Below are 57,698 nucleotides of genomic sequence, written 5' to 3'. Positions count from 1 at the left end.
AAGAAGTAAAGTCGGCTCTGACCCTTCTTGTAAATGGCCTCGATGTTCTTAGTCCAATCCAGTCTATCGTCGATGTACACTCCCAGGTACTTGAAGGAGTCCACCATCTCCACACCACTCCCATGGATGTAGACAGGAGTAGGTTTGACCCTTTTCCTCCTGAAATCTGCCACAAGTTCCTTCATCTTTGTTACATTCAATTGCAGGTGGTTCTCCCAACACCACTCCACAAAGCTGCTTACCAGTCCCCTGTACTCCTCCTTCCGCCCACCCTTGATACATCCCACAATTGCAGAGTCATCTGAGAGCTTCTGCAGGTGGCACGACTTTGAGTTGTATATAAAGTCCGAAGTATAGAGGGTGAAGAGGAACGGAGAAAGAACTGTCCCCTGAGGAGCCCCTGTCCCCTGAGGAGAACAGGCGTTACTTACTACCTGTTCAGACACACAGTTGTGAAGTCTCACAGACTGTGGTCTGCTTGTCAGATAGTCCGTGATCCATGAGAACCACTGACTTGCATCTCCTCCAGCTTCCTCCTTAGAAGTAAGGGCTGGATAGTATTGAAGGCACTGGAGAAGTCGCAAAACATAGTCCTTACAGTGTTGCCAGCCTTGTCCAGTGTGAGTAGGCTATTTGCAGCATGTAGATGATTGCATCCTCCACACCAGCACTGGGCTGGTAGGCGAACTGTAGGGTGTCCAGTGATGAACTAACCAGAGGTCTCAGGTGGGATAAGACCAGCCTCTCCAGTGTCTTCATGACGTGAGAAGTCAGCGCAACTGGTCTGTAGTCATTGAGGACAGAGGGGCGCCCTTTCTTTGGTACCAGGACCAGGCATGATGTCTTCCAGAGCACAGGAACTTTCTCCAGGCGAATCTGACATATGTTAATAAACTCTTTCTATCAGAGGTCACATTTGCTTCTTAGTCAATAAAGAGAGAATTAACTGAAATAGGGGAGGCATCGCGGTACTCATGAGAACTAAAATGTTGTAAAGGCAGGGTGCAAAGGCATTAACAACTTAGTGGATTTCTTCAAATGAACAAGAGGACATGAGTAAAAATGCTGTGGAAGTGAATTTTTAACTAAGATCAGGTGGCCCTTCTTTAGACAGAGAGCTGAGGGAGTACGTAATGAGCTGTCCAGCTAAGTTGAAAATGGTACTCTGGCTTCGTTCATGAAAGGGATCCTCGGGATCAATTAGTTGCTACTTACCAAATGGACCGAACAGGAGGAATGGTGCCATCTCGTTTGTAAGCATTCTTATGTTTAAATTTAAGTGAGTTGTACTCACTTGGCTCCAAGTTAAGATAAAAACTACTGTAGTATATGTTCATGTTTACCCTTTGGAAGGATGGCTATTCTGGGTGTCGCATCCTGGATTGCTCTGTTAATAATAAACAGATACAGAAAACAACTAGGGGCTTTTAAAGCAAAAGGCAGAAAATGAAAACAAATAAAAGAGAAGACACAGATCCAGGGCTCAAAATATCTTAAGCAGTACTTAGCGCTTTGGTGATTTCTATATTGCAGAAAATCCCATAGTATCAAATAGTGACAAAGTCACAGTTTGAAAACTTCTCCTAAGGAAACTGACTAAAATGCCGAAAACAGGCACTGAACCCCAGACATTGATCAAAGAAGAATTAGAAAATAGTACTAGAGACACATGAGGCACAAGAGTACTAAAGACATGAGTCAAGTGTTGAGCTTTTGAAAGTGAAATCAATGAGAGACATTTCTAATTGTCCCCACAAAAGCACTTTTCGGAGAAATGTGGGGGGTAAAATTAATTTTCTTCATTTAATTTTTAATTTGTAGATACTTTACTTTTTATAAGATTACTCTCTTTCATGTGGGTTCTAAAGAGATGACTGGATTTTATTACTACAGAATAAAGAAAAGTTTTAATACTACACAATGTTCTGATAATAGTACTTGGCATTTGGTTGCCTAAGGAATGGAATATTCACCTTTTCCTCTGTAAATCAGTAAGGTTGATTACAGAGTATCCTCCCAGGAATCATATTTTATGTGACAGTTCTTGTCTTCTACTGTTTCTTCCTGTGACACAGCTGAGTATATAAATCCATATCAATGCCACTCAAGTCCATAAATCAAAACCTGACATATTGTCCCCTGATGTATTAGGGATAATTTATGTGTTTTTCCAAATAACTAAGCATATACTGCAAGAATCTAGAAACCCAGAGAGCTTCAGTAGATGGATAAGAAACACTCAGAGATCTAAATAGAAGAGAAAAGATACAGTATGAAGGAAAAATATTTGGAGCCATAGAGGAAATATAATAGGAGTAAATTTAGAATGGTAGAACATACTGTAAGAGATGGCATGTACAAATGGAAACATAAAAATATATTTTTAAAAAATGTTCTCCCATTCTGTTGTAGTGTAGAACTGGAGCTGCTTTGCTGGTACACAAGCAAGAGACATAGTAAAGACAGGGAGAAGTATCAGATTGTTTCCTTTCTCTATTGTGATGCAATAACCCAAGTAATGTGAAGTGTGGAAGTGTTGCTTGTCTTTCACCATGAAACTGGTCTTACAAACACTGCCAGATTAAACCCAATAACAAACGGAACATAAAAGAAGGTATAGACTGCAAAATTAATGGGTGAGCTGAGATCTTGTAGACAGAACTGTAAAGGAGAAAGAAAAGGAAGACTTCAGCCAATGTTCTTTCTTCCTGGGTGATTTAGTTTCAGATTGAAGGCGACCTATGCCATTGCATTGTCCTTCCACATGCGCATGTCTGTCAGTGTCTACATGGTGCATGAGATCATTCTGTCCTCCTGTTCCTCCTGTGGTTAATATTTTCTTTCATGTCACAAAATCATAATTTCTTTGATGAAGGAAGGGGGTTCCTTTAAATGTGACAGAAGGGGCAAAACAAGACAATTGTGCAATTGAAAAGACTTGCAAGAGTAGAAAACTAATCTGATTGAATAATTTCTAACAGATGAATCTTTAAACTTCAGAAATCTTAATTGCAGATCATAATGAGATCATATAGTTTCACCAAGAGCGTTAAAAATAAAACACCCTCCATAAAGAAAATTCAACAAAAGTTTGGGAGGGAAAACAACAGCCAAGTTAAATCTGCCTCAGCTGTACTAAACCGTTATCATTCTTGAAGTAAATTTCACATTAGAAAATTATTTGTCTCTCTCACATCCCTCTCTGCACAGAGGTCCGAGTCTCCTAGTCCAGGAGCTGCCCTTCAGCAGATTAAGCCAAATTCACTAAAACTAAAACACTCAATAAACATTACCAATCATTGGGTGTTGTTATTCTCAGTGAATAAATCTTTGTGGTTGAATTGGGGAAATTCATATTGAGTAAGAACTCTGCTATATACTATTAACTATATTTTAAATATAATAATACATGTTACAAATACAATGCTGTCTTGAGGATCCTTGTAAAACATAAAAACAAACTGTTCCTGTGCTGATTTTGTAGCCCGATATTTAGATGCTGAATGGCACAGAGAGCATGCCAAATGTGTGGAGTCCAGCTGTCTGCATTTTCATGACAATAACCAGAGAGAGGATGGACACACTGATCCCCCACACTGTGTTTCTTTGTGTTTGACTTCAGTCTAATATTAAAAGTACAGATTAATCTGAAATCACTTAATGATGAAGGTGGAGATTAAACTGTTTCCAAGGGATCAGAGCAGATCAGTAATGTGTTATCCTAAAGTCCCTGATAATCCCCCGCTCACCCTGTGTTATAGCTTATTGTGCTTGGCCTCAACAATGCCCTGTCACTGCATTGCCACATACTGTAACTCTGTAATTATGTATGACTATGATGTGAGTGTAATAACACATCTGTCTTCCGTAGTGTTTTTGTGGACAGAATGAAAACCTGCTATTACTTTCAGTGAGTCATCAAATTATTGTTGCTCTGACTTCACACACTATTGCATGAATTCCCTTTTTGATTATGTTCTACACAGTTATCTGAATTTACAAGCAGGTTTAAATGAGGGTTTTTCAATGGATAATTTATCAGGAGTTAATATACAGTAGTAATGTTTTCATTTGCTACAGTATGTACAAGCATAAAGAATTATTTTTACACATAGTCTCCAGGTCCCTATAGGATAATGCCTCACTGAGATGCCAATACACCAGGTCCAGCATAAGAGAACTCCCTGCCAAGCTCCTGTTTGTGTCCAGGGAAAACAAAAAGTTTGAATACATCATGACAGTTGTTTGCTTTTTTTTGTGTAGGTTTTTCATCATGCACTTCTAACCCTACGACAAGGGAAAAATGAACTTATTTTCTGTAGATATGTTATAGAAGCAATTCATGTAAAATTTCCAACTGTCACTCAAGGTTGTGGTCACTCCCATTGACTGTAAACTGCCAATGCAATGTTGCACCTGGCCTAAAAGGTGACAAAACTGAGCCATGTAACTACATTCCAACAAGTCTGACTTCTATTGCATTACATTATAGAAATTATAGTCAAAATGGATTTAGAAAGGGTAGGTCTTTACAATTTTGTTAGTGTTCCTTGAACAAGCAACCACCTTAATAGACACACACAAAATATATAATGAAAATATATTTTAATTTTTTAAGGGTTTTGAAAACTGTCACGTTCGTGATCCCTCCTCTTAAGGGCACTCCATCTCTTTCACATTTTTGATTATTTCATTCACCTGCCTCCAATCCTGCCCCTCCTTATTTAAGCCGGGCACTCTCGCTACTCATGGCTCTGCATTGGAAGACAGATGCCAGGAGGCCTGCCTACCACCAAGTTGCCCTACGTCCGCAGCTTGAGGGCATAGGCCTCCTATCGGCGTCCTGACCCTGCTGAGTCCAGGGTTCAGAGCACCTGGCCTTGTGATCCTGTACCGGATCCCATTTTGGTTTTTAACTGTGTCTTGTTTGCGTCTTGTTTGGATTACCCGGGTTTGGACTTTTGGACTTCTCCCCGGATTTCCCCCCTGGACTCCTTGGACTTGTTCACCCTGGCTACATCCCCCCGAGCACCAGTTCACCATCATCATGCCCCCCTGTCTGTCAACCCTTCCTGATCTTCGTCGTCTCCTCCCCTTTGTCTTACTCCACTCACTTCCAGATAATACTGTCTGCATAGGGTCCAGAACTATGCTTCGTGACAAATAACATTTCTTCTAAAAGACTGAAGCTTAAAATGTACCATAGGTAGTAGGAATGCACTTGGATTAAGAAGTGATTAATGGGTAGTAAATAGAAAGAACAGATAAGTGCAGATAACATGGGATGACCTACATATTGTATACCAGCTGCCCCAATACCATACAACCAGAAATCACAGATGTCAAATGCAATTGTTTTACTTGTCATCTGACAAAAAAACTGTATATTACAACTGTCATATACCGAAGAAAATGTATATAGGCGAGGAAACATGAAGCAAAAACAATTCTTCTGCAACCTGCACTGAGTGTTATGCAGTTTTAGTTACTCTGTAATTGGACACACGCCGTAAACTTCAAGGATTTTGAGATAGCTGAACAGTGGTCAATGTTCCAATGCTGATAAAACTGTAATTAGACATCAGCATTCAAGAAAACCAGAAGTGTAGGTTGGAAGGAGAAGGAGTGATGGAGAGGTCATAGAGTGAAACTGGCTTAGCAGCTCTATTATTAAAATTACTTAAAGCATCGGCTTGATTTATTTCACTAGTAGGGGTGTGTGGTGGTCTGAATGAGGTCAGGGTACAATGGTGGGGAACGAAGAGGGACAGAAAGGGGTACAGTGGGATGCATATAGGGGTGTAATGAAACGTGATTTTAGACAGAGATACTGAAGAATGTGCAGTGTAACTGGAATACAAATATGAATGAATGCATGGGATTTAATTTAGCCAGATCACAGAAAGTAGAACAGGTTATACTTTCTGTACATTTGTACATTTACAATTGATTGTACATTTACAGTATTTAATTGATGTCATAAATCATAGGACATAAATATGCATATAATATACCTCTCTTGTTCTCAATTACAGTTTTGGCCATCTCAATCCATCACAGTCAAAACCATGTTAAATTGACTAAAAAGTGCATGTGAAGTGTTTGAGATTTTACTGTAAAACTAAACATATCCCAGTGATGTTTGCGTGCTCTTAATTTCCATCATGTAGCTTGTGCCTTAGTACCTGGTGAGAAGGGATATACTTGCATTCATTGGATAGCTAATGTTTCATGACAGATGACGTGTAATTGAATGCAGTCATTTGTAACCATAGTAAAAGCAGAGTCACAAAAAAAGATATTCCTGGTCTGGAATCTGTCCAGAGGCCACGCACACACAGCAGGGTCACTAACATGGTGGAAAAAACAGAAACAAACAGAGACATTCGGACACAGCAAGTCCCATCCATGGACTGCATAATTGTAGTCTTGCCTATTCTCAGTTGTCCTATCATTATGAGGTTCAGAGAAGTGTCACATAAAGTTTCAACTTTGATCTTTCACCAACAAGGACACACCCATGATTCAGTTTGACATGCAGTACTTACCTCTGAAGCAGTGATAGCATCCCAACTAATTGAGTGCCTAAAGTACCAAGCAAATTATTTTTCTACTTAAAATCAAAATATTGACCTGGAACCCAAACAAACAGAGGTCATTGAAAGAAAGCATGATGGATGGATGATAACCTTTAAGATATAGTACTGGGGTATAATCCCTGTAAATCGTAGATTGAAAATGTGCTTTGAAATCAATCAATTCTTTTCATGTCTTTGGAAAAGCAAACAGGCCACCTATAAAAAGCAAACACAGCCCAATATGTTATGTGGTAACCTGCTTGAATATTAGCGCATGGCAATTTTATTGCAATTAATTTAAAAAATAACTTGTATTAATGCTGGAGCTGATATCGTAGGGATTTATGTTGTAGGAACATTTTGGAAGAATATTGTAACCCACTGCTGCAGGGAAAACCAACTAAGGTCATGCTATTAAGGAGAAAAACCTGGAAGCATTTGTGTTTAAGCAGCTTGTCTGATCCTGAGTTGTGGGATTAAATGTGGATGTGTGGGTCTGTTGGTCACTATAGATCAACTGTTGGAGAGCCTATGAGCTGAGCCTTTCTGTCCTGCTGCTTCTCCTACAGCAGCTTGTCTGCTGTGGCCCTCTGCCCAGAGCGCCTAGGATGAGCAGAAGAGATCTACACAGCTGCTATATAACACTCACAGACTCAGGAAACACTAATTCAGTCATTGGTCATTAGCTTAGCACAGGGCTGAGGCCTTGGAGTACCACAGTTCTTATTATATTTTGAACATTATTTTGAGCAATTTGCTTATCTACCCATCAAAGAACAATTTTACGTGCAATTTGATGGTAACCATGGTGTTCTTCTCTAGCTTCAGCACATCAGATTTAATACTGGGAATGTGCAGAAAGAGATGCTGCATAAGTCCCATCTTTTACAAACAATTGAAGATAAAGCACAACTTGAAGAATGCCCAGTTGTTCCAATCGGATAGCTAAAGGAGGTAAAATCAAAACATGCAAACTGAGCTACAAGGAAGTCGGAAGTATACTTGCTCTGGACAGGTTTCTGATGTTAATTAGTCTAATTAGGGCTGACATGTGCCAAGAAACCCAGCGTGCAGCACTCCTTTAGGGAAGACAGTTCATTTGCAGACAAAGCCATATTCATTATTAAGGAGAACTAAGAGTTCTAGGTCAAACTGAAACAAAATAAGATTTTCACAAATGATGAGTAGTGTGTTGAAAAATACTCAATATAAAAGAAAAGATTTGTTAAAACAAATTAACAAATTAAGGCAATTTGGTAAACATTTAGATGGGGATACAATGAAATACAAAATGCTCATAAGAATGTTGAAGTATTCGGTGTTATTTAGAAATATCAGGAAAGAGATCTATGATTTGTATGTTTTTGTGTCTTTTTTTTTTGCTTACAATGCTTCTTCCTTCTCTTTTAATCGTCTGCACAAGGCCTTTATTGAAATGTACATTTAAAAACACAACACCTCCCCTTGTCACCTGTGACTGGATTATACACTGCTCCTCTGCACATTGGTAATCCTTGCTGTTTTGGTGTCAGTACAGGGTTCTCCTCTGCCAGTTGCCCCTGGCTGCTTGTTGTTAATATCAAACAGGAAATAAGATTAATCCCTGATTGGAGGAAAGTCTTCTGATTTCTAAATTCCAAAGAATACAGGACAGACTATGAATCAGAGGAGACCATTAGTCTTCTGACCGTTGTAGAGTTTTTAGTAATTGATTCCCCTGAGAACCTCATCAGGCTTCATCACATCAATATATTTTTAAGTTTTGGTTTATGGAAGAGGGAGTCTACTTTATAAATACATTTGATTAATTAAATTGTATTATAAGAATTATTTCACATGACAGTTATTTTAAATCAGTTATAACAGAAGGGAAGGGACTAAAAACATAATCCAGTAATCTCAAATTAATACAATGTCTCAAACTCAAAAAGATGTGGAAGTATGGAATAAGATACACAGTCATAGCTTTGAAGCTGATACCTTGGTTTCTTTCAGGAAAAACTGGATGAATTCCTGTGATGAATTAGCTACTGAAAATTTAAAAACAGCTACAAACAAGAGAAAGCCATTCAGACTGTTCATCTTATTTATTAGTTAGTTGGTAAGCACTTTAAGGATCTCTGGACATTTTTTGAAAGAAGAAAATGTACCACCTTCAACACCACGACTGGATATCCAGACTTGCACCTAAAGAAGGCTCCACAGCCAAAACGCTGTGCCTCTTTTCTTTTCAGCATGGAATTAATTATTTATCTGTTTTGTTCACAGTCCTTTGTGTGTAGACGTACCTCCTGTTCTCAGTTATTAATGTACTTTCGCAAAACAGAACCACTACATGTGCTAGATGGGCTGTTCTGTAGGTCTCTTGCCTACAGAGCATGTGATCTGATGAATTTGAAAATCTGCAACCAGCCTCAGAGATGGGAATGAAACAATCTCAAGTCAATGAGGGCATGCGAAAATAAATCCAAATCTCAGCCAGTGGAAAATAGAGGAAAATCATTATCCACTGAATCAGGGTTCTACATATTGATTTGTTCTCATTTTACATTTTGCTACAAGAGCATTTAAATGAACTCATTTTATGGGGAAAGAGCCAAATCTAACTTAGTGTCCTGGTGAAAAATATATTGTGACACTTTACAGTGAACATTTTGCTGGTATAGAACAAAATAATCAAATTCCTCAACTAACAGCATTCTTAAACAACATTATAAAACTCATTTGAAGCACTGCAGACAAACTACTGCTTGAGTTAAACGAGAACTTCAAAAGCTATCAATCTTTTGAATTTCTTGAATTTTGTAGGGTGATTTAACAGACACAACAACATGTCATTGTCACAGTCACCATCCTCTCCTCCAGAGGGTGCTCCAACCTCCTTACAATAGTTCTTTTAATTACCTGCATTATTTCCTGGTGTGCCTTGTTTTAGTTTCCCTATTCAAGTTTACTCATTCCTGCCTTTGGGGCTCAGCTTCGGTACACGGTAGGTTGATGGCCCTTCTAGTACCAGGTTGCCTCACGTCTGTGGCGTGAGAGCACAGGCCTGTTAATGCTCCCTGATCCACTGAGCCCAGGGCTTTGAAAAGAACCCCGTATTTCCTGGATTCTTGTCGTCTCATCTGTGTTGCTGTTTGTCTGCATCTCCTGATGGATCTCCTGGCAATGGACTTATGGACTGCTTCCTGACTTCCCTTTGGACTTCCTTGGATATCTTTGCTTACGGATTTTCCCTGCATGTCTGCACGAACCTCCCTTCTTCACTGTGAGCACCAATAAACCCTGTTCTTTCCTGAACCTGGTTTATGGTCCTTTTTCGAGAATCGCCACCTTGCATAGGGTCTAAAACATCACCCTCCATGGAAGACCAACCCGGCTTCTGTGACAGTCATACTTGGATTAAATTCCTATACATCATGTATACTAATTTAGAACATTTTAAGAGTAATTTTACAACAAGGTACAGTCAGAATATAGCAAAAGTATGATATACTGTATAAAAATAATAAAAAGTAATAATTTAAGAACATTTAGGATGTCAATCCAGAAGAACAGGGCTCAATAAACGTAATTGGAATTTATGTAAAATATCTAAGCAGCTGGGTAGTGGTGGTGCCTTGCAGTACTGGGGCTCTGAATTCAATTTCTGGGATGCTATCTATGTGGAGTTTATATGTTCTCTGTGGGCTTTTGCCAGGTTCTCAGGTTTCCTCCCACAGCCCAAAGACATATTGGTACAGTAGGTTGATTGGTTACTGGGAAAACGGATCCTGGTATGAATGTGTGTGCTTGTCTTAGAAAATGGACAAATGGATGTGTGGATCTAAAATGTTCAGAAAGTATGTTGTTTTGCAGTTTAGGCAATATCTGTGACAAACCTTAAGTCTCCTTTCTAAAGATGTACCTCCAAAGGAACCTTAAGAGAATTAAAACAGAAACAATTCATAATTTTTGTAGAGTTCGGTTTGAGAGAGTGAAGACACTGTACTTGTCTCGTCCTTTAATCAGTGGTGTGTCAGTCTTGAGCTGGAGAGCTGCAGTTCTGAAGAAACTAGAAGAAGCTTGCTCGCAATCTGGAAACAATGTTCGATTTACACATTTAAGTGAGTAATTGGCTGGGATCACAAGTATAATAAAAAACTGGAGGCCAAAACTGGCCAACACTGACCTCGACTGTGAGAGTTCATATTCTTTAAAATGCAATGTAGTTCTGGTTCTAGCAGTAGTGGAAACCAAGCACAAGTGCTTCATGCTCATATTTGCTTATAGTGAGATTGTAAACTGGCAGAAAAATGAGTAGATGGGGAAATGTGTAATAGAAGGAGTTCTCTCTAGATAAAGCAGGGGTTTCAAATAACCCCTGCAGTGCCTAGTGTCTTCTTGATTTTGTTTTTTTCTAAGCAGTAAAGTGCACCTGTTGTTTGAGCTGAGCTGGAAATCTGTGACTTTTTCCCCAGAGAAGTGAAGACGGCTACTATAGTAGGTACTCTTTGTGCTCTGTAATAGAGATCATGACATTATATGCATTTGTATCAATTTACTGGTATGCATTTGCGCAGGACTTTTTAATGTACTTTGTGTGAGACACACAAATCAGTCTCGACCAGACTGATTCTTCTTTTGATCAGTTATAGCAGTAACTATTCTTATTCTTAGAATTGTACTGTAACTTGCTCCCGCTTCACAGTCTGCACCTTGAATCCTATAACCTCCCATGTCTCCTACTTTAAATCTTCCATCTATAGAATGTTGAACCTTTTTATAGAGGAATCATTCTGAAGCCAGCTGGAGTCAATCCTTTTTATAATCTTAGGCAAATGTAGAATCTTATTTCGCTCTCTGTGGAGTGTCCCTCTAGTGGCCTAAACTATTATTGACACTCCAGCTCAAACTGCTCCACTATAGCCAGGGAACCTACTGTACTGTAATCTTGTCATTATTAAGTTTTCTCTGGGGTTGCAGATTCATCTCCATTTTATAATAATTCGTGGCTTCAAACATGTTTAAAGTGAAGATCATTCAACATCCCCTTTAAAGCAGACTGTGAGTAAATTTTGAAGATGCCATGATTACACCTTACAGTATTCACATTTTGGGGTGTGTTCCTCACAAATTTCTTCTGTTTTGAATTCCCTAGTAAATCTTTCAATTGCTAGCAGGGGGATATCCATTTGTGTGAACTGGGTGAGCCTTAAGAGTTCAGTCTGTGAGAATGAGATGACGTTAGAATGCACTTTAATGTGTGAGACTAGACATTTGTGCTAGTGACCACATACTGTATATAATCATTGATCTGTATTTGGTTTAAGATGTACCTAAATTTACCTAAATGTTGTAGTACAATTTAATTAAGTATACATATATCATATGTTTTTCCTTGAACCTTATCATACATAAGATTAATCTTTTGTTTTGTCCTTTGTACATGCACTAGAGAATTAGAAGTTAAATTTAGTAAGAAAAAAGCCAACAAAATATTTTCATTAGCAATAACATTTTATTGAAGCTTAAGTCCACTGCTCGGTATCATTTACAAAATCTAAAAGAAACTAATGTTGAAATAAATTCATAATATTACCATCAACAAAAAAAAAGTAATATATAATAGTAAGTAATTTTCTAATCATTAACACTGAGTTTAATTAAAATCACCAAGCATGATATACATCAGAATAATATATAGAGTAGTATAGGAATAAAGTAAAAATAAAATGTTTTTAGCAGGTAAAATGAAATAATTCAGTGAAGAGTATCTAACATTTCCAGGAAACCAAGATGCAAAGAATGCAGGAGTTTCCAACCCTTGTCCTGCAAAGCCACAATTCAGATATCCATCACCCTGAATGACCTGTTAGTTAAAGATTAGAAACGCTTTTTTAAACAAATTAATGATTAAGCATGCTTCAATAAAAGGAACACTGGTCTTTGAGGGCTGATGGATATTCTAATTTTTGTTCCAAATGTCTAAACTGAACCCAACACCTACCCAGCAAATAGCAACTATTGATTAATCATAATTAAATTGTTTCGGGCTTTTAGATATTGCTACTTAGGAAATGCTGGAATAGAGCTGTCTAGGACTAGGGTTGGAGATACATATTTTAAAGTCCCTATATAACTTTGATCTAACTTTAAAAAAGACTCTTCAAATATCTACAGTATATTATATAATCATTAATACAACTCAGTACAGTATCTATTCTAATTAAACACAAATGTACATTTTATGTATGATTAAAAAAGAATTGCACAGGCTTCTTTAATGATGACTTTAGCAAGGAACCGAAGTGGGAATGTTCCATCCCCTGCTGTCTTCTAAACTAAAGTGAATAACAAGGCATCTTGATTGGTTAAGCTCTTTGATCGCGAGTGCAAGTCTGGGTAATATTAATAAGTGATTATGACCTGGATTCTTCCAGCATTTGTGCACATAGGGAAAAGTGGGATTAGTCAATCAGGATTATTTTGCCAGGGCTCTTGGCTCACAAGGACACAGCAACACAGTGTTGTTGGTGAGGGTTGCGTCTCTCCTCCAATCAGCACTGAACCTCCAGTTCAGGGCTATGCTGCCCATGACGTGTTAAAAGATGTTAAAATTGTATTGAAGGTGGACAGGATGGAGAAGTCTACACTACACTCATTCTCCCTGAGAACTCTGAACACTGGGGTCCCCTAGGTGTGTGTGCTTAGTCCATTGCTCTACTCCCTCTACACTCATGACTGTAAGGCCAAACATAACACCAACTCAACCATCAAGTTTGCCGATGACACCACAGTTGTAGGTCTTATCACAGAGAATGATGAGAGGGCCTACAGGGAGGACGTCAGTCTCCTTACAACGTGGTATGAAGACAACAACGTCACTCTCAATGTCAGCAAAACCAAGGAGCTGATCGTTGATTTCAGAAAACTGCAAAATGGCCATGCCCCCATCAACATCAATGGGACAGAAGTGGAAAGTGTCAGTAACTTCAAATTCCTTGGTGTCCATATCACCGAGGACCTCACATGGCCCCCTCAACACCACTTGTCTGATTAAGAAAGTGCAACAGCGCCTGTACTTCCTCAGACAGTTGAAGAAGGCTAAGATATCTGCCCAGATCCTCACTAACTTTTACAGATGCACTACAGAAAGCACACTGACAGGTTCCATCACAGTGTGGTATGCCAACTGCAGTATTGCGAACCGCAAAGCCCTACAACGGGTGGTGAAAACTGCCCAGTCCATCACTGGTTTGCTCTCCTATCCATTCAGGACATTTATGACAGACGGTGCTTGAGGAAAGCTCTAAGCATCATCAAAGACCCCACACATCCCAGCTACAGACTATTTGACCCTCTACCATCTGAAAAACGGTACCGGAGTATTCATGTCTGGACTACCAGACTCAGAGGCAGTTTTTACCCCAGCACTATCTAACTATTAAACTCCCAGCCTCTCTCACCTACAATCCGAACCCTCAGAGTGCCTTCTCTCTTTATCAAAACTCAAACACACATTGGAATGTACCTCTACCTCACATGCCAAGAAGTTTTCTCCCCATAATTTTCTATCCTTTTTTTCATTCTGGTGATGTATGATTTTGCACAACTGATGCTGTTTTGCACATTACCTGTTACCTGTTGTTGTTTTGCACATTGCCTGTTGTCTTTTTTTTCTTATACAATTGTATTGTTGTTGTTTTTTGTACAACTTACTATCTGAGAGGTAGCTAAATTGCATTTCATTATGCCATATACCTGTGTATGAGTATAATGACAATAAACTTGAACTTGATGTGAAAAGCACAAAATTGGTTTTGAAAAATCAATTGAGTATAACAGAATAAGTTTTTTCTCAAAATAAAGAATATTTTCAGCACTAATGAGTAATGTACTGTGTTGATTTAGTATGAACTTACAATCTTCTGCTCAGTTTGTTGCTATGAGTTTCACAGAGCTGATTTAGGTCATCTGCTTAGCTGGAAATTACAATAAGAAGCTCATCACACATTGGACACATACTGTCACTCTTGTAACGTACTGCTCATCTGTAAGCTGGTGATGTTGTCAGTGAGGACAGTGCTGCGCTCACTGTTGTATGAAAGTTACTGTAAACCACACAGCAGGAGCTGTGAGCAGGAGTGACTTATTAAGGGCACAGCTAATACATTAATTAAATTAAATGGCAATATCGTACTAGTACAGACTCACTGAATAGTATAAAGACTTACTGTATATAAAGTCACACTTTTCCAATGGAAAAATGAATAATTTTCAAATGCTAAAAATGGAGCTGAAAAGCAAAATGGTTTAAAAAAAAACAGGACAAAATGTTCATAACTTTTGTTCCAGTGTTACTGACGGAATATACAATCCTTACATGCAAGTAACTAAATTCCACGCCTGCAGAATTCACTACATCTTGCGGAAAGAAGTGCCACACAATCCAACTTGGAGATTAAGAGTTGTACAGTGCTTAGGTCACTAGAATGAGAATAAGGAAAATATGACAGAAGACTTATTAAATATTGCAAAATTTTAGTCTGCGTGGAGAATACTCATTGGTTTTCTTTGAATTTGTGAGTCCTAGACATTATACATTTTATTCATATTTAACAGCATAATTGAGAAAACAGGAGTAAAATGACTAGAGCTACATTGCAGTTTAGTAAGGTATCTAACATAACTGAAAAATAAAATCAGTAAATAAGGGATCAAGGGATCTTCAATAAGAAATAACAGTAAATGTCAGAGTTGATGCGGTGTCCTGTCAATGTGTGTCACACTTCCTCTTTGCCAAGTGCATCAACCCTCAACAATGAAGAAGTCAACAACTGTCACAGATGTCGGAAGGGACGAACCGTGGAATGGCAGGAGAGCGAAAAAGAACCTATGTGTAGCAGCGAGACAGGGGTTAGCCTGGGCTCAGCTGTTCAGGAAATGCCGTATAGAAACCTATGCCCTCAGGTTGCGGACGTGGGGCGACCTGGTGCTAGGCGGGTTTCAGGACATCCGAATCTCAATGCTGAGAGAGGATCTGAGCAGAAGCAGGAAGTAAATAGGCTACACAATAAGACACACCAGAAAGACATGAATAATCACAGGGAACTAGGAACAGGAGAGAAGTAGAGCGCCCTCTAGGTGTACTGGCCATGACAATATTATATACAGAATTCCACTGATTCCTGCACATGATTTATCCTGATGCCATAAATAAGAACTAAATTCTTCCTCACAGAGAGCTCTGCCTATTGATCACAGCCTAGCTTTACACCTGACTTACATGGCATAGAGAAGAGGAATGCTGCTCCCCAGTCTTTCTGGAAAGGAGCTGTTAATTACTTTTTCTATCGGATTGTATTTAATGTGCAGCAAGTGATTCTGAGTTCTTGTCTCAGAATCATTTCCTAACTCAGTATTCTGGTCAGATGTGAAGGAAATCCACAGAGACACCTGTGAGGAAATTAAGAGGAAGACAATGATTGACTATACACAAACCTCTTAGGTTAGGTACTGTGAACACAAACCTTATAGGTTAGGTACTGTGAACACATCTCTCTTTGCTGAATTAGATGTGGCCTTTTAACATCAAATCGTGTTACAGATTTTTACAGATGCCATGTAATATACTATATTTGGGATACAAAAGTTATGCAGACCTGAGTTAGAACCCAAAGACATAAAAATGACTCACATGCTACTTTATACAGTAATGACCTTGTCTCAATAGGTTACACTAACATGCCATCTTGTTTAAGTCAGTGTGTAGAGTGGGTAGACAGAGGATAACAGTAGTATTGTGCCTAATAATAGTTAGGTTGCTGTGCATAGAGAGCTGGGGTAGTATGCAGACATCTCTAGTGTCTCTGATACATGCCTGGGACAACCATGACAACTAAATTATCTCAAATGAGTCTTTCTATTTAATTTGTGTGTCACTTAGCTACAATTCTACATAAATAATTTAATTCTTTACCTGAAATTGAATTATCCTTTTCCATGTTGTTTCCAATATCATTGTATTGAGATACACCTGTCAAACATAAACAGATACTTGTGAAGACAAAAATAATCACAGGCAAAAGCTGTGTGTTTTATTATACATTTGCTTTCTAGTCAGGAATTGCTTATCATTCTGATGTTGGTTTTTCACTTCTCCTTGATTCTAATTATTTCCAAGAACATTAGATATAACATTTTAGTCTGCTCCAAGTAATAACCTTGATCCTAAATCATGTTAAAGTGGCACACAATGTGCTATTTATTTCTCTCTCAGCAGTCAAACATGACATACAGGACCTCTTTAATTGTCATAATTATCATCTGCAAGGTCTTCATGCTCTATACTCCTGACAAGACTAGACACACATCCAGCAATCCAGCAATTCAGAGTCAGGGGGGAGTCAGGGGGGAACCACATGCCAGTCCATTGAAAGGCACACACAGCACACAAACACACACACACTCACAATAGGGCCAATTTTTCCAGATGCCAATTGACCTACCACTATGTCTTTGGACTGTGGGAGGAAACCAGAGCACACGGAAGAAACCCACATAAACACAAGGAGATCATATAGACTCCATGCAGATAGTTCTTCAGTTCCGAAACTAAACGCAGGGCCCCAGCTCTGTGAGGCAGCAATACAAACCACTGTGCCACTGTGTTACCCACAAGACCCACATATAACAAATACATATACCTGATGTTGTGGAAACATCTGGCTGAAAAGTCACATTTGTAAAAGATACAACATATATATTTCACGAAGTGATACAGTACCTTACTTTGTAAACTTCTGCCAAATGAAAATATCAAATGAAAATATTCTGCAATACTGTTATAATATATTACACTTTTATTTCACACTACACAGGATACCAGAGTAGTTATCAGCCTACCTGGTATAATTTGCTCTTTATTAAGCATTTAGGATAATAATTATTTATTAGCAGCAGATAATAAGTTAGTAAAGGCAGGCTTGTCCAGATATTAGGCTTGAGGATCATTTGCTACTGTAAATGCTTGTATGACTGAAACACTTGGGCTGTGCAGGCTGAACACCTAACCTTGAACTTACAGAAGCTCAGCATACTAACAGGCATGGGAAAGATGTACCGTACTAACAAAGAACACAGAAGATACACAGGAAAGAATAAACCAGGGGAGTGTAATTTAGAAGTGGAAGACAGGATGAGCCTGACTGGGTTCCTGAGATATACAGTAAGATATGATTTTGAGGTGAGATATGATTTTACTATTTATGATGATAAATAGTAAAAACATCTGTTAAAATGAATAGATTTTTGGAAAACGAACAAGCATTTGTGACTCAATTAAGGTATACTGTGTCTGCCACTGATTTTTGAGAAATGTTTATATGATGGTGGACTCTGTTACCGTACAACCTCCCTTTTTGCAAATTCAATAAAGCTGGCTCTATTGAAATCCCTCTATCAAGTTTTCTGGTTCCTGGTTTGGATTCTAACAATGACATTAATAGAGAAATAACGAACAGCATAACGTTTACTGCTAAAATACTGTGTTGCTAAAATACTACCCTTTGTTAAATTCTGCTGGGACTTGCCAACAGCTTGTGATCAACAGAGGAGGACACAGCTGTCGGTAGTTAGTGCCCTGATAGCCTCTATTAAAACTGCTGCTCTCCTCAGTAGGAACGTGAGGTTGCTGTTGAAGAGCCAGAGCTGCCACACACCAACAAGCCGATGAGCCAATGATGGAGCTGCTTAGAGAAGCATTTGAGATTTTTTTTTTATTTGAATAGAATAAATTGAAATATCAGAACTTCATACTGATAAACATAATTTGCTAAGTACTAGTATGGCTTATAAAGAGAATACTGTTTTTGTGCCAACAGTGTATCAGAGTCTGTTACTGACTGTCTGGTATATTCGCAGTTGGCAGTTTCTAACCGGGCACAATGTTACTGTACAGCCAAAAGCTATCTATCACTGACAGGACATCATTTAGAAGACCATGAGTAATGACATCCTGCCTAGATTGATGAAGAGTTCCAAGTGTGATTGTCTGGGCAGGAGTTTTCAGTTGCTACAAAACTCAACTTGCAGTAATTGATGGTAACCTTACTACATTAAACTACCTTGAACAAGTACTCGGCTATCACTGCTGCCTCTTCTGTGGGCTCATTCAGATATGACAATATTCCAGCAGGACATCAAACATCCTCATTTTACAATGGTTTTCTTATGAAATGAAAATTTTACAGTTACTCTATTGTTGCTACTTTCCAGATTTGAGTCCCATTGACTGTTTGTGGGATGGCTTGTGATATCTAGGGTATAGAGACTAAAGCACAGGAACAGATTTGTCTAGACTTTATGAAAGAAAAGAGACATAATCTCACTAGATGTAGGCATACAGATGGACTAGTTCAGGTGAGTAGCTGTGTCAGTATGCGTAGGCTGCAAAGGAACAAGTAATAGGTTTATTCCATGCTGAAAAACAGAAGAAAGAGAACACTACGTTTCGGCCGTGGAGCCTTCTTCAGGTGGACTGTCTGATTTGCTTCCAAAAGCAGCTACACACTATTTATTTGAACCAACTAAAAATGATACACAGTATGCCTGAAAATCCGGCCTAAATATGACACCTTGATTTATCTCTGCCTTTATCTCTGCTGCTAGATTTGACAAAATAAAGATAATTAATTCAATTACAGTGGTGCATCAGTACTCTCCCAGTAAATCTTCCTTTTCTTCAGAGTTATTGGAATAGTGAAGAAAATAGTACAGAAATAAGTAATAAGTAAAAAGAATAGTATTCACCTTTTGTAATCCTCTACCACTAATTATATAGTTAATCAGGCCAAATCGTACTGTTATGTTCAAAAACAAGGTTCACTCACCACTGTCCCCTTCTTCACTGACATGGTCATGTTCTTCAACATCATCATAATCTGAATCTTTCTCTCTGGAGTCACAACCAACATCATCATATCCAGCTTCTGGAAGATCAGGTTCCAGCACAATACACAATAAAGCAATTACATTGGTTTATGTATTGTGAAAAAACAGTATAAATGAGCTCATTTTGTAACTCCATGAAAGTTATGACAAAATGTTTTGCCTGGTTCAGTTTATCAATGCAGTAAGCGGAGAAAAGACTACACTGGTAGTGTACCTCTAAAGCCACAGACTAAATGGCAAAGGAATGATTGTGACATAATAGATAGCACGAGAAAAAAAACAGAGCTCACTGATACTTAAAAATGGATGTAGCCATGTAACCATGCCTGAGCATGTGTAAGAGCATGCTCTTGAGCTCTTACACATGCCTGAAGTCAGTGAAGCACCACCAGTGTGTCACACAGATTTTTGAGAGATCTGTTTAGTAATGTTGTTAAGATAGTAACAACTCTGCAATAGTATGGTACTGTTGAACATGATGACCCAACTCATCCCCAGAAATGTTTAATTTTTCTCTGGTCATGAAAGCCAAGCCAACATTGTTAATCTGAAGGATTGCTTTTGTAACTGTGTAATTGTTAATGGTGTGTATTCTTGTGTCGTAAATTGACCCATCTCTGCCAGGCCACATGAACAATAGGTGGGGACTGGTTTCCTGAGGTTTTCCACACAGCACAGGGGAGACATTCTGATCTGAACTGAGCATTAATTGTACCTCACTCCATAATTCATCCTCCACCAAACGTGTCTTTATCAACAACATACAGTAGTTCTGTGCAAATTGGCTGTGTAGCAAATGCTGATGTACAGTATAAGGATTTTGCCATGCCACCATGGTCCACATTCTTCCAAGACTTAATTGGATGATTCTGTCAGCACCTGCCCTGTTTCAATTCCTGATAACATTACTTACTCTATTCTGAAACAGGCTATGAAGGGTTTGGAGAATAATTTTCCAGTATTGTCAATAGGATGATCACTGACTCCTCCTATCTCCTAATCATCATTAACAGAGGATACCCCACCCATGCTATTGATAGGGCCCTCTCACAAGCATCAACCCAATTAGAGATTCCCTGACTTACAACTGCATTTCCATTAATGCATCCCTACCACCCTAACACACTTTCTATCCCCAGGAACATTAACGACAACTTTTCCATTTTACAGGGTAATCCCTCCATTGTTACCCTTTTTTCTGACCGCCCCATCATTTTACATCGCCGACCACCTAATCTGTGGAACCTTCTTGTTCACAGCTCCCTTGACTGCCTTCAGTAATCATCCATACCAGGCACTTTCCCATGCCACACAACTTGCTCCATCACCTGTAAATATATATCCAATACCACACACATCCCAGGCCCCTCTGGACAATTCTGGATCACTCAGATGTAATTTCCAGCAGCCTTATTTACTGCTTCTCTTGTGGAAAATGCCCAGCTTTTACATTGGTGAGACAGGAAGGAGACTGGGAGACCATTTCAGGGAACATGTCAGTTCTGTGAGGATCAAAGGACCTCTCAAAACCCATAGTTTCTCATTTCACCTCTAACGGCCATGATCATACTGATCTCTATGTCTGCGTTCTCACAGAAAGGTTTAGGAACTCCTACTACAAAAAGACATGCAAAAGCAAAATTATCGTGAAACTAGGATCACACCTTCCCCTTTCTCTCAATGGCAGACTCTTTTCCTTCTATTCATTTACAGGTTTCGATATCACACCTCTCTTCACCTCTCTTGATATCACATCACTTGAGAGTTGATACTGATTCTCTCCTGCTCCTGCCTCCTCTCCAATCCCAGCTTTTGTTCTCTCATGCTTGATCTATTTCCTCCAACACCCAAAGAAGGCTCCACAATGAAAACTTTTGTGTTTTTGTTCTTTTCTTTTCAGCATGGAATAAACCTTAGCTTGTTCTTATGCAGCCTCCACATGCTGACACTGAACTTGATCACTAACTCTACCAGTGGCCTTAATGTTGAATAGCTTTGACATCCTGTGCAAATTATTTGCTGCAACATTCCCCATATTCACAACCCAATTGTCTGGTTCATCTTTACAATCAATGGTTGTGACATGTACAAAAAGAATACATTCCACCATATAGCTAGGACAACGTGCAATACTAAGGGATTCCACACCTTTTCAACATTTCAAAATCTGCACTGACAAAAAACCACATACTGTACCAAAACATTCACTAAGTGATTATTTTCATTTTTAGATTGGTAACAAAAGTGACCCGAGGAAGTGTCCTTTAAATATTTTTACCACCTCTTTGATTTTTTATCAAACACTTCCTTAATATCATCCAGGTGGATGCTGCACATTGCTGGTGGTGGAGGGGAGTCCCCATTACCTGTAAAAAGCACTTTGAGTGGAGTGTCCAGAAAAGCGCTATATAAGTGTAAACAATAATAATAATAATAATAATAATTATTATTATTATTATTATTATTATTATTATTATTATTATTAATAATAATAATAATAATATACTTTTGGAAAAGTTAGATGCAGACTACAGTATGTACTGCAATAACTGTAAGAATGTTTGCAGATTAAAAAGGAATACAGTAGTTGTCAGAAATAATACATTCCCTAGGTGATTTTTTCTCGAGAAGAATTTCACCAAACATTCAGAAGCAGTTTTTATCACTTAGTGTTTCATAACATATAAATCAAAACAAAATTATAATACATTATAAAAATAAACTATAGTTTATTGACCCCTGAGTGTCTCAGATATAAGATGTATTTCTCAGAACAATAGTCCATACATCTCTAGTAAGAGTCTGCACTGCAATTAGTAGGCTTCGACAAGGATACTCAAACATTTTTTATTTCTGTCAGTGGATGTCTTTTTTCCTTTATTTGTATGTATATTTGTGTGTCTTAGTATTATCTTGTCATTTAATAATAAAAAAGAAAGAAGGTGACATATCTAATACATCTGCATGTATATGTAAAAAAAAGGATACTCCAACAGTGGCCCACAATAAGCTTAGTATTGCCAGAGTAGGACAGACTAAAATGAGCCAGTATGTACAGCCCAGTAGTGATCCTTAGGACATGCAAAGCACCTGGGAAGTTGCCCTGCTGTCACAGAGATACACCTCTGTCCTCATTGAATACTATTGTGAGTCAAATACCAACCAGCTTGTCAGGGGAGTAATAAAGAAGAGCCTGCACAGTTTTCATTCCCCTGGTGGTGTTGCAAGGGTTGAAGTGGTGAGATGAATTGATTAACAACAGGTCATCACTAAACTGGGTAAAAAAATAAATAAATAAAAGAATTCTTACCAAGCTGTATAGAAGCTACATCATCATATGTGTCTTCTTGATGATCATCTAAAAAACAACATTACACGTTGTATTTGTTGCCTTTGAATGGAGAGCAATAACATATTTAGCAAATGATAAATAATACGTTTGATAAATAATTAAGGTTAAAAATGTACAATCACTTATTTGAACCATTCAGACAATGAATACAAATGTCTGTCTTACATAGCCTTTTTGTGTTTCACAGTCAGAGTAAACAGAGATTTCCTCTGCTTTCTGTGGCACACAAGTTGAATATCAATATAGAGCTGGTACAGATTTCCTAACTAATCTAAAACTATAATAACTAACCTAATTTAATTTTTTAAAGAAACAAAGAAGAACTATTTTACCTGTGTCTAATAATCCATCTGTGTCTGGTCCTGATTCAGATTTCTCAGAGACAATGTCCATTATTTCACAGTGAGATACTGGCTCATCATACTGTATTTCTACGAAATGGAAATTAATGAATTGTAAAATATCACATTGAATGCAGCAACTCTTAGTTTAATGGTGAAAGTGAATAACTTTATGTATTTCAAAGAACAACAAGTTTATTTTATTTTTTAAAAATATTGAGTGACATGTTGTTTTTTCCTGGAAGCAATTAAAATCTTTTCATAAAATTATTTTAATTGCTTTCCTTAACTAAGAAAAAGACACATAGTACTCAGTGCTGCTCTTAGAACTTATGGATTCATGGAAAACTACATACTGTATTCTTTAAAGACACTTCAAAATATCTTATTACACAAATGTTTCAATTACATTTAAAAAATTCAATACATCTCTATAAACATAAGAATGTTTGGATGGCAAAATAATTACAGTACATCAATTTCTTCTGATAGTGTCATACATGCAGACAGCTAACAATATGAAAATGTTTTAAATGAACAATTGTAAGCGTAATAGATTGCAAACCTGACAGATGTGACTCCTGATATTGATCTAGATGCACTCTATGATCAAGTTCTTCATAAACAGCTTCATACTCTTCAGACAATCCTATGGAACAGATCATTCCGAACTTCAGTACTTCTCTTACTAATGCTGCTAGCTGCTTAAAGAACTGAGATAAAACTTATTGTTTTGTACTAATACAATGTAAACATTTCCCAGGAGAGGTGTTGACATAAAAAATGTGTTTAAGATTTTGTTTAGCATTTGTTTCTGTTATGCTGTTTTTAAGGGCCTTCATTTTGTTTATTGAAGGTTTTACAATAAAATATTAAGAATTAGGTATGTCTATATAAAACATCTACTGTATATATAGAGTTTTCAATAGACATGTTCTATATAGATCTTTAAAAGGACAGGTATCTCTGGTTTAAAATTTTACTTTCATAATGAGTGAAAGGGAATAGCTCACAGTAGTGAGAAATATCAGCCTACCTTTGAGTTTTCTGTATTTATCTCTTTCAATGAAGAAAGCAGTTGACACTGCACACAAAGACACTCCCAGAAACAAACAGGTAAAAGTCAAACCCAGAATCCATTTTCTTGTGTCTTTCCCTGAAAATCAAATGATTCTTTATTAGAATAATATATCTTGCATCTTTATGGAAGGCAGAATGGCATGGAGGGTAATAGGAGTAAAGTACTCATATGGCTAATAGACATGGGCTTGATGACCATGTATGTGAATGTCCTGTGTTGGTTCATTTGCTGCAATAGAATGAATTAGGATGGTTATCATGTAGGACCCCAAAATGAAAATAAAATCAGCTAAAGAGATATTCTGAAAGTTGAAGGGGGGAGTTGAAGGCCAAAACCACACAACCTGAACACAAGTGGAGGAGTTTCAGAGAGTAGGGGACATGTTGCCATATCATCAAGAGCAGCAAATTATAATTAATAATAATTGCTTACACTTATATAGCGCTTTTCTGGACACTCCACTCAAAGTGCTTTACAGGTAATGGGGACTCCCCTCCACCACCACCTTGATTATGTGACAGCAGCCATAGTGCGCCAGAACGCTCACCACACATCAGCTATCAGGAGGATCAGGGAGGAGAACAGAGTAATGAAGTCAGTTCATATATGGGGATTATTAGGAGTTCATGATTAGTAAGGGCCAATGGACCAATGGAAAATTTGTCCAGGACGCCAGGACCTCTTTTCAAGAAATGCCCTGGGATTTTTAATGGCCACAGAGGTTCAGGACCTCAGTTTTATGTTTCATCCAAAGGACGGCACCTTTTTACAGTATAGTGTCCCCATCACTATACTGGGGCATTAGCACCCACATGGACCATAGGGTGAGCGCTTAATGCCAAGGGCAGTGGGCCTTGAGATGTTGTGAACAAGGAGTCCGGGTTTGGTACAGACTGATGCTCTAGGGGCAGAGTGAGCTTCTGTGACTGGGAGGGCTCCTATGAGGACAACAAAAAGGACTGGGGAAGGGGAAAGAGGAAACATAGGAACTAGGTAGGGGCTATAGGTTCTCTGATTTGGAGTGCAAAGTAAGGGGGATACAGGGAGAAAAGAAGAGGAGGTGGTTGCAGTTGTTTCCCAGGAGAAGAGAAGAGCAGATTTCATGATTAGTTGTTTGCCATGGAGAGTTAGAAATTGAGGAGGTGCTTGTTTGAAGTGGAACAATAAAATAACTACAATCCAGTTTGGAGGAGGTGAACTGCGGTTGGATAGGTAGCTCTTGTTGTACTAGCAAGAACAGCGAATGCTGTTAGGGTGGGAGCTGATCCGAGTGTGAACGAGGATGAAAGGTGTAAAATGCGAGCAATGTATGTTCCTGGTGTAGGTGATGGGATTTTAAATTTAGTTACAATCAGAAATGACGACGGTAAATTATGAGAGTACTTGACAGGTGGAAGGTAAACGTAGGCAGAAGTTCTACATATCATGCCCAAGCAGGGAAAGAAATGCAGTTAGAGAGTTGCACATTAAACCAGTTGTGCAGACAGCATAAGCATTGATTAACCCTTTTGGAAGAGTTATTGCTATAGTGCAGCAATTTCATTTTCATCATTGTAAACAGCAGCCAGACCAACCCACAGCAAGCTACATAGTGGAGCTGAGGAACTTGTTGGTGCATTGTGAGTTCAGAGACCAGCTGGAGGACATTTTGCACGGCAGGTTAGTGCATGGAGTCCGTGGCAGAGCCAACACTAACTTTTAAAATGGTCGAGGAAAAACACTGGCTTAAGAAAGAGCCACCATAAATTCTTGCCAGTTGAGGCCAGAACCTGAAACAAGCACTCTAAGGCCAGTGGAGGTGCATCAGACCAGACCTACCAAAACAGACAAAACAGGGCCCCGTATGACAGCAGAGAACATGAAGATAAACCATTTCAAGTTCACACAATCCAAATTATTGAGACATTTCTATAACTATATGCTACAACTGCAACAAGAGAGGTCAAATTGCACAACTTTGCTGGATGAGACAGAGCTCAGTAAAACAGCTATCAGTGACTCAAACAGAGGATGAGGAGCTCACAGGACAGACAGGGAGTGTCCACAATGATAGTCTTGTATATGGAATTAACAGCATACATCAAAGAGAACAAAGGAGAATGCTTTATTACACAGAAGTCCTGAAAAAAACAAGAAGCATAAAATGGAAGTGGATTTGGGATCTCACTCAAAAATGATTAAATGTATCGCTATTTGTGGCCCAATGCACCACCTGAAATCAGACCGATGCTCAAACAGTGGTCTCAAGCACCACTAACCACATTGAGAGAGATCAGGGTTTGCTGTAGAAGATCAGGATAAACAGCATAAATTACCGCTGCTCATTGCTTAAGACAAAGAGACCAGTGTGCTGGGGGGTTATTGGTTTAAACAACTGGGCACCAAAGTTACAGGAGTAAATGAAATCATACAGATATTTTCAAAGAATGGGGACCTTATCATAGCCCACCAGAGACCATTGAGGTGGGCTCTTCAGTCACCCCCAGATTCCTGAAAACAGTTCCAATACCTTTTGCAATACACCACAAGGTAGATGAGGCATTAGCTTAGTGCAGCAGGGGAGTTTCATTCCAGTCCACTTCTCTAAATGGGCAAAGCCTATTATCCCAGTGACAAAGCAAGATGGGACTTTAAGGCTTTTTGGGGACTATCGAAGCACGGTCAACGCAAGCCAGATGTTTACCCTTTTCCTATTGTCTCAGAACATTTTGCTCCATTGGCAGGAGGTACAGTGTTCACCATACTGGACCTGAGACAGGCATACCATCTGACTCTGTGTGAGACATTGACTGAATTGCTGACCATTAACACAAAGGGCCTTTTCAGACCTCATTGTATTTTTCAGCATTTAGTGAACACCTTGCTATCAGGAATCCTGGTTGTGAAGCCCTACCTTGATGACATCATTTGTGGAATGACAGAGCAGCAGCACAACGAATGCCCGCAAGAGGTACTCAAGAGACTTGTTGAACTGGGGCTACACCTGCAAGAAGAAAAGTGCATTTTTCTAGCTACAGAACTGGATTTCTTGTGGTTTTCTGGTAGATGCTCAAGGTCTTCACTCTACTGATGAAAAAAGTACACCAATAAAAGAGGCACCTACTCCTTGGGACAAGACTGAACTGCAAGCTCTCCTGGGTATGCTGAACTTTTTCAATTACTTCTTAAGAAAAAAGGCTGTTGTGCTGGAGACTCTCCACCACCTGTTGTTAGACAGCTGGACATGGACAGCCAAACACAATGCAGCATACTCTCAAGCAAACCAACTGCTTCAGAGAGATGGAGTGTTGGCATGTTATGATAGCAGGAAGTCTCTGGTGCTGGTTTGTGATGTATCTCCCTGTGGAGTGAGGTAAGTTCTGAGTCATGGGGAATCTAATGAAATGAAGTTCCTATGAGTTTTGCTCCTTGCACAATGATAGCAACTGAGATTAATTATGCACAGATTGATAAAGAAGCACTAGCGATCATCTTCGCCGTTAAAAATGTTAACCATTACCTGCTGGGGTGACATTTTGTAGTTTATACAGACCACAAGCTGCTGTTAGGCCTCTTTAGTCAGACGGAGCTAATGCCCTAAATATTGTCTCCATGGATGCTGTGATGGAGTATGATATTTGGAGCATTTGACTACGAGCTGTGCTATAAACCTGGCAGATATCTGGCTAATGCTAATACTTTGAGTTGTCTTCCCTTGAAAAATGAGTCATCCGAAACACAACAATTGAAGATTCTTTTGTTGGAAGTGGATGCACCACTGAAGGCAAGACAATTACTGACATGACACAATCTTGTCATATGTACGCCATTGGGCTCTGTATGTATGGCTGACTGCAAATAATGATTGCTGGCTCACACCATTTTTCTGGAGGCAGAGGGAACTCTCTTCTCACAACAAGTATTTAGTGGGGTTGTCATGTGGTGGTTCCTGAGTTGACAAAAGACGGCATTCTTAGGTTGCTAGAGGAGGCACATCCAGGAATGGGGCACATGAAATCTCTGGCAAAAAGCTATGTGTGATGGCCTGGTCTGGACACCTAAGTGGTGGTGGTAAAGGGGTGTACAAAATGCCATAAAAAGATGGCTACGCAAAGTGACTAGAAATCGTTACATCATCCACCTCTTCAAAGGCCCTGACTGAGATACTACTGTATGTTGGTTTTTGTAACACATGGTGTACCAGAAACAATTGTCAGACAACGCCACATTCTTGATCTCTCAGAATACCACTCCCAACTCAACTATAGGGCAGAGCCTGGCTAACCAGCTTGTGAATTGCAGACTACGAACAGTAAGGATTGACTACACCCAAGCAACCTAAGAGGGGCCAAAAGAGTGTAGTTCACAAATTTGAACCACATGATGGTGGTTCAGAGGTGGATGCTGCACATTGGTGGTGGTGGTGGGGAGTCCCCATTACCTGTAAAGCGCTTGGAGTGGAGTGTCCAGAAAAGCGCTATATAAGTGTAAGCAATTATTATTATTATTATTATTATTATTATTATTATTATTATTATTATGCATATCTGTAGTCACACTGGGGGCCCAAAGTGGGTACCAGTTGCATTGGTAGAGGCGACAAGACCACTATCATACTGGGCAGTAACAGCTGATGGTCACATTCATTGCCTCCATGTGAATCAGATGCGAGTATGGTCACCCGGTAAACCTGATAGCTTGCAGAATCTGTTGCCCCATCCATGACCTCAGCTTCAGTCATGGGTGCTGGGCCAAAGCTGTCCAGTATTAAGGATTCTAGATGTTCGGACCACTCCATCCACTCTGACACACCCTCTCTACCTGTTTCAATATACACTGTCACATAACCTGCAGTTGAAGAGCCTAGGGACCCACATCTGGGATGTCAGCATTGTGCTCCTCTGTGTATCAAGGACTATGTGGACTAGGGGGGAAAGAGGGTGATGTATTCTGGAAATTAACAGTTGTAATTAGCTAATCATTAGCTAATAGTTAGTAGCTAGATACACGTAAGGGTTTCACAGTAATGGTTGATGGAATCCCATTCACGTGTCAGCTATATTCATGAACCTGGGAGCAACACTTGATCCTCTAGTCTTTTAAGCCACATGTGAAAAATTTGATTAAGACATCTTTGTTTCACCTTGCCTGCATTAAGCAATTTCTATAAATGTCCAATGCTGAGTGCCTGATTGATGCATTTATAACATCAAGGCTTGATTTCTCCAACTCTTTCCTCTATGGGCCCCTCATCTCTGTTCTCATCAAGTTGCAATATGTTCAAAACTTTGCAGCTAGACTACTAACTCGGACTAGACTCTGACGGCATATCACTCCTACACTCCTACCAATGTAAGTCTCTACATTGGTTGCCTATAAAATCACATATTCAATATAAGATTGACATATATTGAATATACTACTGACTTTTAAGTCTTTAAACCATCTGGCTCCATCATACATCTCTAACCTCCCCCATGTTTACACTTCGTACCAAAGGCTCCGTTATGTTGGGGCAGGTCACTGTCCTACTCACTACTCACTGTTCCCAGGACTAAATCACAGACTTAGTGATTAGTGCTTCAGTGTTATGGAATAACCTCACTGAGACAACTTTTTAAACTCTCCTTTAATCCAAATGTAAAACTTTCTTTTTACCAAGGTTTTACCAAGGTACATTTGATTGCTAACATCTGTAAAAATGTATGTTCTTGTTTATTTTTTCTTTTTTTCTTTTTATTGTACGTTTTTGGTCTTTTACTTAATTGATGATATACAGCGTCCTTGAGTTTGGAAAGGCGCTTTATAAATAAAATTCTTCATCTTATTATTATTAACCCTCCCCTTCCCAGGGGATGTGGGGGGTTTATGTTACGTGGTTTTGGGGAAAGTAGCTTGTTTTCAGTTAGTGGATTATTGGGAACACTGATTAAGCCTCTGTTTTCATGGGTAGATATAATAATTTCTTAGCAGCTTGCTTTGGCCTCAGGCAGCTCTGCCAAAGTCAATGTCTGACTGTTGCCAATTATGAATGCTGAAAATAAGGACCCTGTGCAGGGCTCAATAAGGTTAATTCCCCAAACAGCAGTAGGAAGTCCAAATAGAAAAGGTTACCAAAAGAGAAACACAAGTCTTAATATCCAAAATCCAAAGGGCAGGCGATAGCCAAGACTGAGGGGAGACAATACAGCAAGGCAACCAATCTGAAAATGCAAAGCAAGAAACATGGTCAGAATCTAGCGTGAGTCAGGAAGTAAGGAATAGAACAAGCTTTTGAAGGAGGGTATGCACACTAGGGAGAGAGAAATTGAAATAGTGAGTGATGGTATGGGAAAAAAGGAGGGTTAAAGTAGTAACAGGAGTGAAAGGTGGCAGGAAGATCAGCTGCAGCATGAGCGTCTGTTTAAGTGGATGTGCGTAGGAATGTGACAGCATTTGTGAGAGCGTGTGGAATGCGTAGCAGTGTGAGTGCATGTGGAATGTGTGGCACTGACAGACTTTGCTCTTTTAAAAGTCTGTGCACGATTTGTTTTTTGGGGCTTAGCCACAAGTTAGACAAAAGGGGAACTTGGTTTGTTAGAGAGATGAGGAGCCAGTAGGTTTACCAACCACAATGAGTTCTTGCTTTAAGGGAATGCCTGTCAATCCCAAGTTGGTGGCTGCTCCCAGCCCTCAGTTGCCCCGTGAGACCATGAAATCCCAATGCGGGATCACAACTCTTTTGTGGGTCATCACTGCTAACCCCGCCAGACCACAGCTGCCTATTACCAGTGCTCCCTGTCAGCCAGTGCCTTCCTCACTGCATTTTTGGCTGCTCTCAGTAAGCTATTGTCTCTAATAGATGCTGAAAACCTGTGAAAAACCCTCGAGTACAAGCACACGGGATCCAGCCAATAATCCTCTGCATCTGCCTACAGTTCACAGCAGCATCACAGCTTCATCAACTGGGTTTCAGCCTGTTACTTTGTCACTGTTGTCCACAGCACTCAGCTGCATCATAACAACAACATCACTAGTTGGCTGAAATGTTATTAGGTTTGGTTCTGGTATCTTACTTGCTTATCACTCACTAGTGGACCTTCATTTGGATGATGAATAGTGACTTCTGACCTGTAGTCTTAGGAATAAACAGCTTATAGACTGATTGGAGCTCATCTGTGCTATATATCATTACACTATTGCCTGACGATGTCTCCTTTCAGAGGGAGCCTCTTTAGTCACATTGCTCTGCATTTAGAGGGAGGCACCAGGCTGCTTTAAGAAGGCAAACAATAATTAGACTATTAGAAATCTTTAATAATGCTTAATTCTAAATTAAACAATAGGCCTAGGACCTGCCCTGGTGAAACTGTAAGAAACCCAGGCAAGATATTTGTGGGTGTGCTGAGCAGGCAAGATAGTGTATTTGTGTGTAAGAGTTACAATTCGAGACTTGGATTTGATCTTTTCCAATTTATTTTCTTTATTAAATTCATTTAGCAAAATGATGAAATTCTGATACTGTAAACATAGTTATATTACAAGAATCAATGGACTGATATTACACAAAAACTAACCCCAATGAACAAATGTCCTGCTCCACTGATGGAGATCCTAACTGAACCTCTTTAAGCTGCAAACCTTCAATTTAAACAAAGGCATCATTCCTTATAGACATAATTTCTGAGAGCCACTTCAGAGAGCATCTGTCAGCTTTACATGCTTTGCCCAGTACAAGTGATAAATACACACTTGTGCTTTTTAATAATAATTAATATATTAATAATATTTAATTGTTTCTGTTACAGGATATTGCATTATCCTGATATGTTATGATTCCAACTAATTTGGAATCACATGCTTGTGTTTGTGTCTCATCTAAAAGCTACTGATATATAGAGTGTAGTCAGATTCCTCCAACCTGTTCACATTAACACCATTCATCTCTGAACAAGTTAGGTAGTCTTTGTGCAATCAGGAAGTTAAGCAGTTATTAGAGGAGAGGATCAATTCCCATCAGCAGAATTTACATTTCTATGTTTGTAATCAAATGAAATTGTACTCACCTGTGCAAACATTGACTTCAGGGCCATTTGTTGCTGTAGACTTTTTTATAAACCCTGATAAATAAAACATAATGTGCTGATACTGTTGAAATTGACCAAAATATTGAAAGTGCTAGATACTATATGGACAAAACACCTTCAATATACAGTATTTACATTCAATCTAGACAATTTTAAGCCCTGTCATAAATATATTTATTAATGGGCTATAATCAGTCATTGTTCCAGAAATGTTCAATGAGTCTTTAATGTATTCAAATTAAATGCAAATAATTAAAAGCCCTAACATTAATACACAATCAATTCTCACCTAAGCACTGAATCTCTGCGACTTCAGAATCCTGGCACTCATTCTGCCCCCATGGTGAAGAAGAGCACTGCCACAGGACAGACTCTTGCCCAAGACACTTCACATTGTCTAACCACTTGGGACCAGAGCCCGATTCATACTGTTGTCCATCCTGCAGAGCACCACTGTCTCCACACTGCAGCTGCTTACAGATCAAGTCAACAGTGAAGGAGTCCATTCCATTGGAACACACACTGCCCCAGGTGCCATTGTAGAGCACCTCCAGTCTGCCAGCACAGTCATACTCAGCACTGACCAATCGCAGCTGCTTGTGCTCTGTAGAACAAAGACACAACCAATATCAGAGTCCTATCTTTATCACAATCCTAAAAATAGGAATATATCCATATAAAACAATACACTTTGTTCTAATGATTTCATGTAAGAATGTCAGCACAAACTGCTGAATGTTCTGGGTAATTTTTGACTGAGGACTTTATACTGTAAGTAGCATAAATAAACTGCTGTGGATGCCTAATACAGAAAGATTAAACTGCACATTTAAGAACTGCAATGGAGGAAAGTATCTGAAAAAAAACACAACTTAAGTTTTCTTTTACATAAAAACCAAGAGGTATTGCAAAAGTATCAATCCTTTTTACAATTTCATGGAGATCTTACCAGAACATATCATACCAGCATCCTCTTTTTGACCGCAGTTGCCTTTCTCCCATGAAGCTCTGGGGCAGTCCCACAGTGCAGACTCATTTCCTTCACATTTGACAGTATCCATCCAGACAGGTCCAGAGCCCTCACCAAACTCAGCCGATACTGAAGCTCTCACCCCGTGGCCACAGCCCAGCTGTCTGCACACCACACTGACATCAGCCAGGTCCCAGAAGTCATCACACACTGAGCCCCAGGCACCACGGTGATACACCTCCACTCTCCCTGCACAGAGACTCTCCCCGCCAGCCAATTTCACTCTCCAGTGCTCTGTCAACAGACACCCAATAAATAAACACTGCATCCTCCATCAAGCCATTCTAAATATTTGTTGATTAGTATTTGATATGTATTTTTTCATGTTACCTTATTATGTACAGTTTTATAAACATTAATAGAGTATCTAAAGTATAACTGACATGCCCCACAGATGATCTTTTCAGAAACATTTGCAAACCCACCTGAGCAGAGCACCCCCACACCTTCACTGGTGTTGACTGATCCAGTGCTCAGTGTGAAAGAGCAGCTCTGTAGCACAGATTCATTTCCTTTACACTCCACTTCAGTTAACAGCACAGGCCCGTTTCCATCACCATACATAGTAGATTTATAGACCATCAGAGCGCCTCCACAGCTCAAGCTCCTGCAGACAGTGTTGGCATCCTGTAAATCCCAGTCTGAGTCTAAAACTCTTCCCCATGAGCCGCTCATTAGAATCTCCACCCTACCCTCACAGTGACTGTCTGTGCCCTGCAGACGCACCAGCCAGTCTTCATCTGGAAAACACATGGAGCACAACTGACTCCTTCCTGACAGTAATAATAACAGATCTGCTCTTCTTGAGTTCTCCAGAAATCTGTCTGTTAATCAGTAAGCAAATACTACTGGATGATCAAACCAATCACTGGAATGATTTAATGAAATTTTGGGAGAAGTATTACTAGAGAATTTTTCAGTGAAGACAAATATTTTGTTACAGACAGTGGATTGTACCTGAACAGACCAAACTGGCGATGCTGCCCAACCCACACTCCTCCTGGCCCCAGGACACAGGGCAGTCCCCCAGGCGCCCCTCTCTCCCACTGCACTGGTATCTGTCCTTCCACAGGGGGACACTTCCCACTCCATAGGGGGCTCCTCTGGGGGTGGCCTTGACTCCCCCACATTGGAGGTGTCTGCAAATTACCTCAGCAGTTTGCCACTCCAGGTCGCGCTCACAGAGTGAACCCCACTGTGATCCATGGAGCACCTCCACTCGCCCAGCACAGCGGCTCTCTCCCCCCACCAACCTGGGACTTTCCTGTCCTGGGAACATTACAATGTGACACCGTTACACAGAAATATTCACATGAACTGAAGCTGTGGAAATGTGATATGTGAAAAATAATGTCTTTTTTTCAGTTTTATTTGCACTTCTTCTATATGGAAATGAAAGATGATTTAGTGTTTAAATTTTGATTTTAAGATAATTTTCACATTGCTTTTTATAAAAACAGCTTCATTAATGTTCATACCTGAACAGACAACACTGGCGTAGTTTCTGTGGGAGCAGTTTTGTGTTTTCTCAGTGGACACTGGACACTCGAACACAATGGATTCATTTCCCTGACAGTCAAGCTGCTTGTCCCACACAGGGCCCTTCCCTTCCCCATAGCGAGCCACTCCAGGAATGGCCACTGCCTCTCCACACTGCAGCTGTCTGCACACCACACTGGCGTCTTGCAGGTCCCAGCCTGAGTCACACAGTGTCCCCCACTCATCTCCAAACTGTATCTCCACTCGCCCAGAGCAGGGATCCTCACCCCCCACAATCCGGGGCTCCCGGTGATCTGGGAGAAAGGGATGGACACTGGATCTGTTTACCAGCTAATCCTTTGAGTCTTAAACTCAGCGTTAACCACTCGGCACCACCAGGACGCATCCAGACACATCAAAACAGAGCACTTGAAGTCCAGGTCTTACTCTATGAGGTAGTATATACTGTATGTAATTGTAAATTGTAAGCATTGTTTGTTTAGTGCAACAGCAAAGAAACTTAAACTGCATGTTGACAAAGTTTGAGTAATATAATATCAGTGTTAACGGATAAGATTACATAAATTATCTGTGCAGCAGGGTAAAAGTGAAATAAATTATTTTTATATTAAGATATTACCTGTGTATTGTACAGTTAATACATTTAAAGTACCTTTAATGTACATTTGTACATTGTATATATTTATTTTATGGATTTCTGCTAATTCCTTACCCTGAGTGATGTTACTATACAATTAAAAAGTTTATCCTTATAGAGTTATGACTGGATTTTTCGAGAATATTAAATTGCCGTTTGCATGTCATTTAATTTTTCTTTTATTTTTTCAGCAGTTACTGTATTCATGTGTTCATACCCATATCAACTGATGACGTCTTTGTCTTTTTTTTACAGTATTCCAATGCACTTTGAGAGAATTATTCTTGAAAGCCACAATATAAAATAATTAGAATTATTATAGCAATTAATCCGTTTCTTACTCACTGAAACAAATCAGTCCAGCATAACTGAACTCATCATGTCTTGCAAAGGTCGGTAGAAATTCTGTGTAACATTGCCAGAATGTAGATTCATTCCCTTTGCATTCAATAGCTTTGTTCCACACAGAAGAAGCCACTTGTCCAAAGTAAGCTTGTTTTTTCACTGATGCAATAGATCCACATTTTAGTTCATTACAGAGAACATTACCCACATTCTCATGGATGTGTTCATCAAGAAATGAAAAAGTTGCTAAATCTGACTTCATTTCTAATCGTCCAGCACAAGGACTACTCCCATTTGTTAAAGAAAAGGTGAATGATCCTGTAAAATGCAGAAAATTGTGATCAGGCAAAAATACATACACCCACATCATATTAATGTGCTATTAAAATAAAAGTGGGGATTGGGGAAGAGGAGAGACAAAACAGCAGGGATGGATGCCTAAAGATCAAATGGGACAGAAAAGGGTGAGAGAGGGCAGGATAGAGGTGAAATACAGACACCCACATAATATTAATTTGTGATTTTTCTGTGTTTTGATGAAATATGAAGTACAGATACTGTATCTATTTGTCATAATGTTCCATTCCTCTATTAAACTCAGAATTCATTAAGGTTAAAATATAAAGTCATGTCAATCATAAGTAGAGAAAAATGGAGTTAATAAGAACATATTATTAGTCATTTTATTTTATTATATATACTTATAATGCATTTATATATACTTATAATGCATATTGCAATGCAAAACTTTCCAGCTCATAGAGTTGTCATGTCTTTTACCAAACTGCTTTATAGCATACAGTGTCGCAGTGTGCAAGACAGGGTACACTCTGGACGGGGTGCCAGTCCATCGCAGGGCAAAATCAAGCCAATCATACATGGAGACAATTTGGAGGCCACAGTAAAGGCCGAGGGGGGAAATTTGGCCCTGACACCAGGATAACTCCCTACTCTTATCGAGAAATGCCCGGGGATCTTTAATGACCACTGGAGTCAAGACCTCGGTTTAATATCTCATCAGCAAAGATGGCACCCACTACAATATAATGTCCCTGCCACTATACCAGGGCATTAGGACCCACACAGACTGAAGGGTGGGCACCTCCCTCTGTTCCCACTAACACCACTTCCAGGAGGTCTCCCATACAGGTACTGACCAGACACAACCCTGCTTAGCTTTATTGGGTTGCCAGTTGAGAGCTGCAGGGTGATATGGCTGCTGGCTAGCTCATCTCACTGTATTAAAGTTTTGGAAATACAAGTTATGATTTCTGTGCATTTTTAATGTGCACACTTATATGTGTGTTGTCCCCCCTCCTCAGTCTATACAGTATACAAAGAAGAAATTATATTAATAAAAATTAAATTACAAAAATAGCTGTGCACTGCAGTGCTTAATTGTATTGAGGTCCTGGCCAACATAAGAAATATGAAAAAGGATTATGAATAAAGGCCTGCTACTGTAACTTCACTACACCAGCATTATCAAATCAAATCAAAAGAAGATGGGTTTCATCACACAATCAGGAACATGTCAGGATTCATACTATTTAATGTAAACAACAGAAGGAACTGGAGGCTTGCTAGGGAAAGGAAATTCTGGTCTGCCCTGCTCACCCTGTTAAAACTTCAGACCTCACTAGGAGTAAGTAGTTAGAAAATGGATGGATGGACTCAACCATGAAGACTAAAGCGCTTTTAAAGCAAGTCAGAGATAGATTAATTGAAAAGATCAAGAGAAGTCCAGAAAATACTTAAGTCACATTGGGCACAACATACTCAATCATCAAGAAATGAAGTTGGATTGTGCCACCCAGACACTTTCTATATCAGGCCACTTGTCCAAACTGAACAAGGAAATCGGTGAGGTATACCGCTGTGAAGTCAGCAGTGACTTTGAAAGAGCTACAAAGGTCAATGGCTGAGATGGAAGAAAATGTGCATCAGTCAACAATATCTTGGTCACTCTTCAAAGTTAGCCTAAATAGAGGTAACTAGAGGCAAATTTATCTCAGATCCCACAAGGAGTCTGATGCAACTTATTCAACATTTGGAACATATACCTTCACACACACCTGCAGACATTCACTCAGGTCAAGAACAGCAGTGGCAGCATCATGCTATAGAGATGCTTCTCCTCAGCAGTGACTGGAAAGCTTGTTAAGATTTAAAGAAAAATGATCAGAGCAAAGTACAGGGAATACTAGAAGAAAACCTGATCCAGCCTATTAAAGACTTACATTTAAAATATGTGAAGATTCCCTATTCAGCATGATAATGATTCAGAGTACATGGACAAAGGTACACAGGAATGGTTTAGGAATAAGGGAGAGAAGGTCTTTGAGTTGCCCAGTCAAAGTCCTGACTTGAATCCTATTGAAAATCTGTTGAAAGGCTTGAAAGTGGCTGTCCATAAGAGCTCTTGAGTGAGTAACTTAAGAAGGCTTGAGCAAATCTACTGGGAGGAATGAGCAAAAAATGCACAAAGCCATTGTGAAAAGTTGGTTACTTCCACATTTGCAGTTGTAATGGCTGCCTATGGTACTTCCACCAAATTTACATCAGACAGCAAGCTCAAGGGTGTGGATAAAAAGGCAATCAACATATTATGTTTTCACTTTATTTTTTCCTGACATTTACTGGAAATGATGTTGCTATTACAAGTCTTTAGGTTGGGCATTCAGATTTTAGGTTTAAATAAAGGAGTGTGCATCATATATAATTTTACAAAATGGTACACATTTGGAGGAGTCTGAATACTTTTGCAAGGCAATGCATAACTTACTGTACTTATCTCCCTGTGTTTAGAGGCTGGAGTAGACTTACCTATACATACTATGTGAACATTTGAACTGTAATCACATTCATGGTGACCCCAGGGGTCTGAAGAACACTCCCAGAGAGATGACTCATTCCCATTGCAGTGGACTCTGTCCAACCAGATGGGAACTTCATTAGTTAGAATTCGCATTTTAGAATATGTCTGAGCCTCTCCACACCCTGCTTGTCTGCAGACTACATGAGACTCATTGAGTCCCCAGTCAGTCTCACACACTGTTCCCCACTGGCCTCTGTAATACACTTCCAGCCTTCCTGAGCATGAACTGGCAACTTTTGCTATGCGTATTCTTGTTTTGGCTACAGAGAGACAAGAAAAATGTTAAAAATGTAAACAATAAGGTATTTTAAATAAACATCAAATATAGTTAAATTTTGAATATGTATTACCTGGCCTTTTCTGTGTTTGTTGTCCTTCTGGAGAGTCTAGATGATAAAATAGCAAGACATTAGTATAGAGCTCAGCTCAGGTTGAATTGTTTTAAATGGCATCAGTACTGTCACGGACGTCCAAAGGGACTAACCGTGGGGAGCAGGAAAGCGGAAAAAGACCCATATGCATAGCGGCGAGACGGGAAAAAGGCCCGGGCTCATTAGTGCAAAGAGTTCAGGAATGCCGTATAGAAACCTATGCCCTCAGGGAGCGGACGTGGGGCGCCCTGGTGCTAGGCGGGTCTCAGGACATCCGAACGTCAATGCTGAGCCCAGACAGAGTGCAAGACCCGGAAATATATAGCCAAAGGGAAAGAGAGGGACAGGAAGGACAGCAGACCGGAAATTCGGGACAGGACAGAGAAGGAGCGCCCTCTGGCTGCAGAGGGCGTGACAAGTACTTATTGCATTGAATTTCCTTCATCTTTTACTAATACTGTAACATTATTGACATTGTATTGACATTTTTCAGTTATAGAAAACGTGTTCACATAAATTCTGTATCTTAATATTCAGTATTTTTTGTAACTTTTCTTTTTAATTTTCAGTCTGTGCCTCATAAAATGGGACTCATTTACCTGCACAAATGACTCCTGCATCCCAGGGATGTTGACAGTCTTTGGACCCCATGCGTCCAGCCCTGCACTCTCCCAGTTCTGTCTCATTCCCCAGGCAGCCCACCTTGTTGAGGACCCTGTCCTCAGGGGCAGTCTGGGGGTGGGCAAGATGGGGAGCAGACACAGCCGCCCCACAGCCCAGCTGTTTACAGACCACCTCTGCGTCGCGCAGGTCCCAGGAATGACTGCACACACTGCCCCACTGGCCCTCAGACTCCACCTGCACTCTTCCCGAGCAGCTGCTGCCATCCAGCCTGATCTGGAGACCCCCTGGACACACACACACAGGGTGAGACAGCAGACAGAGTGGGGCTGCTCTACTTCTTACTAGTCCACCTGCTAGCAGAGGTCAGCCTGTGCTGAGAGTTTAACATAAATTCAGTATAAAAGCTTTACAGCAATGCAGATTAAAAATAAACCCCATAACAATGGGCTGTCAAAACCCAATCAAGAGAGTAAAAAGTGCTATACAAATGCAAGATATCATTATATAATAATTATCATAAGGACTACTGCCCTCAATCTGTAATGAATAAAACCTCATGAGAGCTCCAATTGGGTGTAATGCACAAAGGGACCAGATGGCCAGTTGGCAGGACCTCCAGACACTTATAATAATATTAAGGACAGGTTGTGTCACAAGAGCAGTTTCCAGGGTGACACCCAAATTCTAGCTCTGCTTTCACATGTGAAAAGAAGTGTAGAGTCTCTGCATAACCACTGACATACATTTCTTATGTACCCACATTGTATGACAACCTGGATTAAATATATTATATCCGTCAGAGCAAAAGTTCCTATTGTAAAAAGCTCTGCATATTTCAAAATACAAATTATGGTGTTAACAGACGTACAGGAGGAGGTCAAGTTCTTATCTTGTTCATTCACTCTCCTACATATAAATAATTGCTGATTGCCCACAACTCTTCCATATAATTTCTAGCACTCTAGAGTTCAGTTTCTTTCATACTTGACATTATCTTAATCCCGTTCACCTCCTAGATGCCAGGACTTTCGTAATCACTTTCTCGACTCTTCTTGAAAAAGCAAAGTTTCAACCTCACATGCTCCATGGAAAAACCCAATCTCTGCTCCTGCTGTCTGCTTTATTCATTCAATTTTCCTGATATCATCTTCCCTCTTTCAAACTCTGATCAACTGGGGCTGTGTCATTTCAATTTCCTCCCTTCTCTCTTTTAATAATCCTGCTTGCTCCACTCTTTCACTCTCTCCCCAGAAAACTCTCAATTTCTGGTGAAGTGTCAAACCACTGCGCTACAGGCCGCAATTCTCCATTTCTCTGTTCCTACACCCCTTGACCCTGCTTTGACTGTTGCCATTACAGTCACAGGTTACCCACTTTCTGTTGGCGTCCAAGTGATGCAGTGTTGGTGACAGCTTCCCTCTTCAAGCTTCCACCCTCAAACACAGCAGATATTTATTCTACGAATTTACAAATATACACATATCTTTATTTCAATGAGAAGCTTGAAGCTTCTACCAGTGTGCTGTAATTATAGGAATATAGAGGTTAACTTTAATGAAATTGTCCAACTGTTTGTCAGTCAGACAAGTTTTGAACTTTGGTTTGAAAAAGTTAATGTCAGAGAAAGTACATTTGCCCAGGTACAGTATGTTGAGACAAACAGAGAAACTACTTCCAAAATGGTTGTGCACGTGTTGTGGTATTATTCTGCATTCACAAGGATTCAAGATCAGCAGATTGATGTGACTTTTTAATTAGATTTTGTTTGGAAGACAATCTCCAGGGTCACAGAACTGAGATTATACAGCAAATCCATATGTTCAGAAATTTCAGAAATATCCAGTTTCACGAAGGGCTTAAAACAAACATCATACAGTGCTCCAGCTTTTGAAATCAGTGAATTTGTTCTTAGTCTACTGTTCAGGCCTGGGCAAGAGATTGGCATACTCCTGTGTCCAAGAACCCCATTAAAGCTTATTTTTCTGTCAGTATTATGAGCACAGAGGGGGATGATACTTTCTCCTTTACAGTACTTGGTAAAGAAAGACATTAAATTAGACTTGAAAACTTGCACTGCAATGATAACATCAGTGACTACTAAATTCTATCTACAAAAAATATTTACATTTCTTTTTCATGTTTTCAGTGCTAATTGTACTAATTATTAGCACAGTGTAGATGTTCAAAAAGCTAACTGAATTTAATAGTAATAGATTAAATGAAATTATGATTCCAGTCGAAGTGCCTTGACTCTGTGAAAGGGTTTTCTGAAGGTGGGACAGTGATTTTCAAACTGAAGAAAAGAGCCAATACGTGCAACAGTCTTCTTTAAAATTAAAATGAAAAAAAGCAAAGTAAAAGTCTAATGTTTCTCCAAACTCCATTAACCTCCAGAGATTAAAACAAGCATTCCCTCCACTCTATGTTTGTGACATGTAACTTAGTAACTGATTAATACTTTACCATAACATTCAACACAACTCAGGAGATTATTGTTTTTTATCCATTTTAATTATGATACACTCCAATCCAGTTATCCTTCTGAGTCACCAGGAATCACTTGTTATTTGATGATTAATGGAGTTTTTAATGAAAGTTCGGGAGGAATGAAGGCAGCCGCGCTCATTCGACACAGCTGCTGCAATTCTCACTAAATCCTGACGTAAGCAACGTCCATAAATATCAAACGTCACCCTCTCCTCTTCCTCGTTCTTTTTCTGCATGGTTTGTTTTCGCCTAGCTCGAATCCGTGCTCCCTTCTCATGGATCTACAAATCCGCCGCTCCGATGAAGACCTTTTCTGCAGCGCAGGAGACTCTCCTACCCTTCTCATCCAGTCCACCCCCCACAGCTCCCCTCACCTCCGTCTCATCGCCTCCTTCAGCCGCCGTGCCACATCAGCGCCGCTCATCTCCCAGCCAGTCCTCACAAGATCCAACTCCTCGCCGAAGACTGCGTTCCGCCGTCGTAGTCCCTCTCTCATTACAAACCCAGCCTTCCCGTTCCTCCACGGCAAAATCTCCAAATAACCCCCGCTTCTCTCGAGGATGTCCCTGCCGCCGCGCTTCACGCACATCGGCTCCCCCTTCTCCTGGATCATCTCTCGCGACTTCCAACTGGACCGTAGCAAGCCTCCAGAGGATACTTCGAAAACATGGTGTCCATTTTAAAAGAAACGCTTCCAAAAAAAAAAAGCTCCGTTTTCCCTGTACTTAACCGCAGTCTACACAAGGAAACATCAACTCCCCAGCTTCCCCCGGCGCCCTCTGATGACATTACCCGCGTCGCCGCCACTCATCGCAACGTGAGGACCCCAAGGCCGCCCGTGCCTCTGCCTGTCGCATCTTCTGTCTTGTCCTGATATATCCGTGTCTGTCTCTTCTCCCAAGCAATCCATTCCTCTGCTGAACAACTGCACCTAGCCTCCTTCACCCAGCCTCCTGCCCTAATCTCCTCGCTGCCGAGTCTAAGGCCCCAGGCTCACGCCCCCCCCCCCCCCCCTTCTCCGCTTAATCTAATTTCTGCACTCTCCTCTGTCTCTACCTCCGGCATCCAACACGACTCAAGCTCCGCCAGCTTGGTGCCTTCGGCCCCGGTTTCTTTTCTTTCGGCCCCTGCTGCTGTCTCCATGGCCCAAAGGCCGGCTAGTAAACGACCCCCAGCTCAGCCAGCAGGCGGCCCTTACCCTCCCCCACCCCCTGGCGTCCAAGATGACTCGGCAGCCTTCTCAGTCCCTAACGCAGCCTTCGCCCCTGCTTCAATTCCTCAACAGTCTTCGGCTTCCATATCCCAAGCCACCGAGCTCCAGGCCCCAGATCCGTCAAACCCCTCCTACCACAATCTGCTTTCCGCTCTTCTTCCCTCCTCATCTTCTCCCTTCCCCGGTGTCCAACATGGCACCCGTCATCCCATGCCTTCGGCCCTGGATTCCAATCTCCCCTTTACTAAGGACTTTCCTCTCCGAACAGCCATTCCTCTCCCAGCTCCTCCTAACACTAAAGTTTAGTCCTCCTCCCATCCCCTTTTCACTCCGGCAGCAAATTCTGAGGTGCGGATGTCAATCTAGCTCACCTTCTCTCTTCCTCCACTTACAAATCTTCTGACCCTCACTCCGCTACAGTCCTTCAAATTTTCAACTTCTGTTTGGCTTTCAGCATTTTCCGCGACATCACGTGCTCCGCCTTTCCCCAACGTCGTCAGGAACTCGATGATTACATGCACAGCATCCCCGATCTATCTGTCCTTTTCGAGGGCTCCCTGTTCTACGATTACCATAAGCAGTTCTTGGCCGAGGCCGCTGCCCGCCTACTCCAATGGAACCAGCGCACCTACTGGGGAGCCCTCGACATTGAGCTTTACTGCCGCACTTTCACCGGTGTCCAAGCTCTTTCCTGCGACTTCTGTTCCTCTTGGACACATTCATCAAATCTTTGCCCAGATACCGTCCGCAAGCCCAACCCTGACTTCACCCCTTCTCCCCCACACCATCTATTCTCCCGTCAGGTCTTCTTCAAACCTTCCCGGTCCAAAGACGTTCGCGGTCGCCCCATCGTGATGATCAAAGGCCAACAAATTTCCAACATCTTCAATTCCTCTACACGTACCTCTCCCCTTCGTCGCTTCCTTCACATTTGCAGCTTCTGCGGCGAAGCTCATGCTCGCTCGCTCTGCCTGCCCCCGCCGGCCCTTCCATGCTCGCTCCACCTACAGCATTCCCAAAAGACTACTGGCTTTTCCGTCTACCCCAATCGACATCCCCACTCTTGCTTTCGGCCTGCTCCGTCACCCCGACCCCTCTTCCACCCACATCTTACTCAACGGCCTTTCCTTCGGATTCTCACCAGGCCCGTGCACACTTCCTTCCTTCGTCTTTTGCAAAAATTTGCAATCTGCCACCGCCGATCCCCAGTCCGTTGATTCCTTGCTAGCATCCAAAGTCGAGAATGGTTGGTTTCATGATCGGCCCACTTGACTCTTCCCCATTCCCTGCATACCACATCAATCCCATTGGTATAGCGGTCCGTCTGGGCGCCCGGCTCGCTAAGACCAACATCTCCAGTGCCGTTAAAGTTATGCCTCCTGACCCAGACCTCTGGCACCTCTTCGGAGTTCATTGGCGGAACAAGTTCTTCGCAGTCCACCTTACCTTCGGACATAGGAGTAGCCCATTTTCGGTACCTTAGCCGAAGCTCTCGGCCGGATCCCGTCGAATAACTATAAGTTTCCTTTTCTCGTCTACCTTCTCGACGATTTCCTTACTATAGACTTTCCTCACACCCCACCTGCAAGAGCCTCCTCCACACTTATTTCCGTTTTAGGAAACTAGGGGTACCCCTTGCCATGGACAAAACTGGCCCCTCTCATATAATCCAATTCCTCGGGATCACCCTCAATTCCATCAATTTCTCCGCTTCCCTGCCTCGCGACAAAATCGACAGGATCCAGATGTATATCTCTATCTATTCTTCCACCAAATTTCGCACAAAGAGGGAACTTCTCTCTCCGCCCGGCCACCTCAATTACGCCATGCATATCATTCCTCAAGGACAGTCTACCTTCTCGACCTCGCCTCTTCCGTGCCCTCTCTTTACCACCACGTAAGCCCTTCAGCCAACCGTAAATCCGAGCTCAGGCTTTGGAGCTTCTCTTGGCCAACTGGAACGGCATATCTCTCTTCTACGATGACCTCCTCTCTGACACTGAGGATATCCAGACGCAGCCCCCTCAGTCGGTTTCGGGGGCTATTACAAAGGCCAATGGTTTGCGGCCCCTTGGCCTCCTGATTTCTCTCCAATCCCTCTCGCCAACCAGTCATCAGCCTTGATAGAAATATTTCCAATTGTCGTTGCTGCTTCTCTTTGGGGCCACAATTGGAAACAAAAACCATCATCATCCATTTGGCCATCCATGCAGTAGTTCATATAATCAACAAAGGAAGGTCTTCATCCCAATCCATCATGAAATTCCTCTGCCGCCTTAAATGGATTTCTCTCACATCAATTCATCCACGCAGCTGCTCACATTCCAGGCCACCTTAATGAGATAGCCGACTCTCTCTCGCTCTCTCGCTCTCTCGCTTTCAGTTCAGGAACTCGGCACCAGATGCAAGACCGAACCCCTGCACAGTACCTCCCTATTCGGAGCTCACATTCCTCTGAATCGTCCTTTCCATCGCTATCTCCAGATGGCCCAGCAAACTATCCTCTTAGGGATCGCCCCTCGAACTCTCAATTCTTACTGCACTGCCTGGAAGGGCTTCCAATCCTTCCACCTTTCCGCGAACATAAAATTCCGTTCTTTTGATATTCTCACCGTATCATCCTCCGTTCGCTATTGTAGAAACTCATTCAAGGCACGAGCATCCACCACCAAAGTATACCTGTGCGGCATCCACTCCTTTTCGGCACGATCTGTCCATCCCTTATCTACCCTCAAATTACTCTCCTTAAAGGCTTTCGGTGGCTTGAAAAACCACTTCCGAACCTACGCGTACCACTTACCTCAGACATCCTTGAATCCTGCATCTACGTTGTCAGGTCAGGTTACCACTCACCCTGGGTCGACCGCCCTCTTGAATCTTTATTCTTGTTAGCCTTCTTTATCTCCCTAAGGTGCTCCAAAATTACCGCTTCTTCCACATCCTTCGATCCTTCTTCTCAACCCTGCTTATCCAACATCTCCATCTTATCTTCCAAGACACTGACCTTCTATCTCAAGAAAAGCAAAACCAACCAACTCGGATCCGCCACTCTCATCTATTATTTCAAACTCTGTTCCTACATAAGCCCTTACGAGCCTCTATCCCATTACGCACATCTTCGCACCTCTGCCGGAGCTTCGCCTACTGTCCCTCTGTTCGCAAATGAGAAGGGCCGTATCATGATACCCTCCTAAACAATTCTCCGGGCACTCCTTTAGATCAGGGGCCGCATCCTCCGGATGCGCTCGCCAAGGCATACCCCAGTATCTCATCAAGCAACTCGGCCGTCGATCCTCCAAGGCTTACCATCCATACATTAAAACTAACCCCGGTATCCTCAAGCAGGCACTTTCTCTCCTCAGCTGAATTGGCCCAATAATCTTTTGTTTTTGTTTTTCTGCACTGGTGACTGGGGGTCCCGCTTGGTTCTTTTGGGGGGTCCTATCCTCCCCGTCCAACGGCCGGGAGGTTGGCCCTCAGCCAAGCGGGTTACGCCAAATCTCCACATCACAATAAACAATTCTAATTTCTCCCAAGCTTTCGGCTGCTGTCATTCCTCGTGAAAGTACTTTTTAAGCAAATGATCAATTGAGCAAGTAATGTTTCAGTGTTTCGTTGGTCTATGAGGGCTAAAGCATACTCTGTCTTCCAAACGATTTCTAAATGACTCTAGAGACTGATTCTCCACAACCTGCACTACATATTTTCAATGATTGTTCGGCAGGAACATTTCATAGCAAGCGATAATTAGCAAGCAGTATTGTAACTGACTGTGAGAACTATACCCCATCAAAATAAATGTCTGGAAGCTCTATGTATACAGTACATTAAAAGAATCATTATATTCTTAAATAATTTTAATATAATGTAATACATCTTGACATGTGTTATTGATAATTACAGATATTGGTAGTACAATCTTCTAGTTAATCATTAATTAAACATTAATCCCGAATTATTGTTTGTGTGCTGCTTATCAAGTCATTTATTTCACATCAATATTATAAATGTACTGAAAATAAATTATTCTAAATAAATTATTTCTAAACATAAAAGCCATAAAATGACAAGTTTTCAGTTCTGTTTTATTTTCTGCATATAAAAAGCTAAAGAAGCAGAGGGAACATTTGAGGTGGCAGAGGAAAACAACACAAGTTATGTTTTACAATGTCTGTTCTACCTGAATCTCAGTAGTATATGATTTACAATTTTACACATTTTGTATTTTAATAGTGATGGGAATCATACATCCAAGGATGTATTGTAATCTAATCTTTACTTGTAATGGAGTACATACAGTACAGTATATTTCAAATGTTTGAATGCACTAAATAATCAGACATGCAGTATGTACAATTTTAATTGAAAATAAGAAGCACAGTGTAAAATACCATTACAAGAAAAAAAAACATATTTTGAAGCCTTATTAAAAGTACACCCAGGCATATTTTTATATTCCTACAAAAATTGTAAGGAATGAATCTGTTCTATGTCAGTTTTCCTATCATAATGTCATAGTGCTGCTTAGATAAACATTTTTATTTTAATTTTATATCAGTTCTCAGATGAACATTAACATGAGCAAATTCATATTAAATCTTCCTTCTGTAATAATATTAAATCATTATTTTTTAAAATAAGATATGAATAGTTAATATTTTATGTTTTTCTTAAAAAAAAAGATCAACTCAAATTCTTCTATCAGACATAACAAAGCAACCAGGAAATCAAGAAATATTACATTTAATTGATCTCTCATGCTGTCTGATATATGTCACTTATTGGCAGTAATACCTTGAACTTTAACTTTTTAAAATACTAATTTGGCAAACTCTTTTTAAGATGTATTAAATCATAATAAAAACTTACTTACAAACTTTAAGATACACTTCTGTGACGATCAATACAAGACCCAACATTTTGCCAGGATGTTTGAAGTAAATAAAGTATTCTAATCAAAATTCTTGTTAAATCTATTTTAAAGGAGGAGGGGAACATCAATTCACTTAGTGTTCATTATCAGTATGGAAACACATTTTCTGGTGAAGATATGTTACAAGATAGGTTCATTAGTAGCCAATTAAAATTTGCAGTTCAAAATTGAACCTTATATGTAAAAGTGAAGGAGAAGATAACATATTTGTTGGTGTTCTGTGATAATTCCGAGCTTTAAAAAGAGGAGAACATCACATGAAATGCAGACTAAATTTTTTTGATTTTCTCAAAATGGAACCAGGTATTGACAAGATAATGTGGAATTAAAACAGCAATAGTATTATCTTAATAGCGCTAGTGTATAGCTTACTTGTAGAAGAGTAATCAAAAGAACAATATTTACAGAACTCACCAAAATGTATTACAAGTGCTGTGATCCACACTACATGTTGTCAAGCATCTTCTATTTGTGAAGATGAAGAAAATTGTTTCTGTAATGAAAATGCATGTCTGGCTTATCAAGACACTGTTAAAATGGCGGGACGTATTTGAGTGTTTACTTCTAAAATTTGATATTATTCTGAAATATATTATAAAAATATAACAGCCTACCAGTTTGGCGTCAATTTATTTTTTCCACTTATTTGATTTGTTTTTCAATGTCCTGGCACTCACTTCCTAGGCTGTGTTAAATTCAGGCAAAATACCAAACGGCAGTGATTTCATAAAAGTGAAACCTGCAGAATTATTTAACAATTTATTTATATTCAGAGATTGTTATTTAGCAATCTCTAGAATTTGATGTTAAAAAATAACGTACTGTTAGTAATGAAGGTTGTCTTGTTGTTACCTGTCTTCAACAATCAGCAGATTAAACAGTGAGGGGCAGGCCACAACTTGAACGCAGAGGGTCACACAGCATCTCATCCATCTGATCCATCTGCATGATTGTTTTCACCCTTTGTACCTGAATGAAACCTGAAAATCATCCAATTCCACCACAAACAAATGAGTGTAAATAGTAAATCATTATTTTAGTTGGCGTGGTGGGAACATTTTACTATCAATGAGCGGGCAAAATCTGAAAAAACGTCCCCACAAAGATGAATACCCCTGATGCACACAGACAATGTTGGAACAATGCTCCATTCTAAATGATTTATTTTCAAATATCAATTTAATGTTCTCCATAGGTAGAGTTTCATTCATACAGCAACAGAAAGCTATTATTGATAAGGGTTGTGGTAATCTGGAGTCTAACCTTGAATTAGAGTGAAAGGTTGGAATTACACACACAGGGACAAATTATGAACACTATGTGAATGAGGTGTATTATCTTTATGAGGCAGAGAAAACTGGAGCACGAACACAACATAGGGAGAATATGCAAGCTAAATCAAACTCAGGATCAAGAGCTGTGAGAGAGCAACACTATGTACTTGAGTTTGGAATCCTTATTAATAATTTAAACAGAGTAAAAGGACAATCCACACAAAGGCAGCTGGGCAAATGTGTGTGTTTTGATATTTACATTATTTCTGACAGAGAATGAAGAATATGTAAGTGTATTATCACGTTCAATTTCCTGTACTTCTGAGAACTCTGTATCTGCAGAGCATGTGCTGATAAAAAATTAAATAACACTATCTTTATAAGAATCTGATTCCATATACTGTACAAAAGTATTAAATGATGTTTTCAACAGTGTTAACTCACTGAAAAACACATTTTAACAATAGATGTGTGCTAATTATTATTAGACCTAAGACACTCCACAAATCCAAATCAAATTACAAAAATAAATAAAGATAATGAATATGAAAATGAAAATGAATAATGACATAAGTCACTAAATAACTTACTGTGAAAAACTAAATTAACTTAGGTGCACAAAAATATCTTCACTAGATGCACAATAAGTAGCCTCATGTGTACAATCATAGTGGGTCACATGATTTCTGAATAAATGTACTTGTCTCTGTATGGTCCCTCAGTCAAGTAGTGAATTTAAAGCAAGAATTTAATTATGAAGACCCAAAAAAATCAAAACCAGAAGATAAAGTTGTAGAAAAGCACAGATCAGGAGATGGTAACAAAAACATTTTAAATATAATTTGCTATTTCATTGAACATGCTGACGTTGATCATTAAAAAAATGGAAGGCATCCAGACACAACCTTCTGTACTTCTGGACATCTCTACAATCTGAGAGACCAGGCAAGGAGGAAACTACTACCACATCCAATAGCAACTTTGAAATGGTTACCGAGTTCAACAAATGGGATGGGAGCACATACTGTATGCATCAGACATCAATATCACAGTCACTCCAAACTGGATTGTGAGGCAGAGTGAAAAACCCATTTCAAATCCCACATGGAGTTTACAGCAAAGTATTTAATTGATACTTCAAACATATGGTAAAAGGATTTGTGGTCTGACAAGACAAAACTGGAACTTGTTGGTCTAAATACCCGGTGTTATAGAACAAAATGGAGTTTATAACGAAAGTTTGGGAGGGATGACAACAACCACGCTCAATTGTACCCAGCTGTCAGTAATTAGCAGTCACTCCCATCATCTTTCCTCCACCAAACGCTATAAATACTGTAGTGTCATATAAAATGACAGAGTTCTGATGTTGATGAAAGAAGAGTCATTTATAACGCTGCAAGCGGGAGTAGCTTACCAAAGCCAGTCTCCCCGAACGGTTATAAAGTTAGTCTTTTTATACAATTTAACAAACAAAGTATTAGCACATACATCATATGACTTGCTAACTGTCGACTCAGTCCTTTCCATTCTTTTGCTGGTCTAACAGAAAAGACCTCCTTATATGGCACTTTGCCAGAACTCAGCATTCACAAAACAGGATGTTACAAGTTCCACATAGACGTTATGTGAAATGATGAACGGACAGCACTTGCTATGCGTTTCCTGCTGAAAGGCAAAGAATATTCAGCTTGATCTTTAGGAGATTGTTAAAAGCATTTATTCTAGATTCCTCAATACCAACGTGATAACTGTCTCCCTCGCATGCGATATTCGCATCCCACCTCCACCTCTGCAGCTACCACTTGGTTACCCTGTGTGGGGTTCCTGGGCTCCTTGTCCTATGGCCAGGAGGTTGACCCTTAGCCAAGTGGGTTAAGCCAATATCCACACCATAATAGTTCATCAGGCTTTGATCTTCACAGAACTCTAATCCACAGAGCTACACAGAGACAGTGCAGGGTGACACACCACTTGTTCCAACTACTAACCTCATCATGCTCTCTCTACAGGTGCATCCTACCAAAAAGGTCTTTGATCATAAAACCTTAGATGTTCTTAGAGATAATACTAATACGAAAAACCAAAGGTTTATTCACATTGTAGCCTACAGAACTATTTCAGTCTCTGTTGTTCCGATGGCTGGATTAGGAATTTTATAAGAACATAAGAAAGGTTACAAACAGAGGTCATGTGATTCTTCTAGCCCATTTGAGGTAGAAGTATTGCTGAGATAGCTTGTTATACACTCCCACAAGACTTTGTGTAAAGAAATACCTCCTGCACTCATTTCAAAATACACTTCCATGAACTGTAGATTCCATTGGTGTCCTCTGACTCATGTTTCACAACTAATTCTAAAGACATACAGTACATTTGAGGATCTTAAATCACTGAATTAATTTCTTCATACTGTCCCCTGTTAAAGGCTAAAAAGGTTAAATGTAGCAAATTAATTTAAATCTAGGAACTGTGTTTGGACTAATTCCAGAGTAGCAATATCTCTTTTGTAACATGGTGATAAAAAATGTTAAGACGTTAAATGTTATAAAACAAAATCAATCACCATTTCCAAAGAATCAACAAACATTTCTTTAAGATTCAATCCACTGGTCAGAATAATTTAAAATTAGAAAAGACACCTAATGGATGCTCCTTAAAGTTGAGTAGGTTATATGATACCAGGTAGTACAGTCCACTGCAACCAGCTAAGCTTCACACATTGAATGTAAAAAAACAGAAAGAAGAAAATGTTTTCTGTGTGCAATAGTAGTGGTTACATTTACTTACACACTTATCTCTGCAAGGCTCCTCAGGCAGGTAGTGAACCTCAGGAAAGCGAAGATTCAGCCATGAAGACCAGGGAGCTTACTAAACAACTCGGTGATAAAGTAGTATAAAAGCACAGATCAGGAGAAGGGTATAAAAACATTTCAAAGATCATTCATATCTCTTATCATTAAGACTTGGAGGGCACAAGAACCTGCTTAGATCAAGCTGTATCTCCAATCTTTTAAAGAGTCAGGAAGTTCAATGGCTGCTATGTGAGAAAATGCATATCTGTCAACAACAAACTGGGAAAAATTTCCTTTCAGCATCACAATGATCATTAGCACTGTGCTAAATCTGGAGTTGTTTAAAGGAACAAAAGGAATGTCTTTCAGTTAACAAGTCAGAATAGTACCCAGTCTAGTACTGGTTTCCAAATCTACATCTGCTCTACATCTGTGTTTCCTCTCATGTCATGTTACACACACATCTACAGTGAACTCAAATGTGCTCTCAGACTCTCACCCACAGAGCTACATGCAGACAGTTCAGGGTGAATCACATCTTGTTCCAACTATTAACCTCATCTTTTTTTTCTCTCTCTTTACAGGTGTATCACACAGTAAAACGTCTTTGATCATAAAACCTCAGATGTTCTCAAAGATAATGTCAGACTCTTTGAAAATACCATTTCTCTCATTATTATTTTAGATTTGATGTTTTGTTAACTCCTTTAAAAAAATGAGAGTCCATTTGGCACATTTAGCCCATTTGGTGATTAGGTAGCTGATTGATCCAAGGACCTCTTCTTATTGCTTATTGAAAAAAGCCAAGGTATCGCCTTCAACATCGTGGCTTGGTATCTTGCTTCACACTTTCTCCAAACTGTGTGCAAATAAATACCTCCTGTACTCACCTTAAAATGCTCATTGATGTAGAGCCCACTAGAGTCCTCTGATTTGTGTTTCACCGCTAATTTTGAAGATGTACAATTGGCTGCTTTGTCAATGTTTTTGAGTATCTTTAAATAATTGATGATTATTTCAATCTTCCCTCTCTTCTTTTCTCCCTTTAAGGTCAAAATTGTTTAATGCAGTACACACATTTAAAACTGGGAAACAAGCTTGGACTAATTCCACAGTGACATATTTACACAATGTTTGGATGAGATCTATTGCATGTATATGTTTAATATATCAAACTTTGGTTTAAATTCCACTTTCAACTTTCCTAAAATTCAGTTTTCCTCATTGATTTCTTACTATCCTTATTGTTTAGAAGATGTAAATGAAGTGAATCCAAGGATCATTGATTCAAATCCCAATTAGAATCATTACACCTCCAACCTGTCTTATTTTAGCTTTCTAGCAGATTCCTTTCTATTTAGTTTCTTTCAACTTGACACTGCATGCCTTAATTTAAAACATTCCTCAATTTTAACTAAAAACTTTTTTTTTATTACATGGTGACTAAAAATGTATCCCATGAAAACATACCTAATGTGTAAGAGTTTTAGCCCAGTCTGCCCATTCTATTCCAATCTGGACTTGAACCAGCTGGCCTGCATAGATTTAAATATTGGCCTAGATTTTGGTATAGCTAAGGCAGAAAATTTGCAGTCTGATTAGATTTGCCAATTGCTTCTCTAACATTGCACTGCATAATATTTTGGGTGAATATATCTTTTGAATTTGGTCCTTTGTACCTGCACAAGAAGTTCCATTTAACAATACAAAATTCCATCACTATTGATCAGTATCAATACAAATTTATGATTTAATCTACTGCTCAGAATAATTTAAAATGAGAAAAGACACCTAAACAACCTGATGCTGGATGAAATGCATGCACTGTGTATGTGAAGGAAAAGACTATAGTCAAGAAAGTTATGAAGCCTTAAAACTAAGTTTAATTTTCAAAACATCACAGGAAGCACTGAATGGTTTAGATCTGGATAGAATCTAAAGTAAATATACATACTGTATCTGAAACCAAATCCCTATAACTAAAGAGAAAACAGTTTAAATCGACAAATACATTGATTTATCTCACTGACTCTTGAATTAGATTTGCCCAAGGATTGCATCTTTGTCAGATAGATATGATTCAGGATAGCATAGCTGCGAGCAGCACATACAGTAGTCCATGAATAGCAATATTTGCAGTTATTGTAGCACATAAAATAGGACAGTCTTTTCCATATTGTATTGCAAATGGCAGCTCTGGTTATGACATTTAGGATTACAACAGTAAAGAATTAGTATTGAAGAGAGGGGTGTGGGTGCAGACATAAGGTGTGACAACAAAAAAAAAACACTCTTAGATGAGTTGTATTATTAGTATTCACAACTGCAAGTTTCTTTAGGTGTAATTTCACTGCTGTATTAATGTTTGCTTCATGTGTGTTGCATATACAAAGCAGTTGCATAAATGTGGTGTGGGAGATGGGTGGCCCAGGTATACTACAGGGAAATACGTTAAATGAGGAAAAATGCTTTAACCTTCTGTGTCTGTTTGTATTATAAAAAATATGCACCAGTGCGCTACTTTAGGCTAATAGACTAGAGATATGCGAGGAGGATGTATTACATTTAAAGACGACTTAAATGGCATGATTTCCTTTTGTGTGTTTTTTTATTGAGAACATAAAGCTTATTTTTGGTGTAAAACGCTGACAACCTTTGTCACTCTAGAATATAGCTATATAATAAGTCAAAAATGACCCAGATTTTGCTCTTCAAATTAAATGTTTATCATCTAAACACCATGACATCCTTAATTAAGGTGATGTGAACTATTCATTCTCTGTCAGTTTGTTATTTTTTTAAATATGACCCTCTGAACATGGCATGAGAGAATGCATTGCAAAAAAGTGATTGCACTTTCTGTTGAATTGTTATGGCCCTCCTGTCTGATTATAAGATCGTCTCACAATTCTAACACCGAGGTGTGAGAGACAATGTCTGTCAATGACTGTCAAAATCCTGAAGTATAAGAAAGTACAAGTACGAGAAATTTTACTTTTTTAACACTACGGTGGCTCTGTGGCTAAGGATCTGTGCCTGTGGCTGGAAAGTTGCCAGTTCAAATCCTGCAGCTGGCAGAGGAATCCTACTCCGTTGGGCCCCTGAGCAAGGCCCTGAACCCCAACTGCTCCAGGGGCGCTGTACAATGGCTGACCCTGCACTCTGACCCCAAGCTTTTCTCCGTCTGTGTGTCTCATTGAGAGCATGTTGTTGTATGTGAAAAGACAAATTCCTAATACAAGAAATTGTATATGGCCAGTAAACTGATCTCTCAACACCGTTTTTTAAAAATAAAATCCTTTGGATTAGACGTAAAACCGAGGTCCTGCTCCAGATTTGTTTCTTGAAGTCATAGAAGAAGTGAATAAGATGAAGGACACATTTCAGGATATTGAAATTATTTTAGGGGGTGGTTTTAACACAGTCTTTGATGTCATGGAGGATAGATTCCCTGTACCTGATATGGAGTTGCACAGGTTATGTCAAGGCTTAGGAATTATTGATATATGGAGATGCAAACACCCAGGACTAAAGGAGTTCACATGGTGTAATAAGGACAGATCTAAATAGTCAAGAATTGATTTTTGGTTAAGTTCAAACTCATTAGAAGGACAGCTCCACACGTAAAACGAAACCATTTTTCACGGGAGTGGATGGATCACTTATTATACATTTGTACAACATGGCATGAGGTTGGGCATGATTCGCCTGCAGAAAAAGCAACGTATCGGGCTTCTTTTCAGATGTTTGTGTTTCAATTAGCTATGGGCTGGAATAGGAGAAGACTAAATTTAACAAATGAGACTTTACAAATATGCATGCTTGTGTGATGTTTGTCTTATGGCTGATGTTTATAAATTAATTGTGGAACTTGTAAAGAAGGAGAATGGGATACGTTTTAATTGGAGTCTCAGAAGGAATACCAGACAGCACAGAACAGAAAGATCGTGGTGATAAGGCAGACTGATACAGTACTTTGGTGTTTAATTATCTCATTACAGTGTGTTACAATGGAGTGTAGTGTGCTCTCTGAAGGCACCAGTTCTGTAGTGTTTGGGCATTTACGGGGACAATTATTAATTGTAGCCGTAAATCACAAAATGATTCTTTTAATGGCTTTAGAATCCAACCATGCGATATAACTCAAACAATGCACACACACAGGTACTAATACACGAGGATACATTTATTAATATATTAGAATATTCATGTAAACCTAACAAATCTTATCAAGAGGGTTATCAGAATACAAAAGGTATATATTCAATCAGTTACAAAGTGTTACACATATCAACAGGACATACGTTCAGTATATCATTCATTTAGACCGTTTCGTAATTGAACTTAGTTACAACTTCTACATTAGATACTCAAAACAAGTACATAACTCTTAGGAATTAAATTGATATCAACTGGTTGGGATAACAATTGAATTCTCAAGCATTAATGCAGTGAAGTTGAATACTCATCCAATCTCTGGGGATTCAGATCTCCTGCGGGCTCAAAGAAGCAGTTGCAGGCTTGTTGCTGTCCAATCCGCTCTGTCTGGCTAGGTGCCAGGCTGTGCTGTGCGGCTTGCGACGGTGTGCTGCTGATGCTCACTGAAGACCGGCTAGTTAGTATTGGCTTTAACTAGCAAAGTTTGTGCACAGGAGAAAAGATGACTGTGGGTCCCAGCAGGTCAGGAAGAGGACCAGTTCGTTCCTGATGAAGCGCTAGTTCTGAATAGTGATTCAGCTGTCCACAGTTCCGACCTGTTCACAAGGCTTGCTGCTGGTGCTAACCTCGGGTGGATCCTCTGGTTACTCTCTGGCAACCTCCGCTCTAGACTCTTTGAACAAAGGAAAGTTCTGGCACTTGGACACAATGGCCGTTCCGTGGTTATCCGGGCTGAGTCTCAGGATGGTCAGGAGGCGCGCTGCGAGAATGTCCTGCCCTTGGGAGCCTTTCTGCTCCTGGGCCGTCCGGCCCTGGAATTCTCCTTTGAGATTCTCCCTTTCAGAAATGTCCACTACAGGCTCTCTGAGTTGCCTGTTTTTACCTGGAGGAACTTCAGCTTGTTCATTGGCTGAAAGTTCCATGGGCATCAGAGTCCCACGTGGGTTACTCGGCCCTACCAGTCCCTGATTGGTTGATCAAGGTGAGATATGAGTCACTTACTCCTGACACCTAGGAATGCAGTCCAGATGTCCATCTGGCACTCCCTAGGCAGATAGGCGCCAATGGATGACCATTGATCATGATAGCCAGGCTTAGCTAAGTGCATCCCCATTTGGGAGCT

At 39.9% G+C, this 57,698-nt stretch overlaps 1 protein-coding gene, 1 long non-coding RNA gene and 1 pseudogene across 2 annotated transcripts; 1 reads left to right on the top strand and 2 right to left on the bottom strand.

The window, feature by feature from the left end:
* Positions 1–19,442: 19,442 nt before the first annotated feature.
* On the bottom strand, positions 19,443–35,181 carry LOC148657254 (CD5 antigen-like). Its single transcript, XM_088644423.1, has 11 exons — positions 34,839–35,181; positions 34,318–34,629; positions 33,786–34,100; positions 33,280–33,594; positions 32,620–32,934; positions 32,310–32,363; positions 24,241–24,360; positions 23,770–23,853; positions 23,196–23,294; positions 22,822–22,869; positions 19,443–19,549 (listed from the first exon to the last, which is right to left on the bottom strand). The coding sequence occupies exons 3-11, from the start codon at positions 34,033–34,035 to the stop codon at positions 19,443–19,445; spliced, it is 1,392 nt and encodes a 463-aa protein (XP_088500549.1). The 5' UTR covers positions 34,036–34,100; positions 34,318–34,629; positions 34,839–35,181.
* Positions 35,182–38,376: 3,195 nt separating this feature from the next.
* Positions 38,377–42,969, bottom strand: LOC148657253 (uncharacterized). Its single transcript, XR_015940908.1, has 3 exons — positions 42,577–42,969; positions 39,691–39,999; positions 38,377–39,106 (listed from the first exon to the last, which is right to left on the bottom strand). It is a non-coding gene; the product is annotated as an uncharacterized LOC148657253 (long non-coding RNA).
* A 1,240-nt stretch (positions 42,970–44,209) lies between these two features.
* On the top strand, positions 44,210–46,018 carry LOC148657252 (uncharacterized; annotated as a pseudogene).
* The last annotated feature ends 11,680 nt before the right edge of the window (positions 46,019–57,698 follow it).

Source organism: Lepisosteus platostomus, chromosome 8 (genome assembly GCF_059453375.1).
Source record: "Lepisosteus platostomus isolate fLepPlt1 chromosome 8, fLepPlt1.hap1, whole genome shotgun sequence".
Classification (NCBI taxonomy): Eukaryota; Metazoa; Chordata; class Actinopteri; order Semionotiformes; family Lepisosteidae; genus Lepisosteus; species Lepisosteus platostomus.
The sequence above is the reverse complement of the archived record's forward strand: the minus strand, read 5'-3'. Positions and strand labels throughout refer to the sequence as shown.

Excerpts from the sequence above, each read along its gene's own strand:
- LOC148657254 (XM_088644423.1), bottom strand. The coding sequence starts at position 34,035 with ATGAGCGGCTCATGGGGAAGAGTTTTAGACTCAGACTGGGATTTACAG. Across the intron at positions 33,595-33,785 it reads TGTGGGGGTGCTCTGCTCAG|AGCACTGGAGAGTGAAATTG; the intron begins GTGGGTTTGCAA and ends GTCTGTTGACAG. Across the intron at positions 22,870-23,195 it reads AGATGGATTATTAGACACAG|ATGATCATCAAGAAGACACA; the intron begins GTAAAATAGTTC and ends GTTGTTTTTTAG.